Consider the following 60948-nt stretch of genomic DNA (forward strand, 5'->3'; position numbering starts at 1 on the left):
TGGAATGTTGGTATCTAATTCGCTTATCATTCTATCTTCCCTCAATTGCAAAATTTTTATTAGTTTTATATTCAAAAAAAAAAATGTCTTAGTTTGGAAATAGTTCAGAACTCTGTAGATAAATTACCACGAAATTCACAAAAACTCTAGCTATTGTTATTTAATTTTTGATGATTAAAAAAATGAGCAAAAAAAAAAAACAAAAATACAAAGTACGAATATTTATAAGAAAAAAAAAACTCAAGGCAGTTAAAATACTCGTTTCTTTTGAAGTGCTTCAATTTTGTTTAGCATGGTTCGCAACATATGTTGTTGATAAGGATTGAAAATTATCAGTCCATAGACTTTGAAAAAAAAAATATGATAGTGAAACAAAGTTATGATTTCATATCATTGACTAAATAAAATTCTGTCAATTTTATTTCACGGCAATGGACATTTAACTGACAAGGTGTTAACATTGCAGTGCCAAAAATTGAATATTAAAAAATATATTCTCTGAAAAGTCCACATTTCTTGTTCAGGTGGTCCATTAAAAACAAAAAAATTAAAAAAAATCAGTTTGTGTTTCTGCTAGTTCTTAAAAGAATATCGAAGAACGTTTCTTCAAAAATATCTGTGAAATTTGAAATGGTAACTGAAGATAGCTGAACAAAAATTGTGTTATATTATGACACTACCTAGTGACCGCTACTTCGCCAGCAAAAAGTCCATCAACAAATTTTAGGTTCGTTTCAACAGTAGTTGTTAAACCATTGTAGCACTCACAATGCCCAATTTTTTCAGTCTTCATACATCATTCTAAATTTTCAGACTTTCCCTTCACCCAATATCAAATTAAGTACTATTTAGTACTTTTCGTACGATTATAGTACACATTTCCACAAAAACCTCCATATCTCAATCCCAGATACCAAGAGAGACCTCAATATCATATTTCGGTATTCCAGCTCTATCCCATCACCAAATACCAAATTTAGTACCACTTACTACTTTTCGTACAATTATAGCACTGATTTACAAAAAAAACTCCATATTTCAATCCCAGATATTAATAGAGACCTCAATATCAATTTGTGTGGATTTTTGATAAATCCCTTCACCCAATATTAAATGTAGTACCATTTAGTACTTTTCGAACAATAATAGTACACCTTCCCCAACACCACCTTCATATCTCAATTTCAGATACCAACAGGGACCTCAATACCAAATTTCGGGATTCTAGCTTTATCCCTTCACCCAATACAAATTAAGTACTATTTAGTACTTTTCGTACAATTATGGCACAGATTGTCAACAACACCTCCATGTTTCAATCCCAAATATCAACAAGGACCTCAATATCAAATTTCAGGATTTCTGGTATATTCCTTCACTCAATACCCAGTTTAGTACCACTTATTACATTTCGTACAATTATAGCACCGATTTTCAAAAACACCCCCATATCTCAATCCCAGATACTAACAGAGACCTCAATATCAATTTCCACAACTATCCCTGCACCTAATATTAAATTAAGTACCATTTAGTACTTTTCGTACAATTATAGTATCCATTTCCAAAACCAATCTCAGATACCAACCTCAATATCAAATTTCGGTATTCCAGTACAAATTCTTCACCCAATAAAAAAGATTTAGTACTAGTTAGTACTTTTCGAACATTTATATTACCCATTTCCAAAACCACCTCCAGATACCAAAAGAGATCTCAATATATTTAATTTGAAGATTCCATACCTATCCCGTCCCTCAACATCAAACCCACTTGTAGTACACATTGCCCAAAACAACCTCCAACAGTTATTACCATTTAGTGGTTTTCTCATAATTATAGTACACCACACATTTCCAAAACCACCTCCATAAATCAATCCCAGATACCAACAGATACCTCAAGATTAAATTTCAGGTCTATTACTCCAACCAATACCAAATTAAGTACTATTCTTTTACAGTTTTAGTACACATTTCCAAAACCACCTCCATATCTTAGCCCCAGACATCAAAAGTGAAATCTTTATCGAATTTCAAGATTTTAGCTCTATACCTTCACCAAATTCAGTACCATTTAGTACTTTTCGTACCAATGCGTCCCATATTCAAGCCATTGCCAAATCTCAAATACCAGATACCAAATAGAACCTCTATAAAATTTCAAAATTTCTTTTTTTCTAAGTTTTCACCAATTAAAGTACCCAGTAATTTTCGTACAATTATGGTACACATTTCCGATACCACCACCATATGTCCGGAATACACATGCACAGCGATCCTTATATAAATAGAGAAAGAGGCGAGATATACCCACAGTTACTTTTGAGGATCATCACTTTCTAAGTCGATTTCTGCATGTCAGGCCGTCCGTCCGTCTGTCTCTGTATTCCTGTGAACATGATGCAGATCGCATTTACTATCAGATAGAGATGAAACCTATTGAAATTGGTGAGAATCGGTTGAAATTTAGATATAGCTCCCATGTATATCTTCAACCGATTTCAGGTTATTTGTGCACCAAATTGCCAATATTATTGCCAAATGACCTGCATTTTGACACATCTGAGCGAATTCAGTCTGGAAGCAAGTACTTCAAATTTCACATATAAAATCGGTTCACATATAGTATTATATATATATATATATATATATATATATATATATATATATTTCATCAGATTTGGGATTTCAGTCCCTCATATTCTTAATATTCATGCGACAACAATGATATTTGGTACCAGATATCTTATAGAGTTTGGAAATACCTTTACCAAATATTTTCAGTTCAGATTTGGATACAGCTCCCATATATATCTATAATCCAATTTTAGGTGTATTGTGCAAATAATGGCTAATATTAGCCTAAATGTACGGAATTCTGACTTTTCCGACGGATTTTGGCCTAAAAGCAAGTGCTTCAAATTTTGGTTAAAATCGGTTAAAATGTAGCTATTGCTCCTATATATATGCTTCATCCGATTTTGTGTTTAAGTCCCAAATATTTTTTAAATCTTGAAAAAATATTTGCCAAATTTTATCGTGATCGGTTTAGATTTGGATATAGCTCCCATATATATCTTCAACGGATTTCGGGTTATTTGTGCTGCAAATGGCCAATATTAGTCCAAATGACCTGAATTTTGGCACATCCGACCGAATTGAGTCTAGAATCAAAATTTGGTGAAAATCGGTTGAGATATAGCTATAGCTCCCATATATAGGTCTCATCCGATTTGGTGATTTTGATATCTGTAAAGCTCGGAAATACCGTTGCCAAATTCGAGATCACCAAGATTTGTTATGGGTGCTCTGCTAAATATGACTTTTCCTTACTGGTTACCTCTATATAATATCAAATGGTACCATTTTAGAACTTTTCGTAACCTTAAGGTTCGAATATCCAAATACCTTGTCGTACATCTATCCTACACTCCATTAGTGACCCTCATTTCAATTTCTATTCGGTTTAAAAACTTTTTTTGCAAAACCCCAGCCCTATCCCACGCCTACTCACCACGACTAAGCCTCGTGCAAAATTTCACGATTCTAGCTTCAACCGTTTCATCTTCGCTTTAATTCTCAGTCGGTCACTTATTTCACTACTATTTTTATAACCTCCACCATAGTATGGAGGGTATATTAAGTTTGTCATTCCGTTTGTAACACCTCGAAATATACATTTTAGACCCCTCAGAGTGTATATATTCTTGATCAGCATAAAATTCTATGTCGATTTATTGATGTCCGTCCGTCTATCCGTCTGTGGAAATATATCTAGCTTCCGAACGAAATGAAGTAGATTGATAAAACTTTACTCAAATGTGTATTATGTCTGCAGGAATTTTGTTATTAAAAATGGGTCATGTGGGTCCACGTTTTGGTATAGCCCCCATACAATGGTACCTCCCTACATTCGGTATTTTGATGATTTTAGCGACATTATTCACCGGAATTGTTTCAAATTTGGTATTTGAAGTTCGTAATGGATACTACAGCTTGTGACAGAAAATTGTCTGTGCAGGTCCACGTCTTCGTATAGCCCCCATATAACTGTACCTCTCGATATTCGGTATTTTGATGATTTTAGCTACATTATTTACCGGAATTATTTCACATTTTGTATTTGAAGTTCGTCATAGATACTACAGTATAAACAGAAAATGGGCCATGTAGGTCCACGTCTTCGTATAGCTCCATATAACGGTACCTCTCGATATTCGGTATTTTGATGATTTTAGCGACATTATTCACCGGAATTGTTTCAAGATTGGTATTTGAAGTTCGTAATGGATACTACAGCTTGTGACAGAAAATTGTCTGTGCAGGTCCACGTCTTCGTATAGCCCCCATATAACTGTACCTGCTGATATTCGGCACTTTGTTGATTTAAGCAACATTATTCACCGGAATTCTTTCAAATTTGGCATTTGATGTTCGTAGTGGATAATACAGCCTATGCCAGAAACTTGTCTGTGCAGGTCCACGTCTTCGTATAGCCCCCATATAACGGTACCTCTCGATATTCGGTATTTTGATGATTTTAGCTACATTATTTACCGGAATTATTTCACATTTTGTATTTGAAGTTCGTAATGGATACTGCAGCTTGTGACAGAAAATTGTCTGTGCAGGTCCACGTCTTCGTATAGCCCCCATATAACTGTACCTGCTGATATTCGAAATTTTGATGATTTTAGATACATTATTTACCGGAACTATTTCAAATTTCGCATTTGAAGTTCGTAATGGATACTACAGCCTAAGACAGAAAATTGTCTGTGCAGGTCCACGCCTTCAAATAGCCCCCATATAACGGTGCACCCCAATATTCGGTATTTTGGTATTTGAAGTTCGTAATGGGTACTACAGCCTCAGACAGAAAATTGCCTGTGCAGGTCCACGTCTTCGTATAGCCCCCATATAACTGTACCTCGAGATATTCGGTATTTTGATGATTTTAGCTACATTATTCGCCGATTTTTTTTTGACAAGTTTCGTATTTGAATGTTGTAATGGCTTATGACAAAAGTTACCTATGGAGGTCCATGTCATCGTATAGACCCTAACATAACAGCTACATTCGGTATTTTTAAGATTTTAACAGAATTTTTAAGGGATTTTATAGTTTTTGAAAATTGCCAAATTCGTTCCAAATGGTGGAGGGTATTCAAAGTTCGGCCCGGCCGAACTTACAGCTAGTTTTGTATATAGAAGATAGATTATAAATATATTTATCTCCAAAATACAAAATTTCAAAACCTCTTTTTATTTCAAAAACTCGATAGGAGTTAGGCCTCTGAAAATAATTTTTAATTGAAATCTAGACCATGGCACATATTCAAGCCAAGCCGTCAATGAAAACTAAAAAAGTAGTAGAACAAAAAATAAAAAAATATTGACCTTTTCGAATTTCTTAGAAATTGAAATAATATATTATCGATATGTTGTTGTCGTATTTCAGCTGAATATGGTAGGCAATAAATTGATAACTAAAATAAAGAGGGAGATTAGAATGACTACTGATTGCCCAGTTAAAATGAAAAGTGGTTACGAAGTGCAGCAAATATCGGGGGAGGGGGGAGGTTGATCCCAGTTATGGTTTTATGTGAACGAACAAACGATAGATCGATATGATCAGGGGAAATTTGTTCTTTCGGAAATGTTAAAAATGACCTCTATTTTTTATTATCTTTGTTCCAATTAGATTTTTTATAGATTAAATTTAATGGTCATTTTTCAAATCGAACAATGCCAGGAGATAAGTAGGAGAAAAATTACACACGCGAATTGAATGTTTGTAAAACTTTTTGCAAATACTTGGAAATATTGCTTCTGTGCCCAATAATGTGAACACAGGGGTATTAGACAGAATTTTTGAAGTGATACTTAAATGGTACAATGTTGACTTCGATTTCAGATTGTGTGTACTTGAAAAAGTGGGTTACTAGATGTAGACAAGTTGGTGTTTTCTCTTATTACTAAGTGGAATAGTAAAGATAATATAATGACTTTTTCATCTGGGACAAATCCGGGGAATTTAATATAATACACAATTATAAATATAATAACAAAAAAAACATCTTAAAAAGCAGTAAGTCCGGCCGGGCCGAACTTTGATTACCCTCCAACATTTTAAAGGAATTTGGAAATTTTCAATAAAAAGAAAATAGAGTTCGTTAAAATTCTATTAAAAATTTAACAAGTAAAAAAACATTAAGTTCGGCCGGGCCAAACTTTTAATACCCTCCACCTTAGGGTAAAGGAAACATTAGAGGAAATGTGGCAAAAACCATTAAAATGCCGAATATCGGGAGGTGTCGTTGTATGGGGGCTATACCAAATCGTGGACCCATACATACAATTTTTCGCCACCGGAGCTGGAACCCATTATGACCAAAAAATACTAATTTTTAGAGAAATCCGTGAAAAAATATGACAAAAATAATCAAAATACCGAATATCGGGAGGTACCTTTATATGGGGGCTATACCAAAACGTGGACCTATACATGACATGTTTTGCCACACGCACAGGGACCCGTTATGACCTACAAATACCAATTTTCAAACAAATCAGTGAAAAAATGTGGCATAAATCATCAAAATACCGAATATCGGCAGGTACCGTTATATGGGGACTATACCAGAACGTGGACCGATATATCTCATTTTCAATACCAACCATCCTAGACACAATACAAATTACTCTGCTAAATTTTGGCGTTCTACGTCAAATAATGTGGGCTGTATCGTGATTTCAACAGACAGAAGGACAGACAGACAGACGGACAGACAGACAGACGGAAAACGTTAAATCGATTTAGAATTTTATGCTGATTATGAATATATGTACTTTATGGGGTCTACCACGAATATTTAAGGATGTTACAAACGGAATGACAAAGTTAATATACCCTCCTGTCCAAGGTGGAGGGTATAAAAATACCGAATATAGGGAGGTTCACTTGTATGGGGCCTCTACGAAGACCTGGACCTGCATAGACAATTTTCTGCCACAAACTGTAGTACACATTAGTAACTTGAGATACGAGATTTGAAACAATTCCGGCGAATAATGTAGTGAATAATGCAGCAAAATACCGAATTCTGTGGAGCTATCGTTATAGAGGGATTATACGAACACCTGAACCTGCTTAGGCAATTTTCTGTCAAAGGCTGTAGTATCCGTTAGGAACTGCAAATACGAAATTTGAAACAATTTCAGGGAAAATGACGCTAAAATCATCAAAATACCGAATATCATACGGGTGGTTATACCAATTCATTTTGTTCGGTAGCTATAGTGAATTCCACAGACGGACAATATAGAATTTTATGCTGAGCAAAAATACTAGTATATGTACTTTTTAGGGTCTAAACTATATATTTCGAGGTGTTGCAAACGTGAAGGGTTTAAAAAAATATCAGGGAAATAGAGCAGATTATGATGGTAGATCTAAAAATAAAAGATACCTGGTAGATACCATTTTTTGAAACTTTCGGATTAAGATACTTGGGAATTCCTTGATATTAGATTAACAGGGTGAGATCAAACAATAGAATAAGTTTAGATTTGTTCGAATTGGTCACCTTTGGCACAAATTATGACCTGCAAACGGCCAATGAAACCGTCGCACGCTGCCCGAATGTTGCTCTGCGGCATTTTGGGCCATTCCCGGCGAAGCGCTTACTTGAGATGATCGACACTTTGGTATTTTTTAGTGACAACCTTGCTTTCCAAAATACTACAGACACAATTGGACTATTGGTATCCGGAGATTTTAGTGGCCATTGGGCGCTGGATTAACCGCGTGCCGAGTGCAATGGTGCTGAGTCCTGTTAGAATGACCAAGGTATGCGGCCAAAATGTTTGTGTGACCAAGGCGTTAATACACCCTCCAGAATATTTTCGCGATAACATTCGGTATTTATTCCGATGCCACTGTCGATTATTACGAGCGCAGAACGACCATCGGCTGTTATGGCGGTCCACACCATCACCATGGCCGGCGCTTGAGTTCTGGTGGCCAACCGAAGGTGCACATTTTCAGCTGACCTCTTTGGCAAGTAAACACGATCATTTTGTTTGTTTACAAACTGCTCTGCTGGACAACGAATGTTTTCTCATCGGAAGAAACCAAATTCGGCAGTTCACCACTTTCGGCCAAGCGAAGCAACTCTTTAGCTCTTTTCTATTTTCTTCTATTTTCTTTCTGTTGCTGTGTAAGTTCTTGCACTTTTTGGAATTTCAATGGCTTTACCTCCAACTCATTTTTCAATATTTTCCGAATGGAATATTGCGATAAGTTCAGCTCACGAGCCATTTTTCGGCCACTGAAACGTGAGTTTCGATCAAGTAGCTTCTTTACTTTTCGAACCATTTCTGCTGATGTTGCTGTTTTCTTCCGCCCACTTCCTTGACGTCGGGCTGCGCTACCAGTATCACGCTAACGAGCGATGGTACGAAACACAAAAGATTTATTTACATTTAAATGCTGGAGTGCCAAATATGAAGAAATCACACTATCACGCTTGAATTCCATCACGAACAACTATTGGAAAATTCTCAAAATTCTGCTTTTGTACTATAAAGTATATATATTCATAATCAGCATAAAATTCTAAGTCGATTTAACGATGTCCGTCTGTCTGTTGAAATCACGATACAGCCCACATTATTTGACGTAGAGCGCTAAAATTTAGCAGAACAATTTGTATTGTGTCTAGGATGGTTGGTATTGAAAATCAGATATATCGGTCCACGTTCTGGTATAGTCCCCATATAACGGTACCTCTCGATATTCGGTATTTTGATGATTTATGCCACATTTTTTCACGGATTTGTCTGAAAATTGGTATTTACAGGTCATAACGGGTCTCTGAGCGTGTGGCAAAACATTGCATGTATAGGTCCATGTTGTGGTATAGCTCCCATATAAAGGTACCTCCCGATATTCGGTATTTTAGTTTTTTTTTGCCACATTTTTTCACGGATTTGTCTAAAAATTGGTATTTGCTGGTCATAATGGTTTCCAGCTCCGGTGGCGAAACATTGCATGTATGGGTCCATGATTTGGTATAGCCCCCATATAACGGTACCTCCCGATATTCGGTATTTTGATGGTTTTTGCCACATTTCTTCTAATGTTTCTTTTACCCTTAGTTGGAGGGTATTAAAAGTTTGGCCCAGCCGAACTTAATGTTTTTACTTGTTTTTATTTATTTTTACTTTTCATATATTTTTTTTAATAATTTTTATTTAATATTTTATTTTAAAACCACATCTCAATTTGTTTTTTTTTTTTTTTTTTTGAAAAATATATTTTTTTTAATCTTTACTAGAAGTCTCAAGTTCAAACCGTGTTTCCATTTCTTCAATATTTGTATTTATTTAAACCCGTTATGAACCATTTATTTAATCGTTAGTTAATAGCAACTAAGTATTAAATGTTTATACAAATAAACTTAAAGAAGATTAGAGATTAGCTAAATGTTACACAAATATCAATTATTATATTATTATCATTATTATTGGTTAATGATTCATATTGTTGCTAAGTAGCATACCGTGTTTAAACAAATCTGGAAAAAATTCACACAACATCATATGTTTCGAGATCATATGTTTCAATCTGGTTTTTGTGATGGGCGTGATTTTGAAGTTTTTTTTTCATACCCTCTCTACCTAAGGAACTAAAACCTATTTCACGTGAGTTCAAAATTTTAGACAATTAATGGCTATGACTGTAGGCGAAGATATTTAGAGGCGGTCCAGCTATGTCCATCAGTCTGATGGACTATATACAGGGTGATATTCAGACTGCTGTCATTTCTAAGCCATTCGTCCGACAGCTGTTAAAATTATTCCAGTAACAGCTCATCCAAAAGTATTTTGTTGGAAATTTTCCAGAAAAAAAGTTATTTGTGATGGAATTCAAGCGTGATAGTTAGATTTCTTTATATTTGGCCGGAAAACCACAAGTGGCTATCGTTACAGCAATCCAGCATTTAAATGTGAATAAAGCTTTTGTGTCTCGTACTCGTTTCCGTGATACTGGTAGCGTAGCCCGACGTCAAAGAAGTGGACAGAAGAAAACAGCAACATCAGCAGAAATGGTTCGAAAAGTAAAGAAGCGACTTGATCGAAACCCGCGTTGCAGTTGCCGAAAAATGGTTCGTGAGCTGAACATATTGCAATATTTCATTCGGCAAATATTGAATAATGAGCTCGGGGTAAAGCCATTGAAATTCCAAAAAATTCAAAGAACTTACACAGCAACAGAAAGAAAATAGACTGAAAAGAGCTAAAGAGTTGCTTCGCTTGGCCGAAAGTGGTAAACAGCCGAATTTGGTTTTCTCCGATGAGAAAACATTCGTTGTCCAGCAGAGCAATTTGTAAACAAACAAAATTATCGTGTTTACTTGCCAAAGAGGTCAGCTGAAATTGGGCACCTTCGGCTGGCCACCAGAACTCAAGCCTCAAGCCGGCCATGGTGATGGTGTGGGCCGCCATAATAGCCGATGGCCGCTCTCCGCTCGTATTAATCGACCATGGCATCAGAATAAATGCCGAATATTATCGCGAAAATATTCAGGAGGGTGTATTAAATCCTTGGGCATGCAAACATTCCAACAGGACTCAACACCATCGCACTCAGCACGCGCCACCCAAGAATGGTTACAAAATGAGGTTTCTCGCTTCGTTTCCAGCGCACAATGGCCACCAAAATCTCTGGATAACAAGCCGTTGGACTATTGTGTCTGGAGTATTTTAGAAAGCAAGGTTGGCACTAAAAAATACCCAAGGGTCGATCACCTCAAGCAAGCGCTTCGCCGGGCATGGGCCAAAATACCGCAGAGCAACATTCGGGCAGAGTGTGACGGGTTCATTGGCCGTTGAAGGCCATAATACGTGCCAAAGGTGGCCAATTCGAACAAATCTTAACTTATTTCAAAATTTGATGCTATTTCCGACATTTTTTGCTTTCAATCAATAAAATTTAAAAAAAAAATTAAAAATTATGGCGCTGGACTTTTTTGCAGTTTTTTTTTCTCTCACCCAGTATGAAGGTGTTTTGGAGGTGTGTTCCATAATTGTACGGAAAGTACTGAATTTTACTATATTTGGTATTGAGTGAAGGAATTGGGCTGAAATCCCCTGATATGATATTAGATAACTGTTAATATCCGAAGTAATTCAGCATTAGGGTCCCTGATGGTTGTAGGTTAGTGCTAAAGAGGTGTTTTTGTAAATGTGTATTCACAAGTGCGCAAAAAGTACTAAATAGTGCCATATTTGGTACGATTTTGTATTGGGTGAACAGAAATCTGCGATTTAGTTTGAGGTTCGCATGAATGTAGCCTTGACATTTGGAAGTGTGTACTATACACTTCCACAGCCACCTTCAAATGTTGTACGAAAAGTACTAAATGGTACTAAAATTGGTATTGGGTGAAGGGATTGGGCTGGAATCCTCAAATTTCATACCTAGATATCTGTTGGTATCTGAGGTTGTGATTTGGAGCCGGTTTCGGAAATGTGAACTTTAATTGTACAAAAAGTACTAAATGGTACTAAATTTGGTATTAAGTGAAGGAATAGACCTGAAATCGAACATTTTTTTGTAAATGTCTCTGTTGGTATCTGTGGTTAAGTTTTGAAGGTGGTTTTTGGATATGTGTACTACAAGTGCACAAAACGTACTGAATAGTGCTATATTTGGTACAATTTGTTATTTGGCGAACGGGTAGCGCTTGAGCCTGGACATAAGAATGTGGTTTCGGAAATTTATATTATAATTATACGAAAAGCACTGAGTGGTACTATATTTCGTATTGAGTTAAGGGATTAGGATAAAATCCTGAAATTTGATGTTGAGGTCTTCCTTGGTATCAGGAATTGAGATATGATGCTGGTTTTGGATGTACGTAACATAATTTTACGAAAAGTACTAAATGGTACTACATTTTGCATTGGGCGAAGAGATGGAGATAAATTTCTGATATTTGAAACTTAAATAACTGTTGCTATCTAAGCTTGAAATTTGGAGGTGAATTTGGAAATACATCTTATATTTGTGCGAAAAGTACTCAATTTGGTATTGAGTAAAGGAAAAGACCTAAAATTCTTAAATTTGTATTGAGGTCTCTGTTGGTATCTAGAATTGAGATATGGAATCTCTGCTATAATTATTCAATCAGTATTAAATGGTACCGAATCAGGTATTGGGTGAAGAAATATAGCTCAAATCCGCAAACTTGATATTGAGGTCTCTATTGGTATCAGCATTTACGTATGGAGTTGGTTTTGAACATGTTTGCTATAATTGTTCGAAAAGTAATAAATAGTGCTACATTTGATATTGGGTGAAGGAATATAGACAAAAACCTCAAATTTGATATTGAGGTCTCTGTAGGTATCTTGAATTGAAATATGATCGTGGTTTTGGGTGTAGGTAATATAATTGTAGGAAAAGTACTAAATTATGGTATTGGGTGAAGGTATAGAACTGGAATTCCAAAATTGAAAATTATTTTGATCTGTTGATATCTGGAATTAAAATTTGGAGGTGGATTTAGAAATGTGAATATAGTTGTATTTAGAAAAATTACTATACTAAATTTGGTAAAGGTACGAAATGGTACTAAATTTGATATTAGGTAAAGGAATGAAGCTGAAATCCTAAAATTCGATATTTTAGTTACTGATGCTAACTACGTTAGAGATTTGGAGGTACTAAATTTGAAATTAAGTGAAGTAATAGACCTTAAATCCTCATATTTAATATTGAGGTTTCTGTTGGTATCTGAAATGGAAATATGATCGTGGCTTGGGTATAAGTAATATAATTGTGTGAAAAGTACTAAATTTTGGTATTGGGTAAAGGTATAGAGCTAGAATCCCAGAAATTTGATAATTGATCTGTTGATATCTGAAATGGAGATATGGAGGTGGTTTTAGAAAAGTGTACTTTAATTGTACAAAAAATACTAAATGTGTATTATTTTTGGTAAAAGTACGAAATGGTACGAAATTTAATATAGCTTAAGGAATAGAACTGAAATCCGGAAATTCAAAATTTAGATTACAGTATATTAGTATCTGCTTTAGAGATTTGGCGGTAGTTTGGAAATACGTTCTATTTTTGTGCTAAAAGTACTAAATGGTACTAAATTTAATGTTGGTTGAAGTAGTAGAGCTGAAATCCTGAAATTTGATATACACAGGGTGAGATAAAAACAAGTAAAAAACATTAAGTTCGGCCGGGCCAAACTTTTAATACCCTCCACCTTAAGGTAAAAGAAACATTAGGAAAAATGTGGCAAAAACCATTAAAATGCCAATTATGGGGAGGTACCGTTATATGGGGCTACACCAAAACGTGGACCTATAATTAAAATGTTTCGCCACACGAACTAGGACCCATTATGACCCACAAATACCAATTTTTAGACAAATCAGTGGAAAAATGTGACAAAAAAACTAATATACCGAATATTGGGAGGTACCTTTATATGGGGGCTATACCACAACCTGAACCTATACATGTAATGTTTTGCCACACGCTCAGGGATCCGATATGACCTACAAATACCAATTTTCAGACAAATCCGTGAAAAAAATGTGGCATAAATCATCAAAATATCGGGAGGTACCGTTATATGGGGACTATACCAGAACGTGGACCTATATATCTCAATTTCAATACCAACCATCCTAGAAACAAAGCAAATAGCTCTGCTAAAATTTGTCGCTCTACGTCAAATAATGTGGGCTGTATCGTGATTTCAACAGACAGACAGACAGACGGACGGACGGACAGACAGACGGACATCGTTAAATCGACTTAGAATTTCATTCTGATTATGAATATATATACTTTATGGGGTCTAAGACGAATATTTAAAGATGTTACAAACGGAACAAAGTTAATATACCCTCCTTTCCAAGGTGGAGGGTATAACAACTGTGAGAAAGTCAAACGCCATAATTTTTACATTTTTTTAATTTTATTGAAAGAAAACAAAAAATGTCGGATATAGAATAAAATTTTAGAATAAGTCTATATTTGTTCGAATTTGTCACCTTTGGCACGAATTATGGCCTTCAAACGGCAAATGAAACCGTCACACGCTGCCCGAATGTTGCTCTGTGGTATTTTGACCCATTCCCGGAGAAGCGCTTGCTTGAGGTGATCGACACTTATTTATGTGCCAACCTTACTCCCCAAAATACTTCAATAATCCAAGGGATAGGTATCCGGAGATTTTGGTGGCCATTGCAAGCTGAAAATGAAGCGAGGAACCTCATTTTGTAACAATTTTTAGGTGGCGCGTGCTGAGTGCGATGGTGTCAAAGGTCTGTGGCCAAAATGTTTGCGTGCCCAAGGCCCTCCAGAATATTTTTGCGATAATATTCGGCATTTATTCTGATGGCACGGTCGATTAATAGGAGCGGAGAGCGACCATCGGCTGCTATGACGGCCCATCCCACCACCATGGCCGGCGCTTGAGTTCTGGTGGCCATCCGAAGGTGCACATTTTCAGCTGACCTCTTTGTCAAGTAAACACGATCGATCACTTTGTTTATTTACAACCTGCTCTGCTGGACAACGAATGTTTTCTCATCGGAGAAAACCAAATTCGACAGATCACCACTTTCGTCCCAGCGAAGCAACTCTTTAGCTCTTTTGGGTCTATTTTCTTCCTGTTGCGGTGTAAGTTCTTTCATTTTTTGGAATTGCAATGGCTTTACCTTGAGCTCATTTTTCAATATTTGCCGAATGGAATATTGCAACATGTTCAGCTCACGAACCATTTTTCGGCCACTGCGACGCGGGTTTCGATCAAGTCGCCTCTTTACTTTTCGAACCATTTATGCTGATGTTGCTGTTTTCTTCCGTCCACTTCTTTGACGTCGGGCTACTGGTAACGAGCGATGGTACGAGACACAAACGATTTATTCACATTTAAATGCTGGAGTGCTCTAACGATAGCCACTTGTTGTTTTCCTGCCAAATATAAATAAATCACACTATCACGCTTGAATTCCATCACGAATAACTTTTTTTCTGGAAAATTCTCACCAAAATGCTTTTGTATGCTTGGAAACAATATAATGAGCTGTCAGTGGAATAATTTTAACAGCTGTCGGACGAGTGGCTTAGAAATGACAACAGTCTGAAGTTGGTTGCAGTTTTTTCATATCACCCTGTAAATTATCCATTTTTAATACTAAAAGGTCTTCCTTTTCTAAAATTTTAGGGTGGACTTTTCGCTGACAAAGTAGAAAGAACTTTTCTAAGTTATTTATAACTTTATCAATTTTTATTTAATTATTTATTCATTAGTTATTTATAACATATTTTCACCCCAACAACAATTGTATCTCTTTCCATCTTCAAATAAAAAATAATCCCCGTAAACATGCCCTTATTTGCACGAATTATGTCTAAACATATGACAAATTTTCGAGCATATTTACCTCCACAGACACAGGAAATTGGTTTAGCGAAAAGCACTTATCCAATGAAACGATTTAGCAGCTGACTATAATTCGGTAAAAAAAAACCCTCAACTTTTTTTTGGGTTATAGCTATCTCCGGCCATAGCTATTTATCGATATTATTGTTTATCTACAAAAAACAATGTATATTGAAATATTCCCCCATACCGGCTTATCTGCAAAATTTCGTTATTCAGCTTTTCCCCCCACCCCTTTCGGTCAGTGGTTCATTTCACACCCCACCTGATATTTTTTTTTTGTTTTTCATTGACTCGATGTGGAATCAAACCAAATAGCACTCATTCCCCCATATGTTGCGTTTCGAGCAGAGCCTTGAGAGTCGCGATTCCATGGATGCTATCGGGCCAAATGCAAGAATTGATAAAAGGCCATGTTAACAAACATTTAATTGTTAGTAACAATTTATAAGTGCTGGCACAACGATCGACTGATATTGTTTTTATTTCTCGGCAAAGCCATTTCGTAGCGCGGTAAAAGAATTCGAAACGGAGAAATAGATTTTGGTCGTGTCGCACTAACCAACCATCCACTCACCCATCCACCCACAAGACGTTAAACGGTTTAAGGCTGAGTGAAAATGAAATTTTTGGCGGTGCTATTTTTTGTGGCAATTTTTGCCAACAGCAAAGGTGAAAAATTAAATTAAAAAAAATAAAAACATATGGAAATTAAGACAAAATATATATGACTAAATGCAATGTGAAATTGAAAATGAATTGGATTATAGAAAAATTAAAAAAATTTTTTTTTTTTTTCAAAAAATAAGAAAAGTGAAAAATTTTTAAAATAAAATTAAACTGAAAACCAAAATAATTAAAATATCGAAAAAATTAATAAAAAATATCCAACGAAATGATTTCTTCGTAGATTTATTAAAAACAATATTTTTATAAAAAATAAACAATAAAAAAAATATATAAATAATAAAAAAAAATAAATAATAAAAAGAAATAAATAATAAAAAAAATAAAAATAAATAATAAAAACAATAAAAATAATAATCAAAAAGTGTCAATAAAAAACTACCTTATGTTATGGAAAAATAAGTAAATAAGTATGTTCGGCCGGGCCGAACTTTGAATACCCTCCATCGAATTTGGCTAATTTTCAAAAAAAAAAAAAAAACAAAAAATTCATTAAAAATTCTGTTAAAATTTAGAAAATACCGCATTTAGCCGTTATAATAGGGTCTATAGAACCCCGTGGACCTGCATAGGCAACTTTTGTCACAAGCCATTACAATATTCAAATGCGAAACTTGAAAAAAAATCCGTGAATAATGTACCTAAAAATCATCAAAATACCGAACATGGGGGTTATACGAAGGCGTGGGCCTGCACAGACAATTTTCTGTCATAGGATGTAGTATCCATTACGAACTTCAAATACCAAATTTGAAACAATTCCGGTGAATAATGTCGCTAAAATAATCCACATACCGAATATCGGAAGATACCATTGTATGGGGGCCATGCAAAAACGTGGTCCTTTACATACAATGCTTCGCCACCGGAGCTAGAACCCATTACGACCTACAAATACCAATTTTTAGGCAAATCCGTGGAAAACTGTGGCAAAACTCAACGAAATACCGAATTTCGGAAGATGCCGCTATATGGGGGCTATATGAAGACGTGGACCTGCACAGCCAATTTTCTGTCATAGGCTGTAGTATTCATTACGAACTTCAAATAGCAAATTTAAAAAAATTCCGGTGAATAATGTCGCTTAAATCATCAACATACCGAATATCGGAAGGTGGGGGGCTATACGAACACATGAACCTGACGAGATCATTTTCTGTCTTAGACAGTAGTATCCATTACGAACTTCAAATACCAAATTTAAAAGATTTCCGGTGAATAATGTCGCTTAAATCACCAAAATATCGAAATTAGGGAGCTAGTATTATATGAGGGCTATACGAAGACGTGGGCCTGAACGGACAATTTTCTGTCATAGCCTGTAGTACGCATTACGAATTTCAAGTACAAAATTTGAAACAATTTCGATAAATAATGACGCTAAAATCATCAAACTAACGAAAATATCGGAAGGTACCGTTATATGGTGGCTATACGAAGACGTGGACCTGCACAGACAATTTTCTGTCATATGCTGTAGTATTCATTACAAACTTCAAATACCAAATTTGAAACAAGTCCGGTAAATAATGTCGCTAAAATCATCAAAATACCGAATATCGGGAGGTACCGTTATATGGGGGCTATACCAAAACGTAGACGTACATGGTCCATTTTCAATACCAAAAGTCCTGCAAACATAATATACATTTGAGTAAAATTTTATCAACCTACTTCATTTCGTTCGGAAGCTAGAGTGATTTCCACAGACGGGCATCTCTAAATCGGACATCTCTAAATCGACATGGAATTTTATGCAGATCAAGAATATATATACTTTGTGGGGTCTAAAATGTATATTTCGAGGTGTTACAACCGGAATGACAAATGGTGGAAGATATAAAAATCGTTCAAAAATCCGAAGCCCTTTAAAAATATTCCTTCGTAATTCAGGTTGCCAATAGTCTTTAAAAATATTTCCGTTATTAACTTTGTTGCTGATGGATTTTAGATATTTAAAAAAAATCTAGTTACCAATTGTTTGAAAATTATTATTTTTTTAAATCCACGTTGATAACACTGTGCGACAAATTTCAATTTTTTTCAAATAATTACAAAAAACGAGCAGATTATGAATGTAGGATTTTGGAAAATTTATATTTTTTAAAATATCAATTTGCCAAGGATTTGACAATTATTTTTTTTTTTAATCCACGTTGATAACACTGTGCGACAAACTTCAAATTTGCAATAATTACAGGGCCAAATTCAGCTGATTACGAAAGTGGGATTTTGGAAAATATTAAAAAAAAAACACAATTTGCCACGGATTTGGGAATTATTATATTTCTTTACACTGTGCGACAATCTTCCAATTTTCAATAATTAAAGGGCGATATTCAGCCGATTAGAAAGTAGAGCTAAAAATATAACCCAAATAGAGCTGGCGTAAGTTCCACCCTCTTCGACATTTTTTGGAAATTTTCGGAATAAGATTCTGTGGAACCCGTTGATTTTTGATATATAGTGTCTTCGGCAATATTACAGCTAATAACACGAGGATTATTTTGGCTAGCAGATTTACCCCTCAAGTGAGTCATAAATGGGGTCTTTTTGGTTCTTCTTTCAAAACATTATCAAAAACTCACTCTAAACGGGGTCGTAACAACCTAAAATACCCTACAAAATTATTCGCCACAAAATTCTACTACAGGCTCCAGAAGATATCAAGAGCCTAAATCTTACCTAAACGCCAGGAATACGTATATATTCGAAATACATATTAAGGATAAAGCCGTACTTTATGTGAGTTTCTGTAAAAATCACCAACAAAGCATTATTTTAGAGGGGTGATATCAAAGACAAAAATGTTCCTCGTCAAATTTCACTATAAGTCACCTCGGAACAGAAATCTCTATTTCCATTCTATATAAAAAAAAAAAATATTTTCATCAATGTGCCAAAAAAAAAAAAACAGAAAAAATATCTTAATTTTCTTTGATAATTCTTTACTCGCTCTTTTTTCGATTTGACGCCTAAAAGTAACATAAAAATTCATTCTACGCGGAAAGTATTAAAAGAAGAAATATTCTACACAGCATTTTACTATAAGTCTCGGAATAAACATTATATGTATGAACAATAGTTTTTATGAAAATTACATTCGTAATTAATATACTACAAGTGAAAATCATATGTTTGATTTGTTTTTCCGTTAATTTAAAACATTTACAAATCTCTCTTTACTCTTCATTTTTTTGTAAAAACTGTCAGAGGTAGAAATGTTCTACATCAAATTTCATTCTAAACCATCAAAGAAAAGAGATCTCTATTTCCACTGTACAGGGTGACATAAAACTAGTAAAGAAAGTCCTAAAGTCGGGCGGGGCCGATTTTATGATACCCTACACCACTTTGCTAATTTAGTTGAGCTCCACATAACTATTAAAAGTTTTTATGGGAGAATTCAATCATACACCCTATGATTATAATTATAATTTAAAATTCAAAGGACTAAATATGCCGAAGCATTTGTATCTTTTAAATTCGGACTTGTATCACCCATTTGGTGCGAGATTAATTTGAAATCTGATAAAGATATATATGGGAACTAAACCGATCTCGATAAAATTTGGCAAAGATATTTTTGAGCTGTATTTGATATATTTCCCTGAATATCGTTGTCACGGAGTGCATATTACGGCTGTAGGTAACAAATACAACAAATCGGATGAACAATATATATGGGAGCTATAGCTATATCTGAACCGATCTTCACCAAATTTGGCATACTACCTTCTAGACTAAATTCGGCAGTATGTGCCAAATGCCATCCCATTTGGGCAAATATTAGACGTTTGGTGCACAATAAAGGGTAAATCGGACGAAGTTATATATGGGAGCTATACCCAAATCTGAACCGATCTCGATAAAATTTAGCAAAGGTATTTCTGAGCTGCATTTGATATATTTTCCTAAATATTGTTGTTACAGAGTGCATATTACGGCTGCGGAGGACAAAAATAACAAATTGGATGAACAATATATATGGGGGCTATAGCTATATCTGAACCGTTTTGGATCAAATTTGGCATACTTATTTTCAGGCCTAATTTGGTTGTATGTGCAAAATTTCATACTATTCGGGCTGATATTACACGTTTGGTGCACAATAAAAGGCAAATCGGACGAAGATATATATGGGAGCTATATCTAAATTTTTACCGATTATCTCCAATTTCAATAGGGTTCGTCATTGGGCCAAACAAATGTTGTTTGCAAAGTTTCATTTCAATCGGATAATAAATGCGACCTGGATTTTGTTCACAAGAATACATGGACAGACGGACGGACGGACGGACAGACAGACGGACTGACATGCATAAATCAACTTAGAAAGTGATTCTATGCAGATCAACAAAAGGAACTATGGGTCTATCTCGTTTCCTTTTACCTGTTACAAACAAATACACAAAGACATAATACCCAGACCACCTTGTGGTGTAGGGTATAAAAATGCAACGAAGCCAAATGCTATAATTGTCGGGAATATAATCAAATTTTAGAATAAGTTCAGATTTGTTCTAATTAGTCACCTTTGGCATGAATTATGGTCTTCAAACAGCCAATGAAACCGTCACACGCTGCCCGAATGTTGCTCTGCGGTATTTTGGCCCATTCCCGACGAAGCGACTGCTTGAGGTGATCGAAACGTTGGTATTTTTAGCGCCAACTTTGCTTTCCAAAATACTCCAGAAACAATAGTACAACGGATTGGTATCCGGGGATTTCGGTATTTTTAAATATAAACAGAATTTTTTAAGGATTTTATTTTTTGAAAATTTTCAAATTTATTCCAAATGGTGGAGGAGGGTATTCAAAGTTCGGCCCGGCCGAACTTACAGTTTTTTTTTTTTTTGTGATTTTGATGCCAATATATTCTTGTTATGTAATAGAAATAGAGATATCTTTTCTGCGGTGTCTCATAGTGAAATTTGATGAGGAATAATATTGTCTCTGACGTCATTCTTCTAACATGTTGCATTGTTGGAGATTTTTGCATAAACTCACACAAAGTACGGATTTGACCCTAATATGTGTTTTTAATATATACGAAATCCTGCGTTCATAATCTGTGGGGTTTCCTGTAATTATTATTTTTATTGCTTAGTGTTATAAATCTGAAAGTTTTCAAAAAAATCAAAAAATCCACATTTATAGACCTTGAAAAGAATATGTGTCAAAAGATCCCCTTTGTTATTTGGTGCAATATCATTTGACCTCCATATGCAGCCCACAATTCTCCGTTATCAACAGTCATTGGATAATTTTCATGATAACAACGAACCTGGGAATGGAGGCAGCCACTCATTTCCGTTACGAAATCTGTAATATCGGTTGGGATGGCGTTGTTAGAAATCGTTCGAAGCAATCGTTCTTGTCTTAATGACAATGTCTTCTAAAAATATTTTCTAATTATTTTGTTTCTTTTCTTCTTTTCTCTTCCTCCTCCTCCTCCTGCTCCCCCCATTCCTTCTTATCAAATCGAAACATAAAATCACATTAATTACCAGTTGTTGGCGAGTCATTGCATTGCTACACCTGTGACGGAGATGATTGCAACAGTTTGGATACAATGGAACCTGAATTATGCTACGATAGCGGTGAAGATTCGACTCCGACACCAACAACAACATTGGAGCCAACAACCGAAAAACCAGAGGAAACATCAACGCCGGCGGGTACAGACAGCACCACACAAACTCCCGGGGAAACGACAACGACAGTAGGTTCAGAAACCACAACTCAAGTTCCGGGGGAAACAACAACGCCAGCGGGTACAGAAACTACAACGACGTCAGCTGGTACAGAAACCACAACTCAAGCTCCGGGAGAAACCACAACTCAAGGTCCCGGAGAAACATCAACGCCGGCGGGTACGGAAAGTACAACTCAAGGTCCAGGAGAGACGACCACCACATCCACTTCAGAATCCACAACTCAGGGTCCAGGAGAGACGACCACCACATCCACTTCAGAATCCACAACTCAAGCTCCAGGAGAAACCATCACCCCACCCGGTTCAGAAACCACAACCCAAACTTCCGGAGAAACATCAACACCAGGAGCTCAAGAAACTTCAACTAAATCAACTGAAGAAACCACAACGACGCCACCAGATACCGAAACCACAAAGCCTACAGAAACCACAACTCTAACAACCGAGGGAACATCACCCAGTTCAACAACTCCAGAAACCACAACTCCAGCACCCGAAGCAACGTCACCCAGTTCAACAGCTCCAGAAACAACAACAACAACTCTTGGTACTGAAGACACAGGTACCACAACGAAACCATCAGAAGCTCCTGGAACGACAGAAAAACCTATTGAGACCACACAACCTGCAAACGCCCCAGAAACTACAGTCAAAGCGCCAGAAGAACCAGCTCAGACTAAAACTCAATCAGGCGCAGCAATTTTGCTTAGAAATTACCGGGCACTTTCGCGCAGCCGACGTATGACGGCACCAGATGGTACCGGATACGCTTGCTACACTGTGGAATATAAAGGTAAGAGGATATTAACTGTTTAAGCACATCTTCGAATCGTAGACTAAATGGCCTCAGAAGGCACATCAGTAGAGTAGATGGCCTACGAGATCAATAAGATAATCTTCATAGGTCATCTACAGTAGAGTAAATGGCCTCAGAGATCATCTACAGTAGAGTAGATAGCCTCAGAGGTCATCTACAGTAGAGTAGTTGGCCTCAGATGTCATCTACAGTAAAGTAGATGACCTTAGAGGTCATCTACAGTAGAGTAGATGACCTCAGAGGTCATCTACAGTAGACTAGATGGCCTCATAGGTCATCTACAGTAGAGTAGATGGCCTCAGAGGTCATCTACAGTAAGGTAAGATGGCCTTAGAGGTCATCTACAGTAGAGTAGATGGCCTCAGAGGTCATCTACAGTAGAGTAGATGGCCTCAGAGGTCATCTACAGTAGAGTAGATGGCCTCAGAGGTCATCTACAGTAGAGTAGATGGCCTCAGAGGTCATCCACAGTAGAGTAGATGGCCTCGGAGGTCATCTACAGTAGAGTAGATGGCCTCGGAGGTCATCTACAGTAGAGTAGATGGCCTCGGAGGTCATCTAGGGTAGGGTAGATGGCCTCGGAGGTCATCTAGGGTAGAGTAGATGGCCTCAGAGGTCATCTACAGTAGAGTAGATGGCCTCAGAGGTCATCTACAGTAGAGTAGATGGGCTCAGAGGTCATCTACAGTAGAGTAGATGGCCTCGGAGGTCATCTAGGGTAGAGTAGATTTACATTTTACATTTATCGGAAATAGCATCAAATTTTTAGAATAAGTTTAGATTTGTTCGAATTGGTCACCTTTGGCACGAATTATGGCCTTCAAACGGCCAATGAAACCGACACACGCTGCCCGAATGTTGCTCTGCGCTATTTTGGGCCCATTCCCGGCGAAGCGCTTGCTTGAGGTGATCGAAACTTTGATATTTTTTAGTGTCAACCTTGCTTTCCTAAATACTCCAGACACAATACTCCAACGGATTTGCATCCGGAGATTTTTGGGTGGCCATTGTGCGCTGGAAATGAAGCGAGGAACCTTTCTTAGGTGGCGCGTGCAGAGTGCGATGGTGCTGAGTCCTGTTGGAATGTCCAAGATCTGCGGCCAAAATGTTTGCATGCCCAAGGCTTTAATACACCCTCCTCTCTGCACCCTCCAGAATATTTTCGCGATAATATTCGGCATTTATTCTAATGCCACGGTCGATCAATACGAGCGGAGAGCGACCATCAGCATTTATGGCGGCCCACACCATCACCATGGCCGGCGCTTGAGTTGCACACGTGAGGTGCACATTTCAGGCTGACCTCTTTGGCAAGTAAACACGAGCATTTTCTTCGTTTACAAACTGCTGGGCAACGAATGTTTTCTCATCGGAGAAAACCTAATTCGGAGATCACCACTTTCGGCCAAGCGAAGCAACTCTTTAGCTCTTTTGAGTCTATTTTCTTTCAGTTGCGGCGTAAGTTCTTGCACTTTTTCGAATTTCAATGGCTTTACCCCGAGCTCGGGTCATTTTTCAATATTTGCTGAATGGAATATTGTGATATGTTTAGCTCACGAGCCATTTTTCGGCCATTGTGACGCGGGTTTCGATCAAGTCGCTTCTTTACTTTTCGAACCATTTCTGCTGATGTTGCTATTTTCTTCCGCTCACTTCCTTGACTTCGGGCTACGCTACCATTATCACGTTAAAGAGCGATGGTACGAGACACAAAAGATTTATTCACATTTAAATGATGGAGTGCTCTAACGATAGTCACTTGTGGTTGTCCAGCCGAATATAAAGAAATCGCACTGTCACGCTTAAATTCCATTACGAATAACTTTTTTTCTGGACAATTCTCACAAAAATACTTTTGTACGCTTGTAGACAATATAATGAGCTTTCACTGGAATAATTTTAATAGCTGTCGGACGAGTGGCTTAGACATGACAGCAGTCTGAAGTTGGTTGCAGTTATTTCATTTCACCCAGCATATAATTCTGTATCCCTTAATCCTGTATCCCTCAATCCTGTATCCCTCAATTAATTTTGTAATTTTTTTCTCTTACTTTTTACAGAAGGCGACTCTGCACCCAAAAAGAAGAAGGGCTGCGTCAAAATCCCCGTCGACCAGGGAGCCTGTGATGCCATAAAGAGCAACGCTGGCGATGGCGTCGAAATCGAAAGTTGCCAAATTTGCATGAGCGACAAATGCAACTCCAGCGCCTCTATTCAGCTATCCATTGTTGCCATGGTCCTTGTCATGGTACTGCGACAAATTCTGATGTGAACTCCATGAGAATGAATATAGTTTGTATGAATTGCCATTCCGCCGAATGTGCCGAATGTTTGTTTGTAAATATATATGTTTAACCAAATCTGTGTGTAGAAATGTAAGAAAGACGAGAAAGAATTAAAAAAAGGATAATTTTAGAAGAAAGCGTTTTTTATTCATTTAATTTTTCTGGCTAACGGAAGAGGTAACAATATCGTCGACCCCCACCCACTTAGAAGTCATAGCTCTTAAATAACAGTGACCTGCGTATAAACCTACCACAAGTTTTAGGTCAGATTTCGTCATCTCCTTTTTGAGATCAACGCCCAATTTTTCATGGAGGCATTACAGCCTCTTCATTGACAATGGTGGCTTTGCCGAGCTCTCAATCTATAGATCAACTGACTTAGAACCACGCCTTGCCACGATCACCTCAAGCAAGCCCTTCGCCGGTAATGGGCCAAAATACCGTAGAGCAACATTCGGGCAGCGTGTAACGTTTTCATTGCCCGTTTGAAGGCCATAATTCGTGCCAAAGGTGACCAATTCGAACAAATCTAAACTTATTCCAAAATTTGATGCTATTTCCGACATTTTTTGCTTTCATTCAAAAAAATAAATAATAAAAATTAGGGCGTTTAAATTTGTTGCAGAATTTTTATCACACCCTGTAAATAGCCAACGTTCCGCTCATTGATTCTATTTTTCAGCAATTCTATGGCAAAGACCTCTACCTAGATACGTCACACTCGTTATTTAGTTTGCAGTGAATCCGGATATTCAGGCTTTTGCAGAAGGCCCATGCGCCCATTCCACTTTCCATCTTGGAACCACCGGTATAGACGACTATACCACTTAAAGATGAACTGATCCGGGTCCAGATGTCCATGCTGGGTGTATGGATGTCCAGTAATACGAAGTTTAGTCTAAATAATATATAGTCAATGGCTATAACCCGACCTCCACATACTTGAAAATGACTGGGTGTCCAAATGAATGATTGAGTCTCATCCTACAAATAGACTTAAGGATTCCAAGTTCAGTGGGGTGTCCAGTGCAGATTGGGGTGTGTTCCTGAAGCACCTGTAATTAGAAAAACTGCTGCTCTTTGGTCTTTGTCAATGTTTTTGTTGCAAGAAGCTTTTCCTGGAAAGTGTCTGAAAAATAACCCTCCATAGCTCCGAATCGTGCGGACAATTGACCCATATAACCATTTAATGATATGCGGCTTAAGCCCCCAACTCTTTGCTAAGGAATTTTTGCAAGAGTAGAGTGCGCGCTTCTCGATATTCCTCTTCCAGTTTAGTCGTTGGTACCGAAATACTTGGCTTCCGAGAAAAAAACTAAATGCGACTCCATCCAGCAAGGGTGGCGAGAACTCTAGGAGTTTCCGCTTCCTCGTGAAGAGAACGAGCTCAGTTTTAGATGGGTTCACGCAAAACGCATTGCCGCGTGCCATCTTTTCACAAGAGCTCCCTGCATTAGGTCTGAAATAATTTGCAGGAATTTTCCAGCAATCAGCAGAACCACGTTGTTAGCGCAGGCCACAACTTTAGTTCTGTTTAGTTCCAGATCATTTAATATATCATTCATCACCAGAGTAGTGGTGACCGATTTTCTGACGGAGCACTCCCCGATGCTTCAATTGACTATTCCACTACTGAAAATAACATCACTTCACTCAACGAGGAGTAGGAGGGGTGGTATACCCAGTTTTGTGAGAGAATTATGAATTACCTCAAGCGTGACATTATTGAAGACATCCTCGATGTCGAGGAAGGCTGCTAAGGTGAAATATTAGCTATTCAGGTTCTTCCCTATGTAACCTACGACAACCATCCCAAGGAAGATGAAGTTCAAGCTCTTGTTTCATGATATACCGTTTACTCCTCAGCCTAGGACCAGAGCTATGTTTAATTCTGCCTTCGTGGGGAATAGAAGAAGTAAGGCAGTAGGCGCTTTGCAGTGATGCAGATTAATCTGAATGATGTTAAGTAGCTGCTGCTTCATTCCTCCTACTGCAGCGGCGTTAGACGGAATCGAAACCATCCTGTGTCGAAGTGCAGGATTATCTACACGCGTGACTGAAGATAATTCTGGCCAGCGGAATCGATAGATACCTTGATGACCAGGCGCTACCCTCCGTACTTGAACAGACTAGTCGTCGTTTGTCTCTATGAAGGTTGCGACAATGTATAGCAATTCCTACCTCTGACCTACTAAGTGATAGAAGGGAGGTCAGTGGGTCTATGATATTAACTTTGTCATTCCGTTTGTAACTCCTCGAAATACTCATGTCAGATGTACGTCCGTCTGTTTGTGTAATCACGCTTACTTTCGAACGAATTGAGATAAAAAATCTAAAATTTTGCACACATGTTTATTTTTTCAGTTCGCAGGTTAAGTTCATAAATGGGCTATGTAGGTCCACGTTTTCATATAGCCCCCATATAACGGTACCTCCCGATATTCGGTATTTTGAAGATTTTAGCGACATTATTCACCGGAATTGTTTCAAATTTGGTATTTGATGTTCGTAATGGGAACTACAGTCTGTTGCAGAAAATTGTCTATGCAAGTCCAATTCTTCGTATAGGCCCCATATATCAGTACCTCCCGATATTCGGTATTTTGACGAGTTTAGATAGAAAACCAACCGAAATTGTTTGAGATGTCGTATTTAAACTTCGTAATGAATGCTACAACTTAAGACAGAAAATTATCTGTACAGGTCCACGTCTTCGTGTAGCCCTCATATAACGGTACCTCCCGATATTCGGTATTTTGATGATTTTAGCGACATTATTCAGCGGACTTGTTTCAAATTTGGTATTTGAAGTTCTTAATGGGAACTACAGTCTGCGACAATTAATTGTCTATGCAATTTTGACGATTTTAGGTACAATACCCACCGATATTGTTTGAGATGTCGTATTTGAAGTACGTAATGGATGCTACAGCCTGTGACAGAAAATTGTCTATGCTGGTCCAGCTCTTCGCACAGCTCCGATATAACGGTACCTGCCTATATACGATATTTTGATGATTTTAGCTACATTATTCACCGTTTATTTCAAGTTTCGAATTTGAATATGCTAATGGCTTATGACAAACAATGCCTATGTAGGTCCACGTCCTATAGACCCCAATATAACGGCTATATTCAGTATTTTTAAAATTTTAACATAATTTTTAAAGGCTTTTATTTTTTGAAAATTTTCAAATTCGTTCCAAATGGTGGAGGGTATTCAAAGTTCGGCCCGGCCGAACTTACTGCTTTTTAACTTGTTATTATCATTACATGTAAATTAACTTCTTACAAGTGGATTCGATCAGAATATGATTGCATCCATCTTCTTTTCCTGTTCCAGTGCAATCGCTGGTCCAGGGTTGTACCGAGATATCCACTTTGCGTTTTCACGTGAATAAAAAAAAAAACATAAAAAATCAATACATCAAAATCTTCGAGAAATAGTTCTTAGCCTTGTAGTCGTAGTTTTTTAAGAGCCTTATCATTGCGAAAATTTGGCCCCTCCAAAAAAAAAGCGAATTATTCGCCCTTGTCCAGTGTTGAAGTATGTGTCATCCTTTTAAATTAGGTTGTAAACTTGGGAAAATTGTTCGTCAATTTTGAAACACCCTGTACCCTGGCAATGTGGTATATAAGTGTTATATTTAGCGAAGCTTTTATAGAGCTTCAGCTAAAGCTTTACTATTATTCTACAATAATCAGGGTAGACGATATTCACAAAAAATCACCATTTGGAATATAATTCGTGCAAAAACCAGTAAAGAAAGGTCAATAGTCGGGCAGGGCTTACTATATGATAACCTACACCACTATGCATATTTAGTAGAACAACAAAAAAAGTTTATATTGGGAATTTATGGGAAGTAGATCACACCAGCTATGAACCAAACCACATTGCTGTATAGTGCATAATATGTCTTCGATAAGGAATATATTTGAAAATATTTATTGGAGCCATAGATATACCGGATCGAGTTTCACCGAATGGTAAAATGTTTTTGAATAATAAAAATTCTACTCAATTTGGGCTGATATTGATATATATATGATATATGGTAAGCAATAACCTTAAAATCGGATGAAGATGTATATCGAGGCTATATAAAAAGCTATAGCTCCCATATATATGTTTCATCCGATCTGATCTTTAAGTCCCTCAATTGCGTAATATACACTCCACAACAATGACATTTGGTACCAGATATCTTATACAGCTTGAAAATACCTCTGCCAAATTTTATCAAGATCGGCTCAGTTTTGGATATAGCTCCCATATATATCCTTATTGCGATTTCAGGTTTATTTAATATCAGCGCAAATGGAGTGAATTTCGGACTTACGTTTCCATCGGCTCCGATATATATTTTTATACACCATACCACCTTAGTATGGAGGGTATATTAAGTTTGTCATTCCGTTTGTAACACCTCGAAATACACATTATAGACCCCACAAAGTATATATTCTTGATCAGAATAAAATGCTATGTCGATTTAACGATGTCCGTCCGTCTGTCCATCTATCCGTCTGTGAAAATCACTCTAGCTTCCGAACAAAATGAAGTAAGTTCATAAAATTTTTCTCAAATGTTCGCAAAACTCTTAATATTGAAAATGGGTGATGTAGGTCCACGTTTTGGTGTAGCCCTCATATAATGGTACCTCCCTTTTTTCGGAATTTTGGTGATTTAAGCAAAATGATTCACTAGAAATATTTCAAATTTGGTATTTGAAGTTCGTAATGGATTCTACAGTCTAAGACAGAAAATTGTCTGTGCAGGTCCACATCTTCGTATAGACCCCATATATCAGTACCTCCCTATATTCGGTATTTTTATGATTTCGGCGACATTATTCACCGGAATTATTTCAAATTTGGTATTTGAAGTTCGCAACAAATGATACAGCCTAAGACAGAAAATTGTCTGTGCAAGTCCACGTCTTCGTGTAGCCCCCATATCATGGTACCTCCCAATTTGCGGTATTTTAATGATTTAAGCGACATTATTTACCGGAAATGTTTCAAAGTTGGCATTTGAACTTCGCAATGGAGACTACAGCCTATGACTGAAAATTGTCTGTGCAGGTCTACGCCTTCGTATAGCCCCCATATAACGGAACCTCCCGATATTCGGTATGTTGATGATATTAGTGATATTATTCAACGGAATAGTTTCAAATTTGGTATTTAAAGTTCGCAACGGATGATACAGCCTACGCCAGAAAATTGTCTGTGGAGGTCCACGCCTTCGTATAGGCCCCATATATCAATACCTCCCTATATTCGGTATTTTTATGATTTCGGCGACATTATTCAACGGAAATGATTTAAATTTGGTATTTGAAGTTCGTAATGGATACTACAGCCTATGACAGAAAATTGTCTGTGCAGGTCCACGTCTTCGTATATAAAAAGGCTATATTCGGCATTTTTAAAATTTAAACAGAATTTTTTAAGGATTTTATTTTTTGAAAATTTCCAAATGGTGGAGGGTATTCAAAGTTCGGCCCGGCCGAACTTGTTTTAATATAACCCTTCTCGAAGTGATATCATGCAATTTTTAGCTATGTTAAGATAAAAATTTCTCCGTTAAGTTTCTTTAATATCGATTCAGAATTGGATATGCCTCCCATATAATAGGTCCCTCTGAAACTAAATTATAACTGCTCTAAGGCCAAAGGTTGATAGGTGGTATAATCTACTTCTAATAAATTATTTTTATCTACTATATATATATATATATATATATATATATATATATATATATATATATATATATATATATATATATATATATATATATATATATATATATTTATATATATATATATATATATATATATAGTAGTGTGGGGTATCATATAGTCGGCGCGACGCTAGACTTTTGACTTTTCCTTACTGATTTTAGGTCTATTTTCATAATCTGCTGGATTTCCCCTGAACGTATTTGAAAAATTGAATTTTTGCTAATTATTGCTGGTGCGAAAACAATTTATTTGATAGGAAGATAATTAGCCGGGAGGCAAGGGGTGCCAAAGCTTCGACCCCACCAAACTTCATGTCACGGTCTTTGCTAGTGCCGTAATATCGATTCTTCCAACAGCCGTCGAACAGATAACTTGTGCTAGGTGCTAAATTGGTTTCAATGAAATGTAATAACAAAATATACAACTACTACAACTATTTCTCCCTCTCTCCTACTCTTTCTCTCTCTCTCACCCACTCCCTTACAGGTAAGGCATAATGCCACTTATTCTCTGTTACTCATTCAATGGAACTTCGAAAACGTGGCTCTCTGATAACACTCTGGACTCATTTAGTCATAGCCGGCTGCTAAACATTATTCCACCGACCTGAATGCCTGCCAACAATGGATTTCAGTTAAAATTTGTCTTGCAAAGCGTTAACAACGGCTAACGGTATTATTAAGCCATAGAAACAAAAACATTATTTGTATTTATTGTTGTCATAATTTAACAGCATATTGATAAGAGGAAATAATTGATAAAAAAAAGAAATAGAGCAACGGAAAAAATGTATTTGCTTAAGGGAATTGGATCATACGGATGTGTGGGAGTACTTTTGGTATTTGCCCTGATGACACCCAGTGAGGGAGGTAAGTTGTAATACGCTGTTCTAGTTGTTTTCATTATTATTTTAATTTAATAATATATTTTTTTTTAATTACTTTCAGCCATTAAATGTCTCCAGTGTGATTCGAAAGCCAATGCAGATTGCTCGGATAATACTAAAATAACAGCCAGCGATTGTGCCGATACCCTTGCCGATGCCACCGAATGTTTTGTTAGCAATGGTATGTATTTAGGACCGTTTGTCTCAAATTGAAATTTTTAAAAAATCCACGCCTTAGGACCATTTGTCTTAAATTGACATTTTTAAATAATGCACGCACCTTTGGCTTAGATTGATTTTTTTTTTTTAATCTACGCACCTTTGTCTTAAATTGAAATTTTTAAAAAATCTACGCCATTTGGCTTACACTGAAATTTTTAAAAAATTCACGCCCCTTTGTCTTAAATTGAAATTTTTAAAAAAATCCACGCCTTAGGACCCTTTGTCTTAAATTGACATTTAAAAAAAAATCCACGCCTTAAGACCCTTTTTTCTTGAATTTAAATTTTTAAAAAATCCATGCCTTAGGGAAACGAAAAGAGAAAATCCTTCTCCGAACCTCAAAAAGGACGTCCACCAAAGCTCAATAATACATAGAGAAGAACGGAAAATTCAAGCCATTATAAAAAAAGATTCCGGGAAAACATTCTTTTGGGGAGCGGATCTAGATACCCGGAAATTTCACCCAAAAGACCGGTTCCAATCCAAAGCTAAAGAACATACCTATCAAACAAGTAGTCACATGATACGATTCGGTAGTTGTATCAAAATTACAGATTTTCTGGACCCGGATTAAAAAAAAAAAAAAAAAACAATCCTCCAAAAGACGAAAAAGTCCCCATTTTGGAAGTCCACACAAATCAGGCCAAATTATAGTTGTCACTATAATCCCTCCAAAATACCACAATGTGTTTCATTATCTTTTTGAGTCTTTGAGTTAGGTCCGGTTGAGTTTGAGAGAAATATCCGGGTATACGGATCCGTCCACAAAGAAAATAATACCTTCCCGAAATCAGAGCAAAAATAAATTCCGCTGGAAAAATGTTTAAAAAAATCAATAATTTTTACTAAACTAAAGCTGTTACAAAATTTGCACCCTGACATAACTTATTTGAATTTAGAAAAAAAAAATGGAAACAACTCTACTCTTATTCCACAATCTTCTTATCGGAACCGATCTCGATAAAATTTAGCAAAGGTATTTCTGAGCTGTATCTGATATATTTCCCCAAATATTGTTGTTACAGAGTGCATATTACGGCTGCGGAGGACTTAAATAACAAATCGGATGAACAATATATATTGGAGCTATAGCTATATCTGAACCGATTCAAATTTGGCATACTTATTATAAGGCCTAATTTGGTTGTATGTGCAAAATTCCATACTATTCGGGCAGATATAACACGTTTGGTGCAAAATAAAAAGCAAATCGGACGAAGATATATATATATATATATATATATGGAAGCTATATCTAATTTTTTCCGATTATCTCCAATTTCAATAAGTTTCGTCCTTGGGCCAAACAAATGATTTGTGCAAAATTTCTTCTGGATCGGGTAATAAATGCGAACTGTACTTTGTTCATAAAAATTCATGGACAGACGGACGGACGGACGGACGGATATGCATAAATCGACTCAGAATGTGATTCTATGCAGGTCATCAAAAGGAACTATGGGTCTATCTCATTTCCTTTTGCCTGTTACAAACAAATGCACAAAGACAAATAAAAAAGCGGCTAAGTTTGGCCGGGCCGAACTGTAAATACCCTCCACCATTTGAAAGGAACTTGAAGATTTTTAAAAGAAATTCCGAAAACTAATTGAATGCCCTTATATAGGGTCTATATGAAGAAGTGAACCTGCTTTCTAAATTTTTTTGTAATATGCTGTAGTACCCATTGCGAACTTCAAATACCAAATTTGAAACAGTTCCAATGAAAAATGTCGCTAAAATCAATAAAATATATGGAATGTCGGGTGGTATCGTCATATGGGACCTTATACGAAGACCTACATAAGAATTTTTTTGCCATAGGTTGTAGTACCCATCACGAACTTCAAATATGAAATGTAAAATAATTCCGGTAAATAATGTCGCTGAAATCATGAAAATATCGAATATCGGGAGGTACCGTTACATGGGGGCTATACGAAAACATGGCCCATTTACGAAGCGTTATATGGTGGATGTACGATATCGTAGACCTAAACAATTCTCTCCCATACGGTGAAGTACTCCGAAAGAACTTCTTGTGTGGATTTTCAGACAATTCCAGAATTCAGAAAATGTCGCTAAAATCATCAAAATACCGAATATTGGGGGGAATCTTTGCATGGGGGCTATACGATATCGTGGACCTATATAAACAATTCTCTTCCAGAGGGTAGAGAAGAAACTCCTTGTGTGGATTTTCAGACAAGTCCATTGGAAAATGTGGCTAAAATGATCAAAATACCGAATATCGGAGATACGGTTGTATGGGGGCTATACGATATCGTAGACCTATATAGACAATACTCTTCCAAGGGATAAAGTTCTCACAAGGAATTCCTTGTGTGGATTTTCAGACCATTCCATTGGAAAATGTGGCTAAAATCATCAAATTAGCGAATATCGGGGGGTAACTTTATATGGGGGATATACGATATCGTGGACCTATATAGACAATTCTCTTAAAGGTGGTTAAGTACTCACAAGGGCCTCCTTGTATGGAATTTCAAACAATTCCATTGAAAAGTGTGGCTAAAATCATCAAAATACCGAAAATGGAGGGTACTGTCATATTGGGGCTATACGATATTGTGGACCTATATGGACAATTCTCTTAAAGGGGGTTAAGTACTCATAAGGGACTCCTTGTGTAGAATTTCAAACAAATCCCAATAGCCCATCTTCGAACTTGACCTGCCTGCAGACAAAAAAATGTTTGCTTCCTATCTTAATTCGTTTTTTATTACAACAGACGGGCGGACGTACAGGGCTAAATCGTCTTCGAATTTTACGCTGATCAAGAATATATATACTTTGTTGGGTCTAAAATGATTATTTCGATAAGTTACAAACGAAATGAGGAACTTAATATACCCTCCATACTATGTATGGTGGAGGGTATAAAACGAAATGTGTAGTTCAAGTGGGCGAACATTAAAGAGCAACAGATTCAGTGATAGATTAGAGTGAGAGAGAGAGAGAGGAAGACATAGATGGAGTTTAATTTAATGAGAGGTATTAAAATAAGATAGTGAGATAAAAGAATAAAATAATTTGTGATTTTTTGTTGGGTGAAATGTGTAAAGAGAGAAAGGCATGAGGTAAGGTTAGGACTCTATGCACCGCCAAAAATCTTATACACATCAGTTTGTAGGTATCATGTTTCATCTCGCTATCTAACTCAAACATACCACATGTAGCTACGAAAAATGCTATTTTATTAATTTTTAATGTGGACTGTATTTTTACAAAAAAAAAAAAACTCTCTTTTCAGCGGTAGGTAGTCCCGCTATTCTCTATTTTATTATAAAAACATATTTGCTATTTTTCGAAAATATTATTTTTAAATTTTAGTCATATTTTCCCTTTAATGTCACCAAATTTTGGTATTTTTGAGTTCTTATTATGTTGAAAAGTTACCACCATACAGGGATCAATATGGGTCCAATGGCCAATGGCCCTTTTCTAAACATGCCACCTGTTTTAAGTTATTGCGTGGTTTCTTATTATATATCAGAAAAATTTATTTTTTCAATTTTGTTGTCATTTCTTTTTTTTTTTTTTCTCCTGTATTAATGACTCACTTTGGTTTACTGTTAGGAAATAATTATTTACAGCTGGGATCTTCGACAAGTTTTTTGTCAATTCAAATTTATCAAGCCAACACTGATAACTCTGTCCTTCACACAGCTGGAATATCGAAGAATATGAACTAATCTTATCAATTATCCAAAATTCAAGCAATGCCTTCGCTTGATTTAGTACCTTAAATTTTCCGTGGCACCTGTCTACTCTGATGCATACATTCATATCAAAATTGATTAGTTGTGAAATATATACATTGGGAAATTCTTGGCGACAAATATTTGGCATTTGGAGATTCTAGAAATTAATCAGGAATTTTAGAATGATATTCTAGTCAATAATAGAAAAATCTTTTGAAATATTGAAAATATGTTTGGTATTGATGTTCTTCAAGCATGAGATCAATTATTTATTTTTTTCTAAATTTATATTTTATTCATTAAAATTTATTTGTTATAGACTAGGACAATTTGTTTTTTTTTTTTGTTTGTTTGGTTAAGCGAATAACAAGTTTCTACGCACTAAAATATAGACTTTTATAGTTTTTTTTTAAATTCGATCTTCCAATTTTAAATTGTGACACGAAAAAAGTTTTCCCAATTGTACAAGTGAGAAAAGAAACCCAATTCTTTGCTCTGAATGTTGATCCGATTCTCGATGAGACTCGAAGGACCAATATCCAAGTGAGAAATAAAACACAACAATATGATCCGGAAGTAGTTTCAGATTCAACTCGAAGGACCAATGTTCAAATTCACGCCTTTAAATTGAATTGTTAATTCGAGGAATTTGATTGTTGATTCCATTCTGGATCCGGGTCGAAGGACCAATTGTGTAAATGAGAAAAGAAATGGCAATTTTTTTTATTTCAAAATTTGCTTTTCTTAAGTAATACAAAAACAAGTAAAATATGATCAGTCGGTTTTGCCTACAGATGTACAGGGTGAGATGAAAAAACTGCAATCAACTTCAGACTGCTGTCATTTCTAAGCCACTCGTCCGACAGCTGTTAAAATTATTCCAGTGACGTTATCGAAAACAACAATTGGCTATCGTTAGAGCACTCCAGCATTTAAATGTGAATAAATGTTTTGTGTCTCGTACCATCGCTCGTTACCGTGATACTGATAGCGTATCCCGACGTCAAGGGAGTGGACGGAAGAAAACAGCTACATCAGCAGAAATGGTTCGAAAAGTCAAGAAGCGACTCGATCGAAACCCGCTTCGCAGTGGCCGAAAAATGTCTCGCTCGAGCTGAACATATCGCAATATTCCATTCGACAAATATTGAAAAATGAGCTCGGAGTAAGCCATTGAAATTCCAAAAAGTGCAAGAATTTACACCGCAAGAAACAAAAATAGACTCAAAAGAGCTAAAGAGTTGCTTCGCTTGGCCGAAAGTGGTGAACAGCCGAATTTGGTTTTCTCCGATGAGAAAACATTCGTTGTCCAAAACAAACAAAATGATCGTGTGTACTTGCCAACGAGGTCAGCTGACACATGGCACCTTCGGTTGGCCACCAGAACTCAAGCACAGGCCATGGTGATGGAGTGGGCCGTCACAACAGCCGATGGTCGCTCTCCACACGTATTAATCGACCGTGGCATCAAATTAAATGCCGAATATTATCGCGAAAATATTCTGGAGGGCACCCAAACATTTTGGCCGCAGACCTTGGACATTCCATGAGGACACAGCACCATCGCACTCAGCACGTGGCACCCAAGACTGAATACAAATTGAGGTTCCTCGCTTCATTTCCAGCGCACAATGGTCACCAAAATCTCCGGATACCAATCCGTTGGACTATTGTGCCCGGAGTATTTTGGAAATCAATCATGGCACTAAAAAATACCAAAGTGTCGATCACCTCAAGCAAGCGCTTTGGCGGGAATGAGCCAGAATACCGCAGAGCAACATTCGGGCAGCGTGTGACTCTTTCATTGGCCGTTTGAAGGCCATAATTCGTGCGAAAGGTTACCAATTCGAACAAATTTAAACTTTTTCTAAAATTTGATACTATTTCCGACAATTTTTGCTTTCGTTCAATAATATTTAAAAAAAAAATGTAAAAATTATGGCGTTTGAGTTTGTTGCAGTTTTTTTTATCTGGGGGTATACCCCAATCATAGTAGAACTAAGAAGGTACAGTAAAATTTGACAAGGTAAATGCAGAAAATGCAGAGCTGGGAATGCCAATTCGAAATGAAGTTACCTTTATTTCAGTGTACCATGCCCCAGCCTTGAGTTATGATTATTCTAACTGTTGACACTTTATAGGGGAGGTTCCGAAGCAGTTAGCCAAAATTGACCAATTCATATCTGACCTAAGACTGATAAAAATATTACAACGTGCCAGATTTGGACTATATCTACTTCTACCTATACTTTATATAAGATATGTGAAAATTTGTGGAAAATCTGAAGGAAATCACACATTTATATTCAATTTTATCCGAAATCATAAATTGCGATAAATTAAATATTCATCTCAGATTTCTGGTAAAGAGAAATATTTAGATATAGCAAGTTGTAAAGAATCGCCGTCTTGTTATGACAGATATAAGTTTTGAAAACTGTGATCCTTTGTGGGTGAGGTACCAGAAGAGGTAGGCAGATACATATATATCATCGTCAGTGTTAGTAGAAATAATGAGATGTGTGAAATATGAAGAGAATCGGATGGTTATTTCAGATTTTATAATCGTTCTGGTTATTCAAAACGTTAATCCTTTGTGGAGGAGGTACCAGGAGAAATGTTCGATCTTTACCATCTTTATAAGAGATCTTGTGCTGGCAGAATTATTAAGATGTACCAAATCTGAATGGAATCGGATGTTAATTATGCGATTTATGAGCTTCATGGGTATTGAAAGTGTTGACCCTTTTGTGGGGGAGGTACCAGAAAGAGTGGACCGATTTACCCCATTTTTAGAACCAGATCTTGGGTTAATAAAAATATTGTGATGTGTGAAATTTGAAGACAATCGGTCTCTTACGTCACATTTCATAAGAGTTATAATTATTCAAAATGTTGACCCTTTGAGAGAGAGAGAGAAGTACCTTAAAGAGCGGACCCATATATCCCATCTTCACAGCAGATCTTGTGTTAGTAGAAATAATGGGATGTGGGAAATATGAAGAGAACGGCATGCTTATTTCGGATTTATTTGACCCTTTGTGGGGGAGGTACCAGAAAGAGTGGACCGATATACTCCATCTTCATCTAGCATTATTGTGCTGTGTGTAATTTGAAGATAATCGGACTCTTATATCTTTTATTTTATAAGAGTTATAATTATTGAAAATTGTTCACCATTTGTGGGGGAGAACTGATGCAAATATTAGGATATTCAAAGTTGGAGCATAATCGGGTTATCCTTTCTCTTTCTGTGCAGTAAATTATTTTCTCTGAAATAGAGGAGTGGTCGAAATTGCCCATCTCCGAACTCGATCTAAGTTTGACAATAATATTACAACGTCCCAAATTTCGATCCAAAAAGGATACTCCCTTCGAGAGTTATCGTGCGCACCAGCCAGCCAGCCAGACAGACGGACGGACGGGGCCTTGTGAAAGGCGTATGTATGTCGTTGCTCGTGATGCAGTAGCCAAGCTTTAGTAACTTTCAATTTTTATTATACCCTCCACAGGGTATATTAAGTTTGTCATTCCATTTGGTATTTGAAGTTTGTTATAGATACTCCAGCATAAAACAGAAAATGGGTCATGTAGGTCCACGTCTTCATATAGCCCCCATGCAACAGTACCCCCCGATATTCGGTATTTTGATGATTTTAGCGACATTTTTTACCGGAACTATTTCAAATTTGGTATTTGAAGTTCGTAATGAATACTATAGCCTATGACATAAAATTGTCTGTGCAGGTCCACGTTTTCGTACAACCCCCATATAACGGTACCTCCCTATATTCGGTATTTCGATGATTTTAGCGACATTATTTACCGGAATTGGTGTTTGAAGTTCGTAATGAATACTTCAGTCTAAGACAGAAAATTGTCTGTGCAGGTCCACGTCTTCGTTTAGCCCCCCTATATAGCGGAACCTCCGATATTTTGTAGTTTGATGATTTTAGCGACATTATTTAGCGGAATTGTTTCAAATTTTGTATTTGAAGTTCGTAATGGATACTACAGCCTATGAAAGAAAATTGTCTGGGCAGGTCCACGTTTTATAACCCCCATGGTACCTCCCTATATTCGGTATTTTGACGATTTTAGCTACATTATAGACAGTTTTTTTTTCAAGTTTCGCATTGGAATATTGTAATAGCTTGTGACAAAAGTTGCCTATGCAGGTCCAAGTCGTCGTATAGACCCTAATATACGGCTACATTCGGTATTTTTAAGATTTTAATAGAATTTTTAACGGATTTTATTTTATTTTTTTTTTGAAAATTGTTACATTTGTACCAAATGGTGGAGGGTATTCAAAGTTCGGCCCGGCCGAACTTAAAGCTTTTTTAATTGTTTTTTTGATCCATTGCAGTTTTTGGTTTTCTCCGCCATCGCTTCGAAATCTTTTTGTGCGAATTTTAAGAGTAGCTTGGGGATTTTTTCCTAATCAGATGTTTTTTGTGCGATGTTTTTGATTTCAGGTCGAAAAAACGTTACTATTCACAATTTCCTCAATAGTTCGGGGGCGTGCAAAAATTCCGTATTTAATTATCATCGTTAGACCACTTATCATATCTAAGGCGGATAAAAGACCTTTGAACACAAACAAATCAACACAACAAATCGCGTTGGGTGAGTCACTCCGGCCTAGCTAATCGATTAGACAAATGCCCTATCGCTGCTGGTATAAGAGATAATAATTTGAAGATAAGTAATAGTTAGTTAATAATTCGTAAAAATTGGGAAAACATTTGTCGATTAACATCGGAACAATGGATATTTCACAACTGTGGTTAATAAAAGAATATCAAATGGAAATTTATGCTAATTCTTAAGGTTTAGACAGGGCGCAGCAGAAAGCCGGATGCAATTATTTCCCTAGACAGCCGGACCTTTCGTCCACTGACGCTAAAAAACCAGGCGTGAGATTATGGTCCAAGACTTTGGCCAACGATAATCATGGTCCTTAACTAGGATTAATACAGGGTGATCGAAGATGTGTGAATTTTTTATTACTTCTTCTGCAGTGGTTTACAACTTATTTCAAGTAGCACTTATTCAAATGTTTAGCTGGGTATGGTTTCCGTAAAAAACGAGAAATTTAAAAAAATATAGCAAGTAAAAAAGCTGAAGCTGGGGCGAATTTTGAATACCCTCCAACATTTGGTATCAAATTTGGCAATTTTCAAATAAAATTAAATCCGATAAAAATTCTGTTAAAATCCTAAAATAATACCGAATGTAGCCGTATATTAGGGTCTATACGACGACGTTGACCTGCATAGGCAACTTTTGTCACAAGCCATTACAATATTCAAATGCGAAATTTAAAAAAAATCGGTTTATAATGTAACTAAAATCATCAAAATACCGTATATAAGGAGGTACCATGGGGGCTATAAAAAGTGGACCTGCACAGACAATTTTCTGTCATAGGCTGTAGTATTCATTACGAACTTCAAATACCAAATTTGAAACAATTCCGGTGAATAATGTTGCTACAATCATCAAAATAACGAATATTGGGAGGTACGGTTGTATGGGAGTTATACGAAGAAGTGAATCTGCACAGACAATTTTCTATCATAGGCTGTAGTATTCATTGCGAACTTCAAATACCAAATTTGGAACAATTCCAGGGAATAATGTCGCTAAAATCATCAAAATGCCGAATATAGGGAGGTAACGTTACATGGGGGCTATACGAAGACATGGACCTACATGGCTCATTTTCCGTCTTAGGGTGAAGTATCTGTTACAAACTTCAAATACCAAATTTGAAACAATTCCGGTGAATAATGTCGCTAAAATCATCAAAATACCGAATATCGGGAGGTACAGTTATATGTGGGCTATACGAAGACGTGGACCTGCACAGACAATTTTCTGTCATAGGCTGCAGTATTCATTGCGAACTTCAAATACTAAATTTGAAATAGTTCCGGTAATTAATGTCGCTGAAATCATCAAAATGCCGAATATTGGGAGGTACGGTTATATGGGGGTTATACGAAGAAGTGAATCTGCACAGACAATTTTCTATAATAGGCTGTAGTATCCCTGTGGAACTTATAATATCAAATTTGAAACAATTCCGATGAATAATGTCGCTTAAATCATCAAAATACCGAATATCGGGAGGTACCGTTGTATGGGGCCTATATGAAAACGAGGATCTGCATACAAAAATTTTTGGCATAGGCTGTAGTATGAATTAGGATCTTCCAGTAGGAAATTTGAAACAATTCCGGTGAATAGGGTTGCTGAAATCATCAAAATACCGAAAATCGGCAGGTACCGTTATATGGGGGCTATACGAAAACGTGGACCGACTTGGCCCATTTACGAACTTAACCTGCCTATTAGTAAACTATGCATGTATGCAAAATTTTAGCCTTCTATCTCAATTCGTTCCAAAGATAGCGTAACTACAACAGTCTGACGGACATCGCTAGATCGTCTTAGAATTTTACGCTGATCCAGAATATATATACTTTGTAGGGTCTATTATGAATATGAATATTTTGAGGAGTTACCAACGGAATGACAAAGTTAATATACCCTCCATAGAGTGGTGGAGGGTATAAAAACTTAAAACTTACTGAAACATCACATCCATCGTTAAATATGGTCTTACTTCATCGACGATTACTCTCCCTCTCTCTCTCTCTCTCTCTCTGGCAGTTGTTAGTTGTCAACCATTTTTCCAAAAATTGAAAACCCCTTCTCGATCGATTAAGACCTTAAATTTTCATTACTTTATAACATTCCGACCAAGATTTGCTTCTTTGTTGTGATATATAGTCAAATAATTTTTGTTTTTTTTTTCCCAGATGGAACAGTTGTCACACGAGGCTGTCTTGCCAAGGATCAGGCCTGCAATAGCCCCAATTGCCTGAAATGTACGGGAAATGCTGAAACCGGCTGTAATACCAATAACATTTCCTTACCAACCGAATTCCAATGCATTGTTTGTCGCAGCGATGAGAACAAGGACTGCTGGAATGATGCCACCAAATTTACTGGCCAGAAGTGTAGAACTGGTGATAGCTCTCCCGAGGATGGTTGTTTCCATGGTGTTTGGAGTAAGTTGAATGAGAACAAGATGCGATAATTCTCATTAAATATTAATTCTAACTCTCTCTCTCCCTTTCTCTCTCTCTCTCTTTCTCTCTCTCTCTCTCTCTATTTTTCTCGACTTCATTACTCACAATTATAGATAGCGTTGCCATACGTGGCTGTTACATTGATGCCGATGCCAAAACTAAGGCCACCTGTGCCGATGCCACGAACAATCAGTGCAAATTGTGCCACACAGCAAACTGTAATACGGAAAAATCCTCATCTGGCGCCCAAAGTATTGGCATTTTTATGGGTCTTATTATGGCTATGCTCTCAGTTGTTTATTATGTTAATTAAGAGATTCCGAATTAGTGGGTATTTGGTACCCAAAAATAATAAAATTATTTTAGCTTTTTTTCTCCCTCTTGTTTCGTATTTGAATTGGTTTTTTATTTATTGCTCTATTACAGAACTGCACGAATTTAAAGCTTTTTACTGCGATAATAGATTTTCCATTTATGATATCGAAAAATATTACAACATTAATACAGGTTCGGGAACAGAGCATATGTAAATCATGGATGGTAGACCGACCTGTGGGAAATGTCACTACTGGCTTACTATTAACTTTGGCACTAGTACTATACAGGGTGAGATGAAAAAACTGCCAACCAACTTCAGACTGCTGTCATTGCCAAGCCACTCTTACGACAGCTTTTAAAATTATTCCAGTGAAAGCTCGTTATATTCTTTACAAGTGTACAAAAGCATTTAGGTGAGCATTCTCCAGAAAAAATTTTATTCGTGATGGAATCCAAGCGTGATAGTGTGATTACTTTATATTTGACTAGAAAACCACAAGTGGCTATCGTTAGAGCACTCCAGCATTTAAATGTGAATAAATTTTTTGTGTCTCGTGCCATCGCTCGTTACCGTGATACTGGTAGCGTAGCCCGACGTCAAGGAAGTGGACGGAAGAAAACAGCAACATCAGCTTGATCGAAACCCGCGGCGCAGTGGCCGAAAAATGGCTCGTGAGCTGAACATGTCGCAATATTCCATTCGGCAAATATTGAAAAATGAGCTCGGGGTAAAGCCATTAAAATTCTAAAAAGTATAAGAACTTACACCGCCACAGAACAAAAAAAAAGAAAAAAATATGAGGTACATGGAAGCTATGCCAGAACGTGGACCTACATGGCCCATTTCCAATACCAAAAGTCCTGCAGACATAATATACATTTGAGTAAAATTGTATCAACCTACCTCATGTCGTTCGGAAGCTAGAGTGATTTCCACAGACGGACGGACATCGTGAATAATGAAGTTAATATCATCAAAATAAAGGGAGGTACCGATATTTAGGGGCTATACTGAAGCCTGGGCCTGCATAGACATTTTTCTGTAATACACTGTAGTACCTATGAGAACATTCAAACACGAAATATGAAAGATTTCCCGTGAATAATTTCCCTAAAATCATCAAAATATCGAATATCGAGAGGTACCGATATTTAGGGGCTATACGAAGAGGTGGACCTGCATAACCAATTTTCCGTTACAAACTGTTTAATCCGGTACGAATTTCAAATACGAAATGTAAAAAAATTCCGAAACATTGCATATAGGGAGGAACGGATTTTTGGGGGCTATACGAAAACTTGGACCTGCACAGACAATTTTCTGTCATAGGCTGTAGTATCCATTACGAATTGCAAATACCAAATTTGAAACAAATCCGGTGAATAATGTCGCTAAAATCATCAAAATACCGAATATCGGGAGTTATTATATGAGAGCTATACCAAAACGTGGACCTGCACAGACAACTTTCTGTCATAGGTTGTAGTATCCATTACGAATTGCAAATACAAAATATGAAAGAATTTCGGTGAGAAATGTCGCCAAAAACATCAAAAATACCGAATATAGGGAGGTACTGTTTTATGGGGGCTATTCCTAAACGTGGATATGTGGCCCATTTTCAATACCAAAACTCCTGTTATTCATATTAATATTGAAGTAAATATGGATAGTATATTAAAACCCTCCTCCGATTTGGGTGACTCGATTGTACTGGGAGATAGACTAAAATAAAACTCATTTATGATGATAAGATCCCCCTGCTGGCCCTTTTACAGAGTTGTAAACAAAACGTAATTAAGCAGAGGCTGGTGCGAGATATCACCCCCATCCCAGCCCCATGTAAAAATAATTAAACTTGCCAAGTCGCAATTTTCCAATTAACCTTTCCTGCCTTCCGCTCACATAAATTTCCAATATGGCACATAAGAGAGACCCTTGAATACAATTTTCTCTTTCGCTCGGCCGAAGAGCAGTCACAAAACAATTGTTCCTTTGATAACACCAACTCGACTGACTGACTGACTGACTAACTAACTAGTCGAGGTATATAACATTATTTCACATAGCCCACCTGGATTGCAGTTCAAATTTGTCCATAGAAGTGTTAACAACAAATATCGGAATATTTTATAACCCACAATTGTTGTTGCTGTTGTTGTTGTATCTCTCTTGCTGTTGTTGTACTTTAACCAAGCACTTTGCCGAACTATCGATAAAGCTGAATAATTGATAAACACAAAAGCCCCTGAACATGTATTTGCCGAAGGGAATCGCCACATATGGATGTCTGGGAATATTACTGGTATTTGCATCGCTGACGCCCCGGGTAGGAGGTATGTTGTCTGATGTTTTGTTGCAGATTTTGTGGACTTTAAGTAAAAATATCGTTTTTTTTTCTGCTTCATTGGCCAGCTATTAAATGTCTAAAGTGCAGTTCGAATGATGATCAAAATTGCCTGGACTACACGAAAATAGTGGCGGCAGATTGTGCCGAAGGAGTTGAAATGTGTTTTACTAGTAACGGTAAGTAGCTGCCAACAATTTCAAAATAGAACAAAGCATTTGCATTCTGTCATTATTAGTATTATTTGTCTTAGAATAGATTAGTTAAAGTAAAAGTGGTTTGCAACGAATTTGGCAATTTTCAAAAAAAATAAAATCCATTGAAAATTATATTAACATTTTAGAAGTACCGAATGTAGCTGATGTATTATGGTCTATACGACGACGTGGACCTGCACAGGCAGCTTTTGTCATAACCCATTACAATATTCAAGTGCGAAACTTGAAACTCGGTGAATAATGTAGCTAAAATTATCAAAATACCGAATATCTGCAGGTATCGTTATATGGGGGCTATACGAAGACGTGGACCTGCATACGAAAATTTTTGCCATAGCTTGTAGTACCCGTTGAGATCTTTCAATGCTTAATTTGAAACAAGTCCGGTGAATATTGTCGCTTAAATCATCAAAATACCGAATATCGGGAGATACTGTTATATGGGGGATATACGAAGACGTGGACCTGCACAGACAATCTCCTGTTATAGGCTGTAGTACCCATTACGAACTTCAAATTTCAAATTTGAAACAAGTCCGGTGAATATTGTCGCTTAAATCATCAAAATACCGAATATCGGGAGGTACCGTTATATGGGGGCCATACGCAGACATGGACCTGCATACGAAAATTTTTGCCATAGTTTGAAGTACCCATTACGAATATCAAATGCCAAATTTGAAACAAATCCGGTGAAAAATGTTGCTATAATTATCAAAATTTCGAATATCGGGAAGTACCGTTATATGGGGGCTATACGAAGATGTGGACCTGCATGGAAAAATTTTTGTACTAATCTGTAGTATCCATTACGAACTTCAAATACCAACTTTAAAACAATTCCGGTGAATAATGTGGCTAAAATCAACAAAATATCGAATATCGGAAGGTACCATTATATGTGGGCTATACGAAAACGTGGACCTGCATACGAGATTTTTTTAACATAGTTTGTAGTACCCATTAAGATCTTCCAATACTAAATTTGAAACAATTCCGGTGAATAATGTCGCTAAAATCATCAAAATACCGAATATCGGAAGGTACCATTACGTGGGGGCTATGCGACGACGGGGACCTGCACAGACAATCTCCTGTCATAGGCTGTAATATCCAATACGAACTTCAAACACCAGATTTGAAACAATTCCGGTGAATAACGTCGCTGAAATCATCAAAATTCCGAATATCTGGAGGTACCGTTATATGAGGTCTACACGAAGACGTGGACCTGCATAAACAATTTTCTGTCTTAAGCTGTAGTGTCCATTACGAACATTAAATACCAAATTTGAAACATTTCCGGGTGAATAATGTCGCTAAAATCATCAAAATACCGAATATCGGGAGGTGCTGGTATATGGGGGCTATACCAAAACGTGAACCATTTTCGATACCAAAAGTACTCCAGACATAATATACATTTGAGTAAAATTTTATCAACCTACCTCATTACGTTCGTAAGCTAGAGTGATTTCCTCAGACGGTTAGACGGACAGAGGGACGGACATCGCTAAATCGACATAGAATTTTATGCTGATGAAAAATATATATACTTTGTGGGGTCTAAATGTACATTTCCCTCCATACTATGGTGGAGGGTATAAAAACACAAGTGGATACTTTTGACTGTGACTCACTGTATATCGGTCGTGAGTGAACCACACCCAGAACCACACGCCAGAATACCATCAACGCCACTCAAAGATAAAATTTGCCATCTATGGATTAATTATAATATTGTTTTTTTTTCGGGGACGAAGAAAGTGAATAGACGATGTTCTGATGCTCTGAAAAATTCTCTAGAACTTAGGTTATTCATAATTTCTTCTTAACTCTAAGACCTCAGGTTGTCATGTTCCTACTTTCGAATATATCAAATGATTTCGGCATAGATTAATTTATTGCATTATTTATGACCAAGCAAAATCTAGCCCACAACTAACAGGTGGTTCCCTATCACTACTCTTCCAATAGCCTTTGTAATGCCGCCCACTAGTTTATGATATGCTGTCAAAGGAAACCATTTCAAGCTATGGAGTGGCATTCATTCCGATTTCATATCATATTCATATCAGATTTCTGGTTAAGAGAATTATTTAGATATAGCAAGTTGTAAAGAATCGGCGACTTGTTTCGCAAGATATGACAGCTATGAGTATTGGAAATTGTGACCCTCTGTGGTTGAGGTACCAGAAAGGGTTAACAGATGTATATCATATTCACAAGAGATCTTGCGTTAGCAAAAATATTTGGATGTGTGTTGAGATTTGACGAGGGCTGGATGCTTATCTTGCTTTGTTTAAGGTTTTTATACCCGCCACCATAGTACGGAGGGTATATTAAGTTTGTCACTCCGTTTGTAACACCTCGAAATATACATTTTAGACCCCACAAAGTAGATATATTCTTGATCAGCATAAAATTCTATGTCGATTTCGCGATGTCCGTCCGTCTGTGGAAATTACTCTAGCTTCCGAACGAATTGAAGTAGATTGACAAAATTTTGCTCAAATGTATGTTATGTCTGCAGGACTTTTGGTATTGAAAATGGGCCATGTAGGTTCACGTTTTGGTATAGCTCCCATATAACTGTGCCTTCCGATATTCGGTATTTTGTTGGTTATAACGACATTTTCCACCGGAATTGTTTCAAATTTGATATTTAAAGTTCGTAATAGATACTACAGCCTAAGACAGAAAATTGTCTGTGCAGGTCCACGTCTTCGTATAGTCCCCATATAACGGTACCTCCCGATATTCGGTATTTTGATGATTTTAGCGACATTATTCACCAGAATTGTTTCAAATTTCGAATTTGATGTTCGAAATGGATACTACAGCTTAAGACATAAAATTGGTCACCTTTGGCACGAATTATGGCCTTCAAACGGCCAATGAAAACGTCGCACGCTGCCCGAATGTTGCTCTGCGGTATTTTGGCCAATTCCCGCCGAAGCGCTTGCTTGAGGTAATCGACATTTTGGTATGTTTTAGTGCCAACCTTGCTTTCCAAAATACTCCAGACACAATAGTCCAACGGATTGGTATCCGGAGGTATTGGTGGCCATTGTGCACTGGAAATGAAGCGAGAAACCTAATTTTCTAACCATTCTGGAGTGGCGCGTGCTGAGTGCAATGGTGCTGAGACCCAGTTGGAATGTCCAAGGTCTGTGGCCAAAATGTTTGCGTGCCCTCCAGAATATTTTCGCGAGAATATTCGGCATTTGTTCTGATGCCACGGTCGATTAATACGAGCGGAGAGCGACAATCGGCTGTTCTGAGGGCCCACACCATCACCATGGCCGGGGCTTGAGTTCTGGTGGCCAACCGAAGATGTATATTTTCAGCTGACCTCTTCGGCAAGTAAACACGATCATTTTGTTTGTTTACAAACTGTTCTGCTGGACAACGAATGTTTTCTCATCGGAGAAAACTAAATTCAGCAGTTTACCACTTCCGACCAAGCGAAGCAACTCCTTCATCGCGTATAACTTTTATTCTGGAAAATTCTCACCAAAATGCTTTTGTACGCTTGTAAACAATATAATGAGCTGTCATTGGAATAATTTTAACAGCTGTCGGACGAGTGGCTTAGCAACGACAGCAGTCTGAAGTTGGTTGTTGTTTTTTCATACCTGTCATTAAGGTCTTCTCAGACCGCATTCTAGAATTTCTATGTAGTCAGCCTGATTACATATTAAGGTCACTCGCAACAGTATCCTTGAATATTCTTGTAGTCGGATGTGCCAAAATTCAGATTATTTGGGCTGAAATTGGTCATTTGGTGTGCAATTAACCCGAAATCGTTTAAAGATATATATATATATATATATATATATATATATATATATATATATATGGGAACTATATCCAAACCTGAACCGATCTTGAGGCAATTTGGCAGAGGTATTTTCGAGCTCTATTCGAGTGCATATTACGAATGTGAGGAACTTAATCTCCAAAATCGGATGAAACATATCTGATGTCTGGTATCAAATAACATTGTTGTGGAGTGCATTATGCGAATGCGAGGGACTTAAAAACCAATTCGGAAGAAATATATAAATGCGTGCTATAGCAATATCTGAACCGATTTTCAGCAAATTTGACGTACTTACTTCCAGACTGAAGTCGGTCCTTTGTGCCAACATTCAGGTCATTTGGACTGATATTGGTCATTTGGTGCACAATTATCACGAAATCGTTTCAAGATATTTATGGGAGCTATATCCAAATCTGATTCTATCTCGATAAAATTTTGCAAAGGTATTTCCGAGCTCTACAAAATATCTGGTACCAAATATTATTTTTGTGGAGTTCATATTACGCATGTGCGGGACTTAAACACCAATATCGGAAGAAACACATATACGGGAGCTATAGCTATATTTGAACCGATTTTCTCCGAATTCGATGTACTTGCTTCTAGACTGAATTCTGTCGGATGTGCTAAAATTCAGGTCATTTGGAATGATATTGGCCATTTGGTGCACAATTTACCAAAACTCGGTTACAGATAGATATGGGAGATATATCCATATCTGAACCGATTTTTAACAAATTTGAAATACTTCTTTCTGGAATGAATTGAGTCGGAATTACCAAAATTAAGGTCATTTGGACTGATATTGGCCATTTGTGCACAATTAACCCGAAATCAGTTAGAGATGTACAGGGTTGCCCATATTCGACGTACCCATCTGGCAATGCCATAACTTTTGACAGAGATGTCACATCGCTTAATGACATACCGCGTTTGAAGCGTCAGTCCAAGCAGATTTTTACCATGAACCAATATTCGCAAATTTACATTTCACAGAAGAAGTCAATTGTGAAAACTCAACGTGCTTTTAAAACATTAAAAAATGTGAGAAGTGCGCCTTCTAAGAACACCATTAAGCCTTTATACGAAAAATTTTCGATTGGTAAGGCTCTTTCTAATCCGAAGAGGCCATATAAAAGTCGACCAAGGCGATCGGCCGAGAATATCGCTGCCATACGAGCCAGTGTTGAGAGGTCCCCAAGAACATCCCAAAAAACGCCGTTCTCAGCAGTTGGGCACGGCTCAGTCCACTTTACACAATGGATTATTCGCATTGATTTGCATTTGTTCCCGTACAAAATTCAATTGACGCAAAGAATGTTGCCTGTGGACAAGCCTCGTCGATTGGAATGGGCCCATGGGTCAGTCGAATATGGGCAACCCTTTATATGGGAGCTATATCCAGTTTTAATCGATTCCCACCAATTTCTGCTGATTGGGCAGACTGACCTCCATAAATCGACTCAGAAAGTGATTCTATGAAGATCCTTAGAATTCTATGAAGATCTATCTCCCTTCCTTCTCCAAAGACATAATACCCCTACCACTACGAGGTGTAGGGTGCAATAAAAAATAAATAAAATAAAACTGAGAATTGATTTGCGACCCATTTCAGTCGATCTTCTTCTGGTAACTATGAACATCTGATAAGATCAGAACATTAACTCCTCAGATCCGTACATAGTTTTTAGTGAGCTTCTGCAGTTGTTGTTTCTGCTGAAACGGTACAATCTTATCTATCAACCAATCAATATTCATGCATTGGCCTCCACCACCCAGAGTCCCCGTGTTTTTTTTTTTTTTTTTCACTCAGTTCTTTAACCCAACAATCAGATATCAGTTCTCTCTCTCTCTATCCACCTTTTCAGCCAATATTTGTTTTCATATCGCATTGTTGTTGTTTGTGTGTGGCCTCAAATACTGATAAGTTGTGAAATTTACCAAGAAATTCTTACAAGTTATTACCGATTTTTAATTCCGCAGAATAATAAAATTGCTCATAATATTAGGAATATTATGATGGATGCGTAATACGGCCGGAATTAAAAGGGGAAATTATTATTCCGCAGGAAAGACATCAATAAATGAGAACTTAATTAAGTAGCTCGATATGTGTGGGAGTTTTTTTTTCGTTTTTTTTTTAATGACTCAATTCTGAGTTATTCGATTAGAAAAATTACAATTGCCAAGAGATAACCCTAGGCAGAGATAACAAGTTGTTAGTCAACTCAGCTCAGAATAGTAGGCAAGTTAGTTTGTATTGTGGGTTAATTAGTTGATATCGATAATGATGTTGCCAGATTGATTGTTTGTCGTTGAAATTCCAAAACGGGAACCTCCATAGACGATTTTATACTTCAAGCATTGTTACCTTCCAAATCTTCTTAAATAACAGATTTGAAATAATTTCGTGAGTAAATGAGACAAGGATTATCAAAATTGAATGCATATTACGAATGTGAGGGGCGTAAACACCAAATCGGGAGATAACAAAACTGCAACGAAGTCGAACGCCATAATTTTTAAATTTTTCTATAACCTCCACCATAGTCGGTCCGTCTGTGGAAATCACTCTAGCTTCCGAACGAAATGATGAAGGTTGATAAAATTTTACTCAAATTTGTACTATGTCTGCAGGACTTTTGGTATTGAAAATGGGCCATGTAGGTTCACGTCTTCGTATAGCCCCCATATAACGGTACCTCCCGATATTCGGTATTTTGTTGATTTTAGAGACATTTTTTACCGGAATTGTTTCAAATTTGGTATTTGAAGTTTGTAATACATACTACAGCATAAAACAGAAAAAGGGCCATGTAGATCCACGTCTTGGTATAACCCCCATATAATGGTACCTCCCGATATTCGGTATTTCGATGATTTTAGCGACATTATTCATCGGAATTGTTTCAAATTTGGTATTTGAAGTTTGTAATAGACAGCATAAAACAGAAAATGGGCCATGTAGATCCACGTCTTCGTATAGCCCCCATATAACGGTACCTCCCGATATTCGGTATTTTAATGATTTTAGCGATATTATTTACCGGAATTGTTTCAAATTTGGTATTTGAAGTTCGCAATAGATACTACATCCTAAGGCAAAAAATAAGTCATGTAGGTCCACGTCCTCGTATAGCCCCCATATAACGGTACCTTCCGATATTCGGTATTTTGATGATTTTAGCTACATTATTCACCGGAATTGTTCCAAATTTGGTATTTGAAGTTCGTAATGGATAGTACAGCTTAGTACAAAAAATTTTCTATGCAGGTCCACGTCTTCCTATAGCTCCCATATAATGGTACCTTCCGATATTCGGTATTTTGTTGATTTTAGCGACATCATTTACCGGAATTGTTTCAAATTTGGTATTTGAAGATCGTAATGTATTCTACAGCCCATGACAAAAAATTGTCTGTGCAGGTCCACGTCTTCATATAGCCTCCATACAACGGTGCCTCCCGATATTCGGTAGTTTGATGATTTTCGCTACATTATTTACCGGAAGTGGTTCAAATTTGGTATTTGAAGTTCGTAATGGATACTACAGCTTAGAACAGAAAATTGTTTAAGCAGGTCCACGTCTTCGTATAGTCCCCATATGACGGTACCTCCCGCTACTCTGGAGTTTGATGATTTTAGCGACATTATTCACCGGAATTGTTTCAATTTTGGTATTTGAAGTTCGTAATGGATATTACAGCCTATGACAGAAAATTGTCTGTGCAGATCTACGTTTTATAACCAACATGGTACATCCCTATATTCGGTATATTGATGATTTTAGCTACATTATAAACAGATTTTTTTTCTCAAGTTTCGCATTTGAATATTGTAATAGCTTGTGACAAAAGTCGCCTATGCAGGTCCACGTCGTCGTATAGGCTCTAATATACGGCTACATTAGGTATTTTCAAGATTTTAACAGAATTTTTAACGGATTTTATTTTTTTTTTTTTGAAAATTGCTAAATATGTACCAAATGGAGGAGGGTATTCAAAGTTCGCCCCGGCCTAACTTACATATTTTGTACTTGTTTTTTTTTTTAATTTTATCGAATGAAAACTAGGATCAAATTTTACAATAAGTTTAGATTTGTTCGAATTTGTCCGAATATTGCTCTGCTGTGTTTAGGCCCATTCCCGGCGAAGCGCTTGCTTGAGGTTATCGACACTTCGGTATTTTTTAGTTCCAACCTTACTTTCCAAAATATTCCAGATACAATAGTCTAACGGATTGGTATCCGGAGATTTTGGTGGCCATTAGGCGCTGGAAATGAAGAGAGAAAACTCATTTTGTAACCATTCTTGGGTGGCGCGTGCTGAGTACGATGCTGCTGAGTCTCGTTGGAATGTCCAAGGTCAGCGGCCAAAATGTTTGCGTGCTCAAGGCTGTAGTACATCCTCCAGAATATTTTCTCTATAATATTCGGCATTTATTCTAATGCCACGGTCGATTAATACGAGCAGAGAACGACCATCGGCTGTTATGGCGGCCCACACCATCACCATTGCCGGCGCTTGAGTTCTGGTGGCCAACCGAAAGTGTACATTTTCAGCTGACCTCTTTGGCAAGTAAACACTATCATTTTGTTTGTTTACAAACTGCTCTGCTGGACAACGAATGTTTTCTCATTTCGGAGAAAACCAAATTCGGCAGTTCACCACTTTCGGCCAGGCGAGGCAACTCTTTAGCTCTTTTGAGTCTATTTTCTTTCTGTTGCGGTGTAAGTTATTGTACTTTTTGGTATTTCAAAGGTTTTACCCCGAGCTCATTTTTCAATATATGCCGAATGGAATATTGCGATATGTTCAGCTCACGAGCCATTTTGCGGCCATTGCGACGCTTGTTTCGATAAAAAAAAAACTGCAACTAACTTCAGACTGCTGTCATTTCTAAGTCCCTTGTCCGACAGCTGTTAAAATTATTCCAGTGACAGCTCATTATATTGTTTGGCCGCAGACCTTGAACATTCGAACGCAGCACGCGCCACCAAAGAATGGTTACAAAATGAGGTTCCCCACTTCATTTCCAGTGCTCTATGGCCACTACAATCTACGGATACCAATCCGTTGGACTATTGCGTCTGGTGCATTTTGGAAAGCAAGGTTGGCACTAAGAAATACCAAAGTGTCAATCACTCTCAAGCAAGCGCTTCGTCGGGAATAGGCCAAAATACCGCAGAGCAACATTCGGGCAGCGTGTGACGCCTTCATTGGCCGTTTGAAAGACATAATTCGTGCCAAAGGTGACCAATTCGAACAAATCTAAACTGTTTCTAAAATTTGATACTATTTCCGACATGTTTATTGTCCACCAAATGGCTAATAATCGGCCCAAGTGGTCTGAGTTTTGGCTTCATGGATGGCTCAAAGCACATGGAGAGAGATCGGGGCTTGCTCTTGTTATATACGACCTAAAGAGCAAAATCTCTATATTCTTGAATATCCTTGCAGTGTGCTTGAGTACTTATTAAGGTCTTTTGCAACCGTATCCTAGAATATCCTTGTAGTGTGCTTGAGTACTTATTAAGGGTTCTTGCAACCGTATCCTATAATATCCTTGTAGTCCGTTGAGTGCTTATTGCTTGAGTATTTATTAAGGGCTCTTGCAACCATATCCTCGTCGTCTGCTTCAATATCCTTGTCGTCTGCTTGAGTATTTATTAATGTCTCTTGCAAGCGTATCCTTGAATATCCTTGTAGTCTGCTTGAATACTTATTTAGGTCTCTTAAAACCGTATCCTTGAATATCCTTTTAGTCTGCTTGAATACTTATTCAGGTCTCTTAAAACCGTAGCTTTGAATATCCTTGTAGTCTGTTTGAGTACTTATTTGGGTCTCTTGCAACCGGATCCAAGAACATCCTTGTAGTCCGCTTGAGTATTTATTAGGGTCTCTTGTAACCATATCCTCATAGTCTGCTTAAGTATTGATTAAGGTATGATTTGATACTTATTAAGGTCTTTGGCCACCGTATCCTGGAATATCATTGAGTTCTTATTAAGGTCTCTGGCAAACGTATCCTAGAATATCCTTGCAGTCTGTTTGGGTACTAATAAATGCCTCTTAAAACCTTATACTTAAATATCCTCGTAAGTTTTTATATCCTGTTAACATCGCCTAAGTACTTATCAAGGTCTCTTGCGTCGAAATACACTCGGTAGAAATGTTGCATCATAACCGATTCCCTGTTTCCTTGTCCCGTGACCCATGTACTTCTCCCGGTCTTGAATCGGAAGAATAATTGATAATTACCCCCAGCACGGACTGCTAGGCTAAAATCAGCATAAGTTGTAAATAACTAAATTATAAATCCTATTCCCGTCTCGACCAATAAATTTCTGTAAAAACTGCTGGATTTCAACTCGGCTATTCCAGTCCAGGGGGAGAAGTCCCGTCGTTATAACCCACATATACAAACAACAAAAATAATTGGTTGCAGACCAAACCCCATTCAATTGTTTTCGACCAGTGTCGTAGTGTAGGTTGTTTTTCAGAAGTTTTTGAGGTAGATATTTAGATTTCGGCGCTTCCCAAAGTCTAGGAAAACATTAGCCCCCTCTCCTTGTTCGTTGTGAGAGCCTTTCTTCAGATTTTGAATTAATTGAGTTTTGAAAGGCCCAGAAGACCTCTTGAAAGGCCTAGGAAAACATTAGCCCCCTCTCCTTGTTCGTTGTGAGAGCCTTTCTTCAGATTTTGAATTAATTGAGTTTTGAAAGGCCCAGAAGGCCTCTTAAAAGGTCGTCTATCAAAAGATTTTATTTCCGAAAGCCATTCTGAGTTCCCATTTAATAAAATTGTCTTTTTTTGCTTTCAGACGGCGGCGTAATAACCCGGGGATGCCTTCAAAAAGACCAACCTTGCGAAGCCAGCACATGTAAATCCTGCACAGGTGATTCTTGCAACAACCATAATATCTGCAAAAAGTGCAGTACAGACGATGCTGATTGCTCCCAAACGGATGGTTCGCTCGTCAAATACAACGAGATTTGCGAAAGTTCCACCACCCAATGTTTTGTCCAGGTCAAGGATAAAAAAGTCGAACGGCGTTGTGCCACGGCCGATGATAGCTGCAACAATGACACCACTTGCAAGAAAACTGACGGATCCATTAGCAATGCCGGGTACTTCCCAACCAAGCGTATCCACTGTTACCAGTGTGCCCAGACGGATTGCAGCGATGTTAGCGTCAGTGCTGTTCCCAAGAAACCCTGCCGTAATTATGTCGACAACGACGAATGCTATATGACGGCCGAAAGTGCAACTGCGGTCACTCGGGGCTGTAAGTCGGATGACAATGCCAAGTGTGGCACAGGTGGCGGCGAACAGGGCTGTGTCACATGCCAAACGGACAACTGCAACAATTCCACATATGAGAGGCAACAGAAACTGAAATGCATTCAATGCCAGGGCACCGATTGCTACAAGGAGCAGGCTGCCGCCGAGGCCAAGGATTGTGAAAAGAAGATACTGTACTCGGACAAGGAAGCTTGTTTCACGCTGGTGGCCGATGGAGACATTCAACGCAGTTGCCTGCACAATGATGCCGCCACCAAGGAGAAATGTGAAAAGGCTGGCGATGCCTGCAAGGTGTGCAGCAATGAAGATGGCTGCAACCGAAGTGCAGAGTCATCGAACTTCCAGTGCATTGTGTGTCGCAGCGATGAGAACAAGGATTGCTGGAACGATGCCTCGAAAGTCAGTGGCAAAAAATGTCGAACGGGCGAAAGTTCACCCGAAGAGGGATGTTTCCATGGCATTTGGAGTAAGTTAGAAAATCATTACAAAACGGAGGATATTTCCACTCTACCTTTTGGTTTTCATTTACAGATGGCGTTGCTATACGTGGCTGTTACATTGATGCCGATGCCCAAACCCAGGCCATCTGTTCGGATGCCAAAAACAAACAGTGTACCCTGTGTCACACCGCCAACTGTAATACCGGCAAATCTTCAAATGGCGCCCAAGCTGTTGGCATTTTTGTGGGTCTTATCATTGCCATGCTTTCCGTCATCTGGTATACGAATTGAAAAGCAACGAAAACCATGGAGAATTTTACTGTTAAATAAAATAAGGAATACAAATATTTTCCATCAATAATTTGAAAAATATATATATATATATTTTTTTTTTTAAATACAATTTTAATAAATTATACCCACCCTTTTTTAAAGACCCAACGATGTGGATTTTTATAAAATAACCGAAAAAGAACGAGGCCAATGATCTACAAATGTACATTTTTTTTAAAGAAGTCCTTTTTGCAAGGACTTGAAATGGGGATATTTTTAAGGAAACTGTCTCGAGGGACCCAAAAAATGAGAAGTTTTTAAAGAAGAGAGATTTTTTTCCAAGGACCCAAAATCAGTATACTTTTAAGAAGACTTTTTTCCAAGGACCAAAAAACGTAGATTTTTTAAAGAAGACTTTTTCAAGGACCTATATTATCCCTATATTTTCAAAAAAAAAGATTATTTTCCAAGGACCAACAGATGTGGATTTTAATAGAAGATTTTATCGTCTGCTTGAGTAATTATTAATGTCTCTTGCAAGCGTATCCTTGAATATCCTTGTAGTCTGCTTGAGTACTTATTAATGGTTAATGCAACCGTATCCTAGTATAATCTTGTAGTCTGCTTATGTACTTATTAAGGTCTCTTGCAACCGTATCCTACAATATCCTTGTAGTCCGCTTGAGTATTTATTAGGGTCTTTGCAAACATATTATCATAGTCTGCTTGAGTATTGATTAAAGTATGATTTGATACTTATTAAGATCTCTGGCAACCGTATACTAGAATATCATTGAGTTCTTATTAAGGTCTCTTGGAACCGTATCCTAGAATATCCTCAAGGATACGGTCCTTACACAATGTTAATAAATTATACCCCCACTTTTTAATGACCCAACGATCTTGATTTTTATAAAAGAACCGAAAAAGAACGGGGCCAATAAACAAAGTCCTTTTTGGAAGGACTTGAAATGGGGATATTTGTAATGAAGACCTTTTAAAAGAAGACTTTTCCAAGGACCTATAATAGGGATATTTTCAAAAAAAAAAGATTATTTTCCAAGGATCAATATATGTGGATTTTAATAGCAGATTTTTTCCAAGGATCTTAGAACGTGGATTTTTCAAAAGAAGATGTTTCCCAAATACCCAAAAATGGGGAAATTTTTAATAAGACTTTTTCCAAGGACCCACAGATGTGGATATTTTTGGAAAACTTTTTCAAGGAATCAAGGTTTTTTCAAGGAATCAACGTTTAAAAATAATCCAAGCAGTCAAAGTGAGGATCTTTTAAAGAAGACTTTTTCCCAAAGACCTAGAATGAGACCAAAAAAACGTAGATTTCTTATCCAAGTACCCATTTTCGGGATATTTGAAAAAGATTTTTTCCAAGGACCAAAAAACGTAGATTTTCTAAAGAAGACTTATCCAAGGACCCATTATGGGGATATTTTTAAGACAATTTTTTTTCCAAGAATCCAAAATCGAAATATTTCGCAGAAATCTGGATATTTTAAAGAGGGCTTTTTCGAGGATCTTTTAAAGAAGATTTTTTTGGAAAGTCCTAAAATAGAAATATTTTTAAGAAGACATTTTTCCAAGGACCCAAAAATAGGATCTTTTAAAGAAGGTCTTTTTTCAAGGACCCAAACTGAGGATATTTTAAAGAGGATTTTTTCATGTGCCAAAAAAATGGGATCTTTTAAAGAAGACTTTTTTCCAAGGACCCAAAATAGGGATATTTTCGGAATACTTTTTCAAGGACACAGAAAATGAAGATCTTTAAAAAAAAACTTTTTTCCAAGGATGAAAAATTTAGGATCTATAAAATAATACTTTTTTCCAAGGACCAAAAACGTAGATTTTTTTAAAGAAGACTTTTTCAAGGACCTATATTATCCCTATATTTTCAAAAAAAAAAAAAGATTTTTTTCCAAAGACCAACAGATGTGGATTTTAAAATAAGTTTTTTTTTTTTGAAGGACCTTAAAGCATAGATTTTTTAAAAGAAGACTTTTTCCAAAAACCAAAATTGAGAATATTTTTAAGAAGACTTTTTCAAGGACCCAAAAAATTATGATCTTTTAAAAAAGACTTTTTTCCAAAATGATGATTTTACAAAGAGGACTTTTTCCACGGCCCCACAGACGTGGATTTTTAAAGAGAACGTTTTTCCCAGGGACCAGACATGTGGAGATTTTTTAGAAAACATTTTCAAGGATCCAAAAAATAAAGTTAAAAAAAAATCCAAGCACCCAAAATGAGGATCTTTTAAAAAAGACTTTTTTTCAAGGACCCAAAATAGAGATATTTTAAAAAATGACTTTCTTCATGGATCATAGACGTGAATTGATTAAAGAACAGTTTTTCCAAGGACCCAAAATAGGGATATTTTCAGAATAATTTTTCAAGGACACAGAAAATTAGGATTTTTTTAAGAAAACTTTTTTCCAAGGACCCAAAACTGGAATATATTTGAAAATACTTTTTTTATCCAATGACCTAAAAATAAGGATCTTGAAAAGAAGACTTTTTCGAAGGACCCAAAATGGGGTTATTTTTAAGATGACTTTTCCAAGGAACTAAAATCGGGATATTTTTAAGAAGACTTTTTCCCAAGGACAAAAAAATGTAGATTTTTAAAAACGACTTTTCCAAGGACCTTAAATAGGGATATTTTCCAAAAACAAAAAGATTATTTTCCCAGGACCAACAGGTGTGGATTTTAAGAAGATTTTTTTTCGTAGGACCTTAAAACATTGATTTTTTAAAAGAAGATTTTTTCCAAAAACCACAATTGGGGATATTTTTAAGAAGACTTTTTCAAGGACCCAAAAAATTAGGATCTCTTAAATAAGAATTTTTTCCAAAATGATGATTTTATAAAGATAACTCTTTCCAAGGCCCCACAGACGTGGATTTTTAAAGAGAACGTTTTTCCCAAGGACCAGAAATGTGAATATTTTTTAGAAAACTTTTTCAAGAACCAAAAAAATAAAGATTTAAAAAAAATTTCCAAGCACCCAAAATGAGGATCTTTTAAAGAAGACTTTTTTTCAAGGACCCAAAATAGAGATATTTTAAATAATGATTTTCTCCATGGATCATAGACGTGGATTGATTAAAGAACACTTTTTCCAAGGACCCAAAACAGGGATATTTTCAGAATAATTTTTCAAGGACACAGAAAATTAGGATTTTTTTAAGAAAAATTTTTTCCAAGGACTCAAAACTGGAATATATTTAAAAATACTTTTTTTATCCAATGACCTAAAAATAAGGATCTTGAAAAGAAGACGTTTTCGAAGGACCCAAAATGGGGATATTTTTTTAAGATGACTTTTCCAAGGAACTAAAATCGGGATACTTTTAAGAAGACTTTTTCCCAAGGACAAAAATGTAGATTTTTTAAAAACGACTTTTCCAAGGACCTAAAATAGGGATATTTTCAAAAAACAAAAAGATTATATTCCCAGGACCAACAGGTGTGGATTTTAATAGAAGATTTTTTTTTTTTCGAAGGACCTCAAAACATTGATTTTTTA

At 36.9% G+C, this 60948-nt stretch overlaps 3 protein-coding genes across 5 annotated transcripts; all 3 read left to right on the forward strand.

Annotated features, from left to right (window-relative positions):
• Positions 1 to 15902: 15902 nt before the first annotated feature.
• Positions 15903 to 25123, forward strand: LOC101899489 (salivary glue protein Sgs-3). Of its 2 annotated transcripts, XM_059124530.1 has the most exons (4): positions 15903 to 16156; positions 21685 to 22116; positions 22165 to 22683; positions 24768 to 25123. In XM_059124530.1, the coding sequence occupies exons 1-4, from the start codon at positions 16105 to 16107 to the stop codon at positions 24977 to 24979; spliced, it is 1215 nt and encodes a 404-aa protein (XP_058980513.1). In that variant the 5' UTR covers positions 15903 to 16104; the 3' UTR covers positions 24980 to 25123. The 2 variants fall into 2 exon arrangements, with proteins under 2 accessions (XP_058980513.1, XP_005187590.2); XM_005187533.4 differs by having other exon boundaries at positions 21685 to 22683.
• A 6168-nt stretch (positions 25124 to 31291) lies between these two features.
• On the forward strand, positions 31292 to 43066 carry LOC101899648 (uncharacterized). Of its 2 annotated transcripts, XM_011295871.3 has the most exons (5): positions 31292 to 31414; positions 31476 to 31611; positions 31690 to 31809; positions 42403 to 42654; positions 42789 to 43066. In XM_011295871.3, exons 2-5 carry the CDS (start codon positions 31530 to 31532, stop codon positions 42986 to 42988), a joined length of 654 nt encoding a protein of 217 aa, XP_011294173.1. In that variant the 5' UTR covers positions 31292 to 31414; positions 31476 to 31529; the 3' UTR covers positions 42989 to 43066. The 2 variants fall into 2 exon arrangements, with proteins under 2 accessions (XP_011294173.1, XP_005187591.1); XM_005187534.4 differs by having other exon boundaries at positions 31369 to 31611.
• A 1996-nt stretch (positions 43067 to 45062) lies between these two features.
• LOC101899817 (protein psiQ) lies at positions 45063 to 57469 on the forward strand. Its single transcript, XM_005187535.4, has 4 exons — positions 45063 to 45330; positions 45410 to 45520; positions 56209 to 57156; positions 57222 to 57469. Exons 1-4 carry the CDS (start codon positions 45249 to 45251, stop codon positions 57419 to 57421), a joined length of 1341 nt encoding a protein of 446 aa, XP_005187592.1. The 5' UTR covers positions 45063 to 45248; the 3' UTR covers positions 57422 to 57469.
• Positions 57470 to 60948: the final 3479 nt, after the last annotated feature.

This window comes from Musca domestica, unplaced genomic scaffold (genome assembly GCF_030504385.1).
Source record: "Musca domestica strain aabys unplaced genomic scaffold, Musca_domestica.polishedcontigs.V.1.1 3, whole genome shotgun sequence".
Classification (NCBI taxonomy): domain Eukaryota; kingdom Metazoa; phylum Arthropoda; class Insecta; order Diptera; family Muscidae; genus Musca; species Musca domestica.

Bases quoted from the DNA above. Each gene is read 5' to 3' on its own strand.
- LOC101899489 (XM_005187533.4), top strand. From the start codon at position 16,105: ATGAAATTTTTGGCGGTGCTATTTTTTGTGGCAATTTTTGCCAACAGC. The intron at 16,157-21,684 runs GTGAAAAATTAA...ATTAATTACCAG, and splicing joins AATTTTTGCCAACAGCAAAG to TTGTTGGCGAGTCATTGCAT. The intron at 22,684-24,767 runs GTAAGAGGATAT...TACTTTTTACAG, and splicing joins CTACACTGTGGAATATAAAG to AAGGCGACTCTGCACCCAAA.
- LOC101899648 (XM_011295871.3), top strand. From the start codon at position 31,530: ATGTATTTGCTTAAGGGAATTGGATCATACGGATGTGTGGGAGTACTT. The intron at 31,810-42,402 runs GTATGTATTTAG...TTTTTTTCCCAG, and splicing joins CGAATGTTTTGTTAGCAATG to ATGGAACAGTTGTCACACGA. The intron at 42,655-42,788 runs GTAAGTTGAATG...TCACAATTATAG, and splicing joins TTGTTTCCATGGTGTTTGGA to ATAGCGTTGCCATACGTGGC.
- LOC101899817 (XM_005187535.4), top strand. From the start codon at position 45,249: ATGTATTTGCCGAAGGGAATCGCCACATATGGATGTCTGGGAATATTA. The intron at 45,331-45,409 runs GTATGTTGTCTG...TTCATTGGCCAG, and splicing joins GCTGACGCCCCGGGTAGGAG to CTATTAAATGTCTAAAGTGC. The intron at 45,521-56,208 runs GTAAGTAGCTGC...TTTTGCTTTCAG, and splicing joins AATGTGTTTTACTAGTAACG to ACGGCGGCGTAATAACCCGG.